General features: G+C 38.8%; 4 protein-coding genes across 4 annotated transcripts; 3 read left to right on the top strand and 1 right to left on the bottom strand.

Moving 5' to 3' along the window:
* The first annotated feature begins 19,339 nt into the window (after nucleotides 1–19,339).
* On the top strand, nucleotides 19,340–24,357 carry LOC113298888. The gene is made up of 9 exons (XM_026547755.1): nucleotides 19,340–19,846; nucleotides 20,623–20,829; nucleotides 20,968–21,070; nucleotides 21,159–21,238; nucleotides 21,346–21,423; nucleotides 22,372–22,463; nucleotides 22,816–22,927; nucleotides 23,078–23,203; nucleotides 23,819–24,357. The coding sequence occupies exons 1-9, from the start codon at nucleotides 19,511–19,513 to the stop codon at nucleotides 23,939–23,941; spliced, it is 1,257 nt and encodes a 418-aa protein (XP_026403540.1). The 5' UTR covers nucleotides 19,340–19,510; the 3' UTR covers nucleotides 23,942–24,357.
* Nucleotides 24,358–26,605: 2,248 nt separating this feature from the next.
* On the top strand, nucleotides 26,606–33,312 carry LOC113298890 (solanesyl-diphosphate synthase 1, mitochondrial-like). Its single transcript, XM_026547757.1, has 12 exons — nucleotides 26,606–26,952; nucleotides 27,432–27,524; nucleotides 28,070–28,150; nucleotides 28,244–28,315; nucleotides 28,801–28,929; nucleotides 29,367–29,453; nucleotides 29,800–29,871; nucleotides 30,224–30,294; nucleotides 31,149–31,281; nucleotides 32,175–32,264; nucleotides 32,571–32,669; nucleotides 32,944–33,312. Exons 1-12 carry the CDS (start codon nucleotides 26,821–26,823, stop codon nucleotides 33,121–33,123), a joined length of 1,239 nt encoding a protein of 412 aa, XP_026403542.1. The 5' UTR covers nucleotides 26,606–26,820; the 3' UTR covers nucleotides 33,124–33,312.
* Nucleotides 33,313–33,628: 316 nt separating this feature from the next.
* Nucleotides 33,629–36,476, top strand: LOC113298889 (F-box/kelch-repeat protein At1g51550-like). The gene is made up of 2 exons (XM_026547756.1): nucleotides 33,629–34,457; nucleotides 35,340–36,476. Exons 1-2 carry the CDS (start codon nucleotides 34,034–34,036, stop codon nucleotides 36,353–36,355), a joined length of 1,440 nt encoding a protein of 479 aa, XP_026403541.1. The 5' UTR covers nucleotides 33,629–34,033; the 3' UTR covers nucleotides 36,356–36,476.
* Nucleotides 36,477–37,218: 742 nt separating this feature from the next.
* LOC113298891 (macrophage migration inhibitory factor homolog) lies at nucleotides 37,219–39,548 on the bottom strand. Its single transcript, XM_026547758.1, has 3 exons — nucleotides 39,298–39,548; nucleotides 38,469–38,669; nucleotides 37,219–37,514 (listed from the first exon to the last, which is right to left on the bottom strand). Exons 1-3 carry the CDS (start codon nucleotides 39,406–39,408, stop codon nucleotides 37,479–37,481), a joined length of 348 nt encoding a protein of 115 aa, XP_026403543.1. The 5' UTR covers nucleotides 39,409–39,548; the 3' UTR covers nucleotides 37,219–37,478.
* Between the last annotated feature and the right edge of the window lie 32,541 nt (nucleotides 39,549–72,089).

The following is a 72,089-nucleotide window of genomic DNA, read 5'->3' on the forward strand; positions in this document are numbered from 1 at the left end:
ATCCTATTATCATCAAAGGCGCAAGAGCCACTCTTTGAATCCTTTCCACTAAATAACTTGGCGCAAGAGCCACTCAAGTTTAACCAATGAAAGCACTAATATTTATGAGTTGAGGTTATTCGAAGCAATCCGGCGCAAGAGCAACACGGATTTAACCTAGGTTACGCTTCTACATATAATTGTATGGCAACATCCCGTCGTTAACAACTATATTATGCTACCTCTAACAAGGATTATTCGACAATTCCGGATCTCAAACCCTAGTTTAGCAATAAATATGAGTGCATGCTCATTTAATTTGCAACTTAAACAAACTAGCAATCAATCATACATGGAGTTATAAACGGTAGAACATAAGCGATACTAACAAATTATGAATGAATGAGAATGAATACTTCAATTGAATAACATGTCTTCCAACTTAGGATTACATCTCTAACCAATAAGAAGAGTTTAGTTACTCATGGATTTCTTAAAATCCATAAAAAAATATTAAGGAAGAAATTGAAAGCAAACCCTAGATTGTAAAGAAATCTCACACTCCAATGCTCATTCCTCTTTCTCCTTTTTTGTATGTAAAAACGAAAGATAAAAGATGAATGGTAGCTTCCCTGAAAAATCACCATTTCTGCCTAATAACCGCGTCCCCAAAACTGCTCCTCTCAGCCAATGGACTGCGTCCATTCATCCAAAAGCCCAGCCCACGAATCTGGTTTGGCCTGTCAGTTCTGTGTAAACGACAGTGCAAACTCCCGATTATTTCCAGCTTCCCGCGGATAATCACATCTCCGTGAAATATTAAAGTCCCTGTATTTTTAGTTTCTCCCGTCAGAATCACGGACAGATCAACCTCCGTGAGTTTCCAGAGTCCCGGGATTTTGTATCTCGACCCAGCCATTCCACGGATATTACTCTGTCCGCGAGTTTTCTTTTCTTCTGAGTTTGTTAAACTCATTCCAAACTCTTTCCTTCTTTCTCGTTCTTACTCTCAATCGATGCCAACAGTCAGCACTGCATAGCTCCATTCATTCTCAGTCGAAATCAAGTACAGAGCACAATTCTCGACTGCACCTTCTCCATCATTTTCTGTTTCTCATCGAACTGCCAAACTCTTCACCTCCTGCCACTATTGAGAACTGTCCACAGCTCCGTCACAGACGCAAGTAACAACACAGCTCCTTCTCTATTCACTGCCATTCCTACCACAACATCAGCACAAGTTCACAACATTCATTCCATCGATCATTAACAACAGCAGATACGTAGCCAATATCCCTGCATTCTCGAGCTTTCATCACAGTCAACTCCTAACAAACGCAAGCACCACACAAAGCCTCCTCCATCTTTGTAATCTCGTTGTCGTTGAAAGATGCAGCCAATTGTATCGTCCCTGACTTATTCCTTGAATATCCACCATCCCAGAATATCACAGCACCATCTTTTTCGAGCTCAACACCATTACTTCTCCTCGATCACACTCTCACTGATTTCTGTGGTTATCATAATGTTGGTTAATAACAATTAAAAATTAATCAATCAACTAATAATATAAGAGGCACTTATCTGTTTTTTTTTTTTGTGTGTTCTCCTTAGTCAACTGTTAATGTCTTGAACATCCTGTTAAACACCATGGAAACAAGGAAACGGTAATGGTAGATTGAGGCGCATGTTCAACATACTGTCCTTAAGACAAGAATGCCCGGCTACACTCTGAAAAAGATGATGCTATAGCCCTACGGGTACATCTTCCTCCAAGATACAACAATCTTAACAAGCTTGAATAGCACATCCAAACTTGTCCTTCTAGAACTTGGCAGCGGAAAAACTCACGAATCGTTAGCACTTAAAACCCTCGTATCAAACATCGAAAAACGAAGAAGAAGTACTCAAAAACACACGGGGATATATGAGAGGTTTTTCTATATATAACAGCAATAAAAAGAGGTTATTCATATATAAAACCCTAACCCAAATCCAAAAAATATATATTAAACTTATCCCGTAAAAAATTAAGAGATAAATTTGGAAGGTGTTTTTATTTTTTTGGAAACACCTTTTTATTAGTAATTTTTATTCACATAAAACTGTATTTTTTCCAACAATCTCCCACATGAATAAAATACGATAAAACACGGAAAACAAGAAATATCATGAATAGGCATAGGTGTCCATAAGGTCTTGAACCTTTGCTTAGTGAGAGGTTACCTGAACTACTTATTAGCCAGTGTCCATTAGGTCTTGAACTGTCTAACATTTGGTGTAACTCGCGATAACAACCACACATGATATCTCCACGGTTGCTGCCAAGCTCCGCCGTTGTGTCCATTTTGGCCCTGGACGTCTTGTTTCTCAGAATGCTCTAGAGAATCAGCTCATATTCTCATAGAAAGCGACCCACTTCCTCATTCAGATAGGTGAGTTCCATTAAGAGTGTTCACTGCTACACCCCACTTCAATCTTAAATTGAAACTATGGAACTCATTAAGACTTATTAAAGTCACCCTTCACATGCAGTCACACTATCACATCTACACCATAGGGAAGGGACAGAGAGAATATAATCCTCTGATAGTGTTTACCTTTACCTACCATAAATTAGTTGTCTCATTCGAAACCTTGATCTTGGGATCTCCAGTCAGCAAGGTTGAGTATCCTTCATGGCAAGTTTATTTTATATGAGCTTAAGTCCCATTCCCCCTCGATGTATAATTACGAACTATCTCTTTAGAAAATCCTTTCGTCAAAGGACCACTAATTTTTCTGTTGACTTCCCTAAGTCTGTGAGGTTCTCTTTTGACTTTACATGTCTACTGAGACCTCTTTTTGACTTCACGAATCAACTAAAATTACTTCATTAAAGAGTATAGTTGTCTTGCCGAATTAGCCTTCTTCGAGTATGTCTAGACTTTGTCATTGCTCATTTACTTTAGACTCACATAGTCAATTGAGTTTCTGCAATGATGGCCACAGGCTTCGGTCACAGAGGAATATATTCTAAGAAGCATCTTAGTAATCATTCGTCTTCCTCTTATGCTTGAATTAAAGCACACGAACTTTGATTTCTTCAATATACAAGTTCATCTTGTCTGTTTTAAGGACTTCCTTAGACAGACACTCCTTAAGAGGATACACACATAGGCTAAGATTTTTACATAGCCTGAAACAACAACATCTCTTAAGGTCAGTATAATATGTATCACATACACAATTTAATATGTACCTCAAGTATTGCAAGTCTCTGATCAGGTTATCCCAGTAATTCTTTGAGATACTAGTGTATTTGTATACACCTGCTATACTGCACATTTACAACACACATTAACCACATCGAGTTTGACAAAGACCATTTCCTTCCGAATAACTTCTGGTTCCCTTCGATCCTTTAGATCAAATCAACCAATTGGTCTTTCAGTCAAATCGTAAATATCACATATTTGATAGGTGGTTGTAAAGCATATTAAAAAAATATACATGTACTATTCAGTAGTACATTTTTTACATCTTCCTCAAGATTAAGGTTAGTGCAATATATATCACATATTTGAAATTAAATATGTACCTCATGCATTCCAATCTCTGATCCTTTAGTCAGAGCATCCCTGTGATTTCCCAGGTTAAACGCGGACATGCAAATCTGTTTTACAACACATACTAAACGCGTTAGACAGAAACTATATCCTCAACATTTATTTTGGTTACCTACTGATCCTTTAGACCACTTCAACCGCATAATAGTTTCCTGTCAAATCTGAAGTGAATTCCACTTTACCTCTGCATGATTACTGAACCAAATTGCATAGTACTTACTAGTGCCATCACGCATGCTTTTGTTGATGGACAATACTTTGATCCGCATAATCCAATGTTCCAGTTCCTCATGCATCGCCTCATCTTTTCATATAGATTTTTCACCTGACTTTAACTAGCTCACTGCCGCAGGATATAGAGCCATATAGACAGATACGTAAATCACCTCGTATCAGTGGCTGTTCAAAGTGGGTTTTATACAAGTCCCAGAATTCATTGCTGAATTGTGGAAGAGTTAACAACGAATAACCCTTGGTATCTGTGTGCATGTCAAGCACAATCACGGCTAACCGTGATAGCCCCAATGCATCCATGTCGATCAGCTTCTTAATCCTGCTCGGCGTACCACTAGCAATATTTACACGGGTCTTTACCATCGCCACCTGCTCCTCAACCCTCATATGTTTTGCGAACAGTTTTGCAGCACGACACCCTTTTGTCAACGGCCGTAAGCCCCTGAGAAGCTCCAATGCTCTTAGTGCAGATGTACTAATAACAAGAACTGCAGGATTTCCTGCATCAATTTTTCCCTCTGAAATCTTCCCTTCACAGAGCTCTGCTTTCCATGACTTTCCAAAAGCCACCTTCATATGTTTAGAGAATCAGCATCTCGCTTTAGGTCTTCAGGTGACTTCACAATGCACGAACCATTAGAGGATTGTTTTCAATTGAGAAAGAAGCTAAGTTGCTGAGAAGCAAGAAGATTAGCAGAAGCAATAATTTTTGATTCTTTCTTTGTTTTGGTTCCACTGAGGACATACTAAACTGTTATGATGACTATCATAATCACCAGTTACCTCCGACAAGTGACGGGGAGCTCTAGGATTTCTATCTGTTTCGGAAGCTTCATCTAATGCATAACCGTGCACGTGGGAATGAGCTACGACCTTCAGCAACCAACTGATTCATAGCACAGCTTCCCGTCACTGCCAAACAACAGTTTCCTCCTTTCTTCGCTGCTAACATCCAAAAAGCCCTTTAGCTCGAACTCATACTACCAGACCTTCACTGCCATTAATCATCCCATCGCAACTCCATCAACTGCCACTTCTAATGACTGCCAACACCTACTGATGCTCCGAGTCACCATCGTTTATAAACTGAGACTCTCCAAACAGAGCTTCTCCTATCTGCTCCATCAACTCCGATGAGTCCGTGACAGAGATTACATATAGTTCCTTAGTCCACTACCTTTTAACTAGCCTGACACATTCTACATGTGATACTCCAAGAGTCCAAGTTTCTCGAAGGAGTTAATAATCATACATCTTGGCCTTGGATCTTACACAGTTCTTATAGGAATTCTTCCGTGCCACCTAGCACAACTCCTCAATATCAAGTCTCCTGAACCCTCTTACATCATTTGTTCTAGGGATTGAAGTTTCAGTTTCATTTCTGTCCACCGCAGGACGGCAAGGCTTTCTAGGAATCCGTGGAAAGCCAGAAGACGACGAAAACGAAGAACGACATTTCTTAGAGTTGGTTTGATCTTGGACAGATGGTCCTAAGATGGGAGGAGCAGGATATTCAGAGACGGGAACGACTGGAATAGCTGCAGATATATTCCCTAATATTTTGTCCCTGTCATAGATCAACTGAACAATGGAGTCTGGATATGCAACGTTGAATAAATATTCAGGAAAGCTAAAGAGTCTCTTAATTCGCTCATCACTTTCGAAGTCAGGTGACACACGTCCAGATTTCCGTGACAGTCTAGAATCTGCAATACTATATATGAATTTTCCTTTGAAGTAAAACCGCAGGGTATTTAATTAATCCCATTAGCATCTATGTTACTAATCTAACTAAAAGTCACCTTGTAGTGAACACCAAGACCACCCACTTTCGCTTGGCAGTAGAAATGACAAAGCAATTAAAATAACGGATTTTCATCTCATTCATATCAATGAACCCACCAAAACTTCTCTGACACCTATCCAGTTACTCAAGATTCTTATAAGGAATGAAGCATGTCTCCATGTTGAATTCTGAATGGAGCCAAATTATATTTCGCATAAACAGTACGAAGTTTCCCTTATCATTTGAGTAAACTGAGAGAAAGCTACCTTCCTTCAAGTAACTGACTTGTTCTTGAGGACAACCACTGACAAAAGAAAGAATCCGTCGCCACACACTGTCAGATATCTATCCAGCATGTCATGTCGGTATGTTAATCCACTTGTATATGTACCAGGCCAGATGATAGCTTGCTACTGTCATCTCTTTCTCCCAAGTATCAAATCGAAATGTTGGTACACTTTTAAAGGTACCATACAAGCACAAAAGTCCGACACGCTCCTGAAATGTATGAACAATAGCAGGATCCAAGCTTCCTTTAACTGCGGTCCATCAGCAATGATAACGCCCCCAAGAACATCACTATATTTGTTCAGCTGCAAGAGAATTCCAAAACCTAAGAGAAGCTGAAACTCATGATCCCTTGAAATGGAGTCAGACGGCTGCTTGTTACTGGTCTCAACATCCTGCGAGCCACCCTGATAATATCACATTCAAGAAAGTCGATTATTGTGCATCCAACACCCTGTAAAATAAAAGACGCACACCCAAGCAATACCGGTTTTAAAAACTGTGTTGCCAAAGTAATTGACCACGTGCATGGCTAAGAAAAATACCAGGTTCCAATTGGCTTATCAAATCAATCCAAAAGCATAATCGAATGGGTTCAGGAAGATACACATCAATTCATGACAACCGATTGGATATCATGATACCGGTACAAATTAAATTTATAGTTTTCAACTTTCAAATTCGTATGAGAACAATTTCTGGCAGACAGCTGCAACACATGAATTTAAGGTTCCACTTTTTAACATAAAAACACGTTTGATATTATGGGCTTAACAAGAAATTGAGAGATGGACAATCTCTACAGCACAATTTACTGGTTCTATTTGTTAAACCCTAACTCGTCAATTTTAACTGTTATTATGATAAATTTCTTGTCTTAAGATTGTTGGTTAATAACAATTAAAAATTAATCAATCAACTAATAATATAAGAGGCACTTATCTGTTTTTTTTTTTTGTGTGTTCTCCTTAGTCAACTGTTAATGTCTTGAACATCCTGTTAAACACCATGGAAACAAGGAAACGGTAATGGTAGATTGAGGCGCATGTTCAACATACTGTCCTTAAGACAAGAATGCCCGGCTACACTCTGAAAAAGATGATGCTATAGCCCTACAGGTACATCTTCCTCCAAGATACAACAATCTTAACAAGCTTGAATAGCACATCCAAACTTGTCCTTCTAGAACTTGGCAGCGGAAAAACTCACGAATCGTTAGCACTTAAAACCCTCGTATCAAACATCGAAAAACGAAGAAGAAGTACTCAAAAACACACGGGGATATATGAGAGGTTTTTCTATATATAACAGCAATAAAAAGAGGTTATTCATATATAAAACCCTAACCCAAATCCAAAAAATATATATTAAACTTATCCCGTAAAAAATTAAGAGATAAATTTGGAAGGTGTTTTTATTTTTTTGGAAACACCTTTTTATTAGTAATTTTTATTCACATAAAACTGTATTTTTTCCAACACATAATCCAACAGCAAACTCCTTCACTGCGGCATCAGCATTATTCAACTTCCAATGGAAGCAGCCATTATCATCTTCAGCAACCATACGGCCTCACCTTCCTCTATCGAATTTCATCACCAGATCGAGCTCTTTTATTATTATCCATTGCTGCCATCATCTGCAGCTCCAACAAACAACACAAACCCTGCCAACCACTTCCATCGATCACTGCCAATAACTCTGCTATTCTTCATCACCGGGAATCACCATGAAAGCTTGAGCCCAACTTCACCGATGGAAACAACACCAAACCTCCACTGCCATCATCGATGCCGTACCAACAGCTTCAGCAGCCAACCCTATCATACTCGCAGACATCATTCAAACTCGAACAGTACCATTCTCCATGTATTAACGGATCACACCAAACGGCTATCTATACCAGCAACCCAAAATCCTTGTTCGATCAATGGACGTGGAAGCAGCAAGAACAGCGGACATGAACTGAAAACAACAACTCCCCGAGCTGTTCGTATGGAAAATATGAAGATGGTGGTAGCTTTCACCTGTCAGTCTTGCAAGACTGACAGCTTAGCTCTCTTTAAAACTGCAGTGGCTGCCCCGAGTAAAAACAGGAGTGCCGTTATAAATTCTGTGGGTTGACACCTCACGCCACTTTAACTCGCTTTAACTGCTTATAACTTCTTCATACGAGGTCGGAATGACCTCATTCTTTCGCCATTGGCTTCGTCTTTTCGTCCTCTTCAACATGATGCAAAGAAATCTCGGATTTAAGCTAGTTCCAGTTCCTTTTGGTTAAGATGATCTCAAACACCTAAGAAACTCAAAAACAAACAAAATCAAAGCATAATGATACAAAACTATCAAGAAAGCAAAGCATTTGAGTACCTAACTAGTGTAAATATTGCACCTATCACCTATCGGAGATAAATCTCGAGCAAATCTTAGAGAAGATAATACTCAACACGATCGAAAAAGTAAGATCAGAATACGCAACTACAGAGAAAATAGTTGGATCTGGCTTCAGAATCCCAATGAAGTCTTCAAGTCGTTAACCTAGAATGGTTTTAGGAAAAATCTAGGTTAAAGGAGAATCGACTCTATCCGCAACTAGTATCACATAGGAGGTGTGGGGATTAGGTTTCCCCGTTGCAAGAGTTCTCCTTTATATAGCCTTTCAAATTAGGGTTTGCTAAGTTAGATTAAAAACAAAGCATTCCATATTCTCCGTTAGATGAAAATATTATTTAAGATAGAAGCTAAGTTTGCTTGAAACCAAAGAAATATCTCTCCACCGTTATATGGTCTTAGCTTGTCACCATAGTTAGCTATTGAACACTTTTGTCTTAACCACATTCATCTAACACATATAGATCAACTATGATGATCAATCAATCATGAAAGATAATCAAAGGAATATAATTGTGTTTCATAGAGTAATTCAATATATTGTTGACAATCACGTAGAAGTATATATGATCCAGTTGAAGCAAAATCAGAATGATTCGTAATGTACAAAGTACAAGAATCAATTCATGAATATTAATCCATGGTTTGCAAAGATTGCGTTCCTTATTTCACAAATGTATTTGTTCATGAGTATGTAAACACTGAAACATCAAATTGGTTATTATGTAGGTATTTGGGCTTAAGTCAAAAAGCTGTACTCTGGTGATATTTTAGCAGCAGCTGCTGAATCTACGTATAATTTGCTGAGGAAATTGGTTAAGCAAGCAGAGTCTCGTGATACTTCAGGTGATATTTTAGTCTTTCTTTCCCTGTTTTTCAATGCCTCTGTCAGTTGACACAAACTAGGTTACCCATCCATTTATGAACATCAACATAGATCGAATATTGTATGTCAGTCACAAAATTTTAGGTTAAGTAAGTTTACTTGTGTACATTTTTATCAATTGAAGAATCCTTTCTTTTATAATATTATCTAGTGGTGATTCTCAACAATACAGTTTTGTATGCCAATTTTGTATATTGGTGTGGATGTTAATATGGGGAACTGGGTAATTGGAGGGGGGGGGGGGGGAATGTGGGGGGAAATGAATTTTGACTAGGTCAATAAACATAGACTTTACCTTCTTTTTTTGTGGTTGCAAAAAAATAGCAACGTCGGTGCTCTATTGCTAAATTAGAACCAGAACCAACCGTATCTAGTTCCGGGTAAGGGTATTCCTATAATTACACATCATATTAGCAACAACATGTTGTTGTTACTAACAAAAAAATTAGCAACGGCACGCGCCGTTGCGAATTGCCTTTGCTGACAACGGAGCTTATGTCGTTGCTAAAAATTGCGACACCTTGTTTAACAATGGAAAAAGCATGTTGCGACCCCGTTTAGCAGCATCTATGGTAGGTTGCTAATCCCTTAAAATGGTGTAGTGATACTTCATGACTAAAAGAGAACATATCAACTTTGTTTCGATGATTTCACATAGTCGAAACTTAGTGTATTTACCAAGGAGTTAATAAATATACAAGATAAATCCTACAATATTCCACAGCCGCACTCCCCACAAATATTTGGCAATTAAGCACAAGTTCAATTAAGAACTCTCCCCCATAAATTTTCATTCCCGAAAGAACAACAAGAGCGACATTACTTTTACAAGAAAAGAGGGATTTATTTGGACACTAACAAATTACATCATGAATTTGTATCCGGAAAACTCGAATAAATTAATCCACAAGAGGCCTTATTGATTAATCTAATCGGAAATGCTCAACATAAGAAAACCTACGGAGCAATATAGTACTTTCACATAGAAGTGGATCAGAGAAAGATCAATATTGTGGAATATTCAAAAGTTCATTCTATTTTTTATCAATATTTGCATAATGACACAATAAACTTAACTTTTGACATATATAGCCAAACTTCTTATGGATTTAACACAGTTATCAATTTAATTGAAAGATAAAATCATTCAAGGCTAAAATACCATTAAAGTTATTACAACCATTAAATGATAACAGTTTTAATAAGTTCGACATAAGAAGTTCAACAGAAATACCATAAGAAGAGTTATTACAAACAAAATCAGATGAAAATCAGTTAACCCAAACTCTCATAAAAGTCCCTAGCAATTTTACTAAACTTCTCAATCAGTTCTGGATTAGCTTCCGAAGCATAACTCACTCGCTCCTGCAAACAATCAACTTGTTGTTGAAGATGGATGATCTTAGGATTAGGAGATGTTGGAGTTATAGCTGGAATTCCGCACACCTTTTCGATACTTTTCATGGATAAGACTTTTGGTCCTCCAAGACTGTTTCTAACAAAAATAATGCCATAATGACTGCAAATCTTTGAAATGAGACAAGGAAAGCCAGGAGTCTTGTTTGAAGTTTGTTTTACACTTATCATCTGACGAATAACAAGGCCACATAAATCAATCTTCCTCCCTTCAACAATGTAGTAGACCAACTCAACAAGAGGTCTGGTCCACAACTGTTTGTCAATTGTGTTGGGCATCAAATTTTCCACCAGTAGTTTTCCAGCGACCTTGAGGAACATCTCAGCATCATGAACATCAATCTTACCATCTTTTCAGGATACATCCTTTGCAAGAAGAAAGTTTGAGAGATCATTTGGAGAAGGTCTTAAATGCTCAGGTTGCGGTAATTGGAAATCACCAACCCGGGACAAGTTCAAAAGTTCAACAATTATTTGACGATTCACAAGAAACACTTTATTTCGAACAATGATCTTGAAAGTGCAGTTGACTGTGTCAGGTTCATGCAGGTTTGCATAAAATTGAGTTGTCATTTCTATATGTCTTGTTCCCATGGGACGAAGAATTATACCCCATTCATGATTCTCAAAGAAACCAGGAAGATGCACTATCTTAAGTTCCGAGGAACCATAAATCCTTTCCATAATAAGCTTTTTTGTACTATATTCCACATAATAATCACGAGCCTTAGTGTCAACGAACCTAGTTTGCAAGCTTGGGTCATAAAACGTATCTTCACGATTTTTAGCACCTGAACTCTCACCACGACAAGGTCTCTTCCTAGATGCCATTAAGATCTGAAGAAAACTTAAAGTGATGAAGAAGAACTTACTGGGTACACGAACTTCCGTTAATGGAGAAGCTCCGGAACTAGAAGGAAAAGAGATACAAAGACAAACCCATTGAGTAAATTTTTCTTGTGAATCCAACGGTACCAAGAACACCCAAAAAGATTGAGAAATGAGGTTTTTGGAGATTCAAAGTTTGCGAACTCTTGAGTTTTTCTTTTTCAGAGTTCTCGAACAAGAGAAGATGGAGAAGAAAACAAGAGAAGAGCTTTTCTTAATACGTGCAACCGGCCGAACAGTTCCTGAACCGGTAAAACTATTCCAGGTACCGGAACCAGCCAGTTATGGTTCGTGGCCTATTTCACACATGCGAACCGTACAAAATGGATCAAGAGCTAAATGGGTTTATTTTAAAACCTGTTTAGGTGAAATATGAGAAATAAACAAGAATTCGATCAGATTTAATATCTTGACTCCAAGAGAGAACTTCTTTCTAGCAGCTTTTGTGCCTAGATGGGTTGAGAAATACCCAAAAAGCAGATTTAGTGGAAACTTCACAAGAAATTAGACAACCAAAAGAGTTAAATTTTTTATGTCTGTGATGTCTTGATTTGTATTCTTTTATCAGCAAGGACATGGAATAGTTTTTAGCACACCGTAAGGAAACTTCCTTGGACGAGAGAGACATCTTTACATTTCTGCTAAAGAACATTATCCTGTCATTGTGATAAATTGTTTTCGGAATAGACTCATGTAATGAATTCTGTTCAAGAGAGACACTCTCAGTTGAATGAGGCTTATGCTCCGTTTGCGTTACAACCAACGCATGACTCGTTGTATTACAACAAAACTCACTCACTTATCAACGAATCAATATCAACCTCAATAAGAGCATTATTCGTCATAAATGATTTAGTTTATCGAGAGAGTCTTGTTCCTTTTGGGAAACACTCTCAATATCAAACAAAGATTCTCAAGGAGTCTTTCGACTTCTGAAAAAGCTTCAAGCGATTTTATTCCAGGAGGAGGATGAGATAGAATATTTACTACAGATTTAATCAAATCAAATATGGAAAAATATTAAGTATCTCCTGGATCTGGTGGTACGTTAATCGAGATGACACTTCTGTCCATAGACTCAGATTGCTACAAAAACAAACTTATGAGGTCTTAGAATGTTTGCCTGCTATGATACCATTGAAAAAGCGGGGAGGGGGGGGGGGGGGGGGGGGGCTAACAACCACTCCCAATATTTCGTTCGGAAATCTGTATGGACTAACTCCAATATAATTTCGTGAGAATCAACTAGACAGTCAGACTCAATCAAGGAAATATATCAAAGAGCTATATCTCTATTTCTCAATATAATCTGCAATCGAACAAATAGAAACCTAAGATCCCGATTGATATGAGAAATGACTTGAACGGTATCAAAAACCAATGTTTAAGTGTCAATCAATTACTACCCAACAAACAAGGTCGGATTTCCCAATTGATTAAACTATGCCCAACCTGTGATATTTCAATTATATAAACAAATATAATGCGGAAAAGAAATAACACAGACACCAGAAAGTTTGTTAACGAGGAAACTGCAAATGCAGAAAAATCCCGGGACCTAGTCCAGATTTGAACACCACACTCTATTAAGCTGCCACAGACACTAGCCTACTACAAATTAACTTCAGACTGGAATGTAGTTGTGCCCTAACCAATCTCACGCTGATCAAGGTACAGTCGCGTTCCTTACGCCTCTGAATCCTAGCAGGACTCTACGCACTTGATTTCCTTAGCTGATCTCACCCACAACTAAGAGTTGCTACAAACCAAAGTCGAAGACTTATAAACAAATTTGTCTCCCACATAAATGTCTATTCTGATAGATAAATCTGTCTCCCACAGAGATACCTATGAAGTTTTGTTCTGTCTTATGATAAATCAAGGTGCACAGGAACCAATTGATAATTCGGTCTTATATTCCCGAAGAACAGCCTAGAAATATCAATCACCTCACAATAACTTAATTATATGGTAGTATAACAAGTTATTGTGGAATCACAAAGAATGAGACGAGGAGCTTTGTGATTACTTTTTATATCTTACCTACCGGAGATAAATATCGAGCAAATATTAGAGAAGATAGTACTCAAAACGATAGAACAAGTAAGATCAAAATACTAAACTACAGAGAAAATAGTTGGATCTGGCTTCAGAATTCCAATGAAGTCTTCAAGTCGTTAAACTATAATGGTTTTAGGAAAAACCTAGGTTAAAGGAAAATCGACTCTAGCCGCAACTAGTATCACATAAGATGTGTGGGGATTAGGTTTCCCAGTTGCAAGAGTTCTCCTTTATATAGACTTTCAAATTAGGGTTTGCAAGTTAGCTTAGAAACAAAGTATTCCATATTCACCGTTAGATAAAAATCTGACTTAAGATACAAGTTAAGTTTGCATGAAACCAAAGCAATATCTCTCCACCGTTAGATGGTCTTATCTTGTCGCACACAAATGAAATAAACTTTCATTTAGATATGGGTAACCGTACCTAAACGTGTATATTGAGTTGGCTCAATAATAGTTAACGAAAGTTAGCCATATGAAACTTTTGTCTTAACCACATTCATCTAAAACATCTAGATCAACTATGATGATCAATCAATTATGAAAGATAATCAAATGAATCTAATTGCGTTTCATAGAGTTGCTCAATTGTTGACAATCAAATAGAAGTATATATGATCCAATTGAAGCAAAATCAGAATGATTCGTAATGTACAAAGTAGAAAAATCAGTTCATGAACATTAAGCCACGGTTTGCAAAGATTGCATTCCTTATTTCATAAATGTATTTGTTCATGAGTATGTAAACATACTTAACCGATTTTAGAACTTTCACCACTTAGTTTTCAAACGGGTACGCAAACTTAAGTTTCAGACTTTGGTTTTGTCCAACAGTTTGCAAACGGGTATGCAAATTGTCGTCCCAGGCCTAACTCAGGTAGAACCATTCGCATATTGGTATGCAAACTTGGTTCCCAGACTTCTTAGTTAAAAATTGCTTGCATACTGGTATGCAAACTTGGTTTCCGGACCTGAATCACACCAACATAGTTTGTACACTAAGTACGCATACTGTGATGTTTTTCCAGACATGGAAAAGTTCTAAACTCCCATTTCAATCATTGAAACATTCTTAGAAGACGACAATGGCTGTCTCACTTAAACCATTAACTTATAAGCAATTTTCAAGTGATCGAATGATCAATACGTAACTTTCCAAGTCGACATCAAATGATTATCTCACACAAATCATGTAAGATGTTTCAAGGCAATTTCCACATGATCATCTTTTGACTCATTATTTAGTTTCCAACAAATAAATTATTTTCCAACTAAACTCGCCAAGAATAATGATGAATGTATCTAAAGAAAAAAGCTACTAGCAGATATTTCGAAAAATAGATAAGCGAGTTATACTCAGCTCGAAATAACAAATGCGTAGATATGAAAGTCTATATCGATGTACGAATTTTTGTCTCAATAGGAGATATAATAGAAGAATAGACTTTTGAGTGATATATAAGCTTTAGTCTCCACATACCTTTTGTTGATGAAGTTCCTCCGAGTTCTTCAATAAATCTTCGTCTTCAGTTGTAAGCGCCGTGAAGTCTAAAGATCAACTACACAATCTATCTTAGTCTGAAATTCCTATAAGTAGATTAGTCTAAAATTCCTATAAGTAGACTAGAAATCAAGACTATAGTTTTGACCAACTAAACTTGACAAACAAGCTTGAGATAGCAACGCTTGCGAGTTCGACTTAGCAGTGCTCTAACACTATATTTTTGGTGGACATGGTAATGTCTGTAAGAACTTATTTTATTGGTAAGGGGATGTGATGCAAATGATATGTGGTGCTGGTTAGGAATTCATGTCAACATATAATATTGTTTGCGGAGATGCCATCTAGAAGGTGGATATTCACGATTCATTGGACCTGAAGTGTGAGATAAGGTTTAATTTATACTGCATCCATGTATGTGTTAAATGATCGATGATGTCTGCGTTTATTTGTATGGGAACATCATGCATGATGAAGATTATTAGTGAATATCATAATCCAGTTAGCCTCGATAGAGATTGTTAGACCCTTGACGATCTGATTAAAAAGGTGTTGCTTGAGCGTAGAAATGAGGGATTTTAACTGCCTCCCCTGCAGACTGGTTAAGGAAGGGATGGCCTGGATATCCCTAAATATGGTTTGATGCTTAAGATGTTTCTCACTACAAAGGATAGCCCTAAAGGAATCATATTTATCATGATACTCCAAGCGCGCTTCATTAGGAGTGTTTTGTCATGATCAATGTTGCTTCATTTGGTTAGTTTATCCTTCATTAGGAGTATATATTATTATTTTCGCACGCTGCAGCACGCAGAAGGAAAAAAAGTTTGGGTTTCCACAACGTGAGTGTCGAGCGGAAATGGAGCTTATGAGTGTTAACCTTTCTATGGTGTCAGGCATTTAGTCATCCAACCCATTTGCGTGCCAATCGTTGGAGTAGAGATGCAAAGGATGTATGTGCCTACATAGAAAAACGAAGTTAAAGTTTTTGCCATGTACCTGGTTGAGAGCATCCACTTGTTCTTTTATTGTTCAAACCTTGAGTGGTGGTTAATGGTGAATTTTTTCCATGTATTAATTTGGTGACCTGCAGAAATACTGTAAACAAAGATCGAACTCGCGACACCTCTCGAACTTTTTGTGGTCTTTATATATTTTTACTCGTTCTTCAAAAGATCGTACATACCACACGCGTGCACATGGCTTAAAACTCTGCAAATTTTAGCAGTAATATTATGTTTAAAATCATTGTTGGAATCTTTACTTATTATTAATAAAGAAGATTTTTTCATGGTAAATGAACAGGGGGGTTAGTCCTCGAGTGATTTCGGGGGAGTTGTGTGTATTTTAAATCTCAGGGATTTTGAGAGAGTTTGAGAGAGTGTAGGGAGTTTGAGAGAGTTTTGTGTTTTTGAGTTCAGGGAGTTTGAGGGAGTGTAGGGAGTTTGAGAGAGTTTATTAGAGGGAGTTTGGGGGAGTTTGAGAGAGTTCACTCCTAACTCATTCTCTTTTAAGAAACAGTAAACCCTTATTTGCAAATAACATTGATCTTTAATCAAAAGAAAAAAATAAATGAAAATGATCATATCTCTGTATCAATAGTATGTTATTTTGTGCAACGAGATAATTTTTTTTCCCTTCAATTTAACGGTCTCCATACAATTCTAACTCCCTTTGTTCACGAACATTTTCCCACATATCATCCGCTATACTCTTTCTCCATGCATTAGCTTCTTGACGTTGTTGTTCTTGAGTTTGTTGTGTCAAAATTTCATCGTCATTTACAAGCGTTGATGGATGGCTATCTTCCTCTTCCTCTTCCTCGACCGGAAACTCATCTGAACGGCATTCTTTTCGTAAGAAGTTGTGTAGGCCTGCACAAGCTGTCATTATCTCCTCTTGCACCTGATACGGAAATGGAGGTTGAGACTTAAAGATCAAGAAACGATACTTCACAACACCGAACAATATTTCAACTACATTCCTCAAAAAAGCATGACGCATGTTAAATAATTCTTCAGCCTTTTCCGCATGATTACCCATACCAGAAAATTCTTTCAAATGATAACGTTGGCCACGAAATGGTGTTAAACAATATCGTCGGTTTGCAAACCCACCATCCCCCAAGTAATATTTACCTGAATAAAACACAAAAAAGAAAACTTCGTCAAGTAGAACCCGAATATAACTTAACCAAAAAACTCAAAACTTCACATTAGATAAAAGTAAAATTACCTTGCGGTATTTTCAGTCCATTTCTTTTTGTCATTGCGTCGTTAAGTATTTTAGAATCATGAGCAGACCCTTCCCATCCACTGAGCACGTATATGAACTCCAAGTCGAAGTTGCAAACCGCTAACACATTTTGAGATGTAATTCCATGTCGATTCCGATAAACGGCTGCATTTCTTTTCTCTACCATTGTTGGGATATTAACGTCCATAGCTCCAATGAAATCCTTAAAGTAAGGATAAAATCGTGTACTCTCACGAATTTTAAATGGAGTTGCACTTGTTGGCTTAGCTGTAAAGGAATTTTGTTTCACCGAAACACATTTTCAGATTGTCCAATATTTGCAGTACTAATACTTACCTGATCCTCTTGAAATTTTTATGGTACATTTACAACTCAATATTCCACAACACACCCAAAAATCATAGCATTCCAACGGTTCATTAAAAAGATACATTACTCAGAACCCGACTATTTTCAATACGTGCATACAGAATTCAATTCCGGATTTCTCACACTTTGGTGTATCTAAAGTGATCAGAACTTCATGAAATTTATACAGTAGGAAACCTTCATACATACAAACATCATAATAAAATTTAAGCTTTGTCCGATAAGCAGAGAATGAGATAAATAGGAATCAGTCCCCTATTCGGGATTTAAACTCAGCAGACCATAGTCATATATTGTGCAAGCTTTGCAGTAGCAAACGTGACCTGATCCGCGTGAAAATTTTACTGTACTTCTATAACAAGGTAAACTACGACATACTCAAATTTCAGCATATTCCAACGGTTGAATTTAAAGATATAATTATAACAAAAGTACCGTATGAATTGGCTAAAACACGCCAATACGGAATGCAGTACGCCTCTGTATTGAACTTTGGCATATAGAATAGAAGAGAAGTATGTGTCTAAATAAGATGACTTAACAAGTGATAGTGATTCTAAATGACACCCATTCAAAGTAGCAAGCCAATTAATGCATGATGACATAACAAATTATGAAGATAGCTGTAAAGGAATTCTGTTTCACCGAAACACAGTTTCAGATTGTCCAATCTTTGCAGTATTAATACTTACCTGATCCTCTTTAAATTTTTATGGTACACTTACAACTCAATATTCCACAACACACTCAAAAATCATAGCATTCCAACAGTTCATTAAAAAGATACATTACTCAGAACCCGACTACTTTCAATACGTGCATACAAAATTCAATTCCGGATTTCTCACACTTTGGTGTACCTAAAGTGATCAGAACTTCATGAAATTTCTACAATAGGTAACCTTCATATATACAAACATCATACTAAAATTTCAGCTTTGTCCGATAAGCGGAGAATGAGATAAATAGGAATCAGTCCCCTATTCGGGATTTAAACTCAGCAGACCATAGTCATATATTGTGCAAGCTTTGCAGTAGCAAACGTGACCTGATCCGCGTGAAAATTTTACTGTACTTATATAACAAGGTAAACTACGACATACTCAAATTTCATCAAATTCCAACGGTTGAATTTAAAGATATCATTATAATCAAATCATGCAATTTCTTACCAAGATCTTTTGAACCACAAATTAGGATTTTGACAGAGAGAGAGTACCCACGAAAAAAACTATACACACAATCAAAATAAACATCATGGAGATCAAAGATATGAAAAACAATCAAAATAGTACACAAATCAAACTATTATAAACAATCATGGAGATCAAAGAAGAAAAAAAACATACCTGGAAAAAAACGTTTCCTCTTCTTTCTCCTATGGTTTTCTACGCACCAAACTCCTTCCCAAATTTCTACTCTTTTGAGAGATTTGTTGTGAGACCAAAATACACTAAAAACTCCTTCGAACTCCCCAAAGCAACCAACTCCCTAGTATTATAGGGTTTTATGACTAACATGGAGTTCAAGAGCTTTTTTTAAACTCCCCAGCGACTAACAGGTGTTTTCTAGAGAGTTTAGGAGACTCCTCTAAACTCCCCTACGACTAACGAAGATTTGGAGAGACTCCCTCAAACTCCCTCTGGATTAACAGGAGAAAAATCTAAATACATTAAAATCTCTCGAACTCTCCCACGACTAACCCCCTGGAAAGTTTCTTTCACTCTCAAACCCCATCAAAACCCTTGAACAGAAAACATCTCTCTTTCTTTCCCCTCCCCTTCTCTCTAAAAAGCCTCTGCCCACTTTCTCAGAGACAAACTAGGGTTTTCTATTTGGACCACCATGGAAGCACTTTCAAGTTCAGTTTTCTCTTCGAAATTAATCGGTACTGAAACTTATAACCAATCTTGTCTAAGCAAACCCTTGATTAAACAAAGAAATGGGTTTCTCAAAATCAATGAAATTTCTGAAACTAAACAGCAATTTAGTGTGGGCAGATTGGATTTGTTGAGTTCTTCACACAGTCACAAGGGTGTTAGTAGTAAAAGTGGATTGGTTTTTTCAGTTAATAATGCTTTTAATCATGAAGTTTCTGGTGATGATGATGATGATGACGATGACGATGATAAGAATGATGAGCTCCTTTTGATTCCAGAAGCTCATTCTTCTTGGTTTGAGGTAACAACAAAAGTTTTTTTGTTCTTTTTTTTTGTTCGCCCAAAGTTTGTGGGCCTTTTGTTTGATTATGTGATATAGGTCAACTTTTTTGGAGAAAATAATCAAAACCCACTTTGTTGGTATGGTTATATTAAAGTTCATAGGATGATTAGCTAGTAGTTTGATATGAAATAAACACACTGGCAAAGCCAGGGTGGACGGTGAATTCGCATTAACCCTCCACGGCCTTATCTGGATCACTCCACTGCTTAAACAGTAGCTTCATTATTTATCTATCTTTTAGATTTTGTGTTTTCAATTTTTCTGGGTTGGTTTGAAGCTGTTGATGTAGCATAACCCACATTGCAGTTGTTCTGTGTTTTCAACTTAATGTGTTTGTCGGAGTTATCTGACATTAACCTGTGTTTTAGCAATTGTCTTTATTTTTATATAAATCTGATTACCTTATCGTTCATCTATCACAACGACGTTTTAGTTGCTTCTTGCTTTTGATTACGTTTTATACTGGCGGGAGTATCTAGTATCCTAAATGGCTCCTTGGAAGGTCAGTGCCTCAGTGGTTCTCTTCATCCTAAGACAAAAGTGGGAATTCCGGACTAGTTTCATATATAAATAATAGGCAATGTTTTTGTGTCTTGTGTTGTATCCTAGAGGACCACGTGTAGTATATTAAGTGTGAGAATTTTAAAATTACTTTCACTGAAGTGTAGTCTATGAATGGATTTACCAAATGGCTACTTCAACATTGTTGTGATGGCTTCTCTCGTATTCTGAAGGATACTCCTAGTCACCATGGAAAAAGCGAAGGGGGTCCTGAAGCGTCAAATTTGGTGACACCTCTGGCGGTTTCAAGTGCTGGTGGATCTAGTGGTGGTTCTAGAGCGGGACTTTTTAGAACACCAATCTCTGGTGGGGTTCAGAGTGCAACATCTGCTCATGGCCTACCTCGGCCAGCGTTGGCAGTTCGCAATCTGATGGAGCAGGTATATTTATATTTTTGCGGAACATTTTTAAACTTTTCTAGAATTTTCAGCCAACTTATCATATCTTATTTATTTCCTCTTTTGGGTTTATTTTTCGGGAAAGGGTACTGATGCTGCTTCTTATGTTTCCAATTCAAGGCCAGATTTGCTCATCTATGTACCGTGATGTCTCGTATGCACCATCGCAGAGAGGGATACCCATTTGGTTCACTTGTAGATTTTGCACCAGATCCAATGGGCCGTACGTCACATCTTCAATCTCTTCCCTATAGTAGATTTTATTCCGTTTATCATAATTTAGTGTTACAGTTGTGTTTTTGTTGGTGCAGATCCAATCTTTTCATTTTCACCATTAGCTATCCACACAAGGAATCTGTTAGCTGATCCAAGATGTACACTTGTTGTTCAGGTTAGTGGTTCCTTACTTTCTTGCTCGGTTAGTGGTCTACTGTGTATCCATGTACATAAGTTGGTTCTCCTTTTATGATGTTATTGACAATTGGTTTTAATTCATAGATACCGGGATGGAGTGGATTATCAAATGCAAGGGTTACAATTTTTGGTGATGTCTATCCTCTTGCTGAAGATCAACAGGTGTGCGCCTCACTATGTAATAATTATGTTTACTGGGACTTTGGAAGATGTTCTTAGGTCATCAACCTGTTAAAATGAGATGGCCAATTGATCATAAGTGTCTGATCTTCATCTGTCTAAGATAGTATGATAGATAGGTGTTGTAATAACCTGGTTTGCTTAATATTTGAGTAGTAGGAACTTTGGCAAATGTGTTGAACCCATGATACAACCACCTTCTGCCAGCCCTTACTAATACCAGTAGGATGCTGCCTCTAGACAATGGGATGCAATGGAATGAATGTTTTCCCCTGCCACTGTTATTTAGGTGCCTCAGGAATTTTTATGTTACCGCAAGGCCTCAGATTTTGTTATTGGCTTGCACTGTCAAGGGCTTTGACATTTAAGTCTGGTGCTGCTCCTGCTCTTGGAACTAGAAGGCCGGTCACCACACAAAGAGATCCATATTCCAGTCATGTAAATTAGCAAAGATTAGAGTGTTCGGAGCTTGTATTTGACCCGCTTTACTGAAATAGGATTTACCAATCTTGGAATTTCATTCCAGGTCTAGTGCCAGAGTGGTTGACCCATATGAATCTCGAGAGGGGATGGTTGGCCTCCCCTTCTTGTCCAACCAGCCCGCTTCTGCGCTATCGGAAGCCAATACCCTGATCAATACCTCGCAGTTAGTTCCTCATCCCGTTTAACTGATACTAGGATACTTTAGTGGTTGAAGTGTCGTTCGGTTTTGCCCTTACTTGTATTGATAGGACCGTTTTTACAAGCCCCAGATCGAGACTGCATATGGGACATCTTCATAGAACACTTGGACAACTGAGCGGCAAGTGCAGGCCATTGGTTGTCTAAACGTATAAAACATGTACTGGCAGTGGAGGATAGATGAATCTATTTGATTAACGTTCTATTATGCTTCTGATCTTTAATTTGCATGCATGCTCGCGTTGTCAGGAGTGGGCTCATAAACAATATGTTGCAAAGCATCAGCAAGTAGCTTCGCAACAATGGGGCAACTTTCACTATTTCAGGATGCAGAACATTAGGTTTGTCCCCTCTTTAGACTCTTCCGACTAAGCTTTAATCTGTAGACCAGATTTCACATGGAGTCCCAACTTTAAGCCATATACAACTTGTGTTTTTTTAAAAGAGGTCGAAGATGCTGATTCATATTTCATCTGTGTAATTGCAAATAGTGCCTGATCGATGCATACTATGGTCATAGTAATTGCCACTCTCCCTCTCTGGTGAGGAGATGGGTGTTAACTAGTGCTTGTGCATTGTAGGTCTTCTCTTCTGTTAATTGGTGGCTTCAGTGTCGCTGTTTGGTAATTGCTGTATCGTTCTGCTGAAGGAGGGTAACTAAATGGATTTTTTTTTTCTGCTTGGTCTTACCAGTGATATTTATTTCATTGGAGGATTTGGTACTGTCGCTTGGGTAGATGTCAAGGAATACGAAACTCTACAACCTGATAAGATTGCAATCAATGGAGGGGAGCAAAATTTAAAGGTGTAGCATTTCTTTCTTTTTCTTTTACCTTCTTCCACCCGAATTAAAGTTTGCGCAGCAAGTAGTGATGTGTTTATATATCCACTTACGTTAAAACGTGTCTGTAGTTTTCCCTGACCGCTGATGGTTTGCAGTGTTGAACTTTTTTAGGAACTAAATGCTCTTTTCTCGAAACCACTTAAAGAACTTCTGTCCGCTGAAGCAGAGATTGATGATGCTGCTCTGATATCAATAGACAGCAAAGGCATCGATATTCGGGTTCGACAGGGGGCACAGGTCTTTCTTTCTCTTTTATTCACACTCTCATGAATAAGCAGTTATCATTTTTAGTTGTCTTAACTGAACTGTTATCTTGAATGATTCACAAGTACTCTGCAGCTTATCAGCCATGTCTTGTATTGGCAATATGCAACAGCAAGCTAATGAGGATGCTCAATATTGTTGGCAATATTTTGATTTTTGGTCCCTCATAAAGAATTTCATCAAGATTGTCTGGTTTAGAATAGTCATACATAGTTCTTACTTTCATCAGTTAATGCAATTTGCATGGTCAGGTTTTGTGTATGCCCACTCAACTGGGTCCCCAGGAATATGGTTCTACTTCTTGTTTTCTTGTTGAGGATGATCTGCATTTTGAAAATTCATCACTTAGACCTTCTCCACATCCTGTGGAAGTTATGTGGAAAAAGGTCGAATAGAATGGATCCCACTAGTCGAAGCGTACTTTTTGTACCTGATAATCACCTGCCGGGCGCTTGATGACAAGCGAAAAACGAAATTTCCATCCTTTCTTTTTAATCTATTTTTAGGATGAAAAAGAGAATATATATGTAAACATAACCTATATTCTGATACCAAGCATATTTGACTGACACGTGATTGTGTTTGCAGTTCAACATTCAGCGAATATCTTTCGATGTAGGATATGCAGTAGAAACGCTGGAGGAGGCGAAGGCAGCACTACAAAAGTTGATAAACAAAGATTGCATGCTGAGACTGCACATCAAAGGTTAGAACAGAGCTAAGCCAGACCCTTTATTTCCTCTACGTAAGTGGTACAACAGAAAAGGCACTAAAAAGTTAAATGGTGGCAAAGGTGAGGTTCATCGCTTGAGTTTAGATCCGAGTCCATGTGATCCCACAGAAGCTGTTGTGCTGTCCTCTTCTTCTTCTTCTTATATCACGCCCAGCTTGTATTCTTACATATTTCATGCATTTTTGTGTAAGGTTAGTGTATGCTATAATCTGTACCCAAGAAAGATAGGTTTTTTCCCCCAGGGTATTGGATTATGTTGTGAAATGTGAATAATACATCAAATTGTGAGTCTTCGTCATTCTGATATTGCTTAGGCATCAGTAGAAAAAGAAGCACAGAAGATTTGTCTTAACTGTGGAGATATGGGGAAATGTCTCGAAACGCTTAATTTGTTTGTTGATGATGTGTCCGTAGGTTCCTGGTGAACTAAATATGGTTATTAGGTTGCTGATGGATGACATCTCCTAGGTGAATATCATTTTTGAAATTTGTAGGAGAGAACATTGGTTTGGGTCTTGATCAATGTACTAGATGAAGATGTCGAGTCAAATTTTGATATCAAGATAAGAATGGCCTGTCAAAATCAGAATCATTTTTTGCTTGTGTTTCTTATCTTGCTCATCACATTAACCTCAAAGTCTCTAATCTTCATTTCTGGATTATGGTACTTCCATTGGTGTCTTAGCTCTCTCCCCATCTTAGTCAAATCAATTTTTAGAGGTCGAGTCATTGGTCTCTATTGACACGTTCATCTCTAGCCTACCCCAACTTGATGGGACAAAAGGCTCTGTTTTCGGTTTCAGTATGTGGTATAAAGGTGCCTGTGTAAGGTTGGACAACACACATAATTTGAGCAAAAATGATTGAGACTACATATAAGGAAATATAAACACAAATTTTAAGACGGATTCCAAATAGATTTGTAAAGGACTTCCAACAGAATTTCAAAGCTTCAGATACTGATAACAGCCACATCGCCCAAATCAGGCACCACTTGGCTAAAGCCCTGGCTTTTGCAGTGAAACCTGTTTTGAGACATACTGGATTTTTTGGAGGCATATCAAATAATGTCAAAATAGGGTCACTAAATAAAAAAAACATCACCCCTTATCCATCCTTTTTGATAATGGCATAACTGCCCTTACATAATTAGTGGTAATGATTATAATTAGATTTGATTAATTAAGAATTTTAAGGATTGATTAAAAATTAAATTATTAGTGTTAAATTAGTAGAGAAATCAAATTTATGTGAGAGAGTTGGAATTTTTGAGAGGAAGAAGAAGAAGTGAAAAAAACTTGGGTTTTGAGATTTTAGTGATTAGAAGTGACCAAAATGTGTGATTCAAATCAGAGGTAGGCTTCTATACGAGGTTTAATGTCCTTTTTATAAGTTGAATCTATCAAAAAATTGAATTTTTAAAACCCAGATCTACTGACCAGATGAACAGTTCGGCTGATAACTTGTGAGCGGAACTTTACTCTGTAACTCACGAATTTAGGTTCGGCTGATTCGAACAAAATCGTTGTTAGCCGAACCCAGGTGTATTTTCAAAAAACAGAGGTTCGGCTGACAAGTTATCAGCCAAACTTCACTCTGTAACTGAAAAATTTATGTTCGGTTGATTCGAACAAAATCTAGCAAAATCGCATTAGCCGAACATAGTGTTTCTCTAAATCATATACTAGGTTCGGCTCAAAATTGATATTCCAAGATCAGCCGAACTGATCTTCTGAAAACCCTAATTTCATCTTTGAAATCATATTTTATCGATCAAACAAAATAAAATCAATCAAAAACAAGATTGGTTTGTTACAAATGCATTCTAAAAATACATCTAAGAGCAATTGAGATTTGGATTTCGCACTCCAACATCGCTCACTTCGGTTCGTGTTTCCTTTGATTGATTGCTTGATTGATTGAATTGAAGTCCAAGATGTTTAAGTTTAAAGGTTATTTTGATTTTTGATTTTAGGTTTTTGAGGATAAGGGCATTCTAGTAATGAGATTGTTTAAGGATATATAGGTAATTGCACTACCTTTAGACACCCCTTACAAAACCACCCTAGATGGGATAATAAATAAGTATGTCCCAAAAAAATTCAGTATGCCTCAAAACAGGTTTCTTTGCAGTCGTTCATCGAACCCGTTAAGTGAACAAAGAAAACCAAATAACTTTATGGTGGGTTTGGATGTAGGATTTTAAAGATGAGATTTATGGGCCTAGGGGATTCGGTGGAATTACGTTTCCCTCGTTTGGTTGCCCAAATCTCTGGAATTACGTTTCCAATGGGATTCATTTCCCCCCCATTTTTCATGCGAATCCTCCATATGGAGTCTGACCTCCCCCCCTAAGATTTGTTGGGAAACTTATCAGGGGATTTATGGACCCACTTATTTTCACTCCAAATCCCATATATATACAATTTTAAAATTCTTAGGGCAATGCCAAACAATGCATGGACTTTAACACAATTTTTTTTTATGAATCCTAGGAATCTCAACTGAGTTACCAAACATACGAGAGATTTACATGAATCCCAGATCTTGTAATCCCGTGAAACTATAAATTCCTGGAAATTGTGAATTCTGCAAAAAAAAAAAAAAAAAAAAAAAAAAAAAACCATTAGATGATAAATTAATCACAGGAACATTGTAAATCTAGTGATGAGAGGGGAGCGTCAATGATAAAACTATCAAAGAATCATGAATTTGAGAGAATTTTGTCAAGAAAAATTAAAACTGAGTTAACTCAGTTTTTGCCGATTCGCAGAGTTAACTCTTCTTTTCACTTTTACACTGTATTTCAGTCCCTTCTTTCTTAAACATTAAAATTAATTTTTTTGTGGGAGTAAATATGTATTTGAGATTGGCTTTAAGAAATTTAAGCTCCAAGACTAGAATCCTTTCAACTTCATCATCATCATGTTTTAGTAGAACCTTACCGGAGATCCATCGACAACGGCATTCTCTTCTTCTTCTTCCCAAGGTATCATCTTACACTTAATCAATCTTTGGTACTTCAGAGAATTCTTTGTTTTTCTTGTTTTGGTATTTCGATCAGTGGATTTTTCTAAAACCTAGGTTTTTGTTATTAATGTAATTATGTTTGTAATTTCAATTTTGACTACTTCTGATTGTTATTAGTGATTTTAGGGAATGATTATTGGATTATAACGAGAACATTATGTTTCACTAAAAAAAAAACCCAAAAAAAGTTTTTTATAACCAACTGATTGGAACCGTGTAACCAAACTAATTGATGTTGAGGGTTTGACTAGAGGTGCCCCAGAGTTTAATCATATGCATGTCTCGTAAATGGGTACCTTAACTATTCATTTGTTAATGGTGACTTCTTTAGTAAGAATTTTAATTTTGTTAAAATATTCTAGGGATAAACTATACAAGGAGTTCCTTGTTTGGTTGGTGCTGTTAATAATGGAATTGATGGTTCTTCTGAATGGCTAGGTAGTTGGTGGTCTTGATACTTCTTATGGGAATTCTCAGTCGTTCCACAGCTTCAGGTTTCAAGTTCAGCAAGGTGGGAGTTCTTTACTCGAGGTACGTCTTGTAATTTTAATTTGTTTGTTATCTGGCCCCTCCTGATAACAAACCTTCTGACCCCTCTTTGTTTGTTTATATGTTTCGATCGGTTAAACATGTAATTATGTATATTTACGACATATTTTTGTTTCTAGTGTAGTAAGTATTTCCTGGGCATGGGTATTTCAAAAGTGAAGCCTTCGAGATGCATCTTTGCTTAATCTCCTGTATTATCTTAGTGGACCTACATCTAAGTTTGTGAATATGGCCAATAGTCTCCTATATGGCTAATAGTCTCCTATATCATCTTCGTGGAACCCTGCATCTAAGTATGTGAATATAGCCGATATCAAAATTCTAGGAATAGTCGAATGATGGATCTTCTTCTAGGGGAAGTAGGGTACTAACATGTGAGACCTAAAGACCCACAATAAGAAAGGTTCCAATATTTATTGGTATAGAAGTATTACATTGTTGGTGCTGGTATGCCTTTTTTTTCTTTCTTTCTTTTTTTCTTAATGAAAGAATAAGTTAGTTTTAGAACATTGCATTGTGTTTTATAGGAGCCAGTGGATCCATTTTCTCTTGTTGCTGATGAACTCTCTCTTATTGGTAATCGGCTACGTGAGATGGTGGTTGCTGAGGTACATTCTTTTCTTTTTTTTTCCCCCTCGCTTCTGATAATCTTTCAGAGTAATGAACATTAAAGATAAACATGTACACATATTTTCATGTAGGTCCCTAAGCTTGCCTCAGCTGCTGAATACTTCTTTAAGATGGGGGTAGAGGGAAAGAGGTTCCGTCCCACGGTATGAACTAATGCGTTTACATTTCAGGTTTCTGACTCTCTTTGACATTACATCAATTGTCCCTTCATTTTACTGTACTATGATCCTCGATGCTTAGAGTAGTCTCGTGACTCTCGTCGTTGATGCGAAGGAAGTTGTTGTTGTGGTCACTGGTGATGACTGATGATGAAATGAAAAAGGACGGACATTTTGTAGGTTGTAGCGTTATATAAGATATAGGTAAAGATAGTGACGGAGGAATAATTGGTGGTGGGGCAGCAATGGTTGGGGCCATCTGCTCAGGAAACTTAGTCTGGATGCAGCTCACGGTTATTTTTATACTGACATGACGAACATCATCACCAGTCTGCACATTAATTACTGTACATCGAGTATAACTTTTATGCTACTTACAGCATATAATGACATGCCTGTTTTACTTTTGTTTGTGTGTTTGTGTCTCTGTCTTCCTCATAAGAAACTGCAGATTCCTTTCTCTTATGCAGGTTCTATTGTTGATGGCATCAGCGTTGAATGTGTCACTACCTGGATCTCTTCCCGATGCCGTGGCTAATTTTTCCAATGAACTCCGTACCAGGCAGCAGTGTATTGCTGAGATTACCGAGATGATTCACGTGAGTTCTTTAGAATAAATGCATTTGTCTAGAATTCTAATGTCACTCCGGCTGGAAACTTTTTGTGAAATTTGGTACAAATTGTACAATGATCATGCTAACGCTTAAATTAAGTTCTGAGGAAATTAAGTTCTGACTTTCACGCCAGTAAAAACTTAAAAATGACCTTTATTGAATCACACTAATCCCGTGTTTAAGTATGTCATATATGTCAGTGAGATTGATAATATTTAAGAAAAAAAACCCTGTTACGTGAGCTTTTCTTCGTCCAGTAGATGGGTCACAACTGTAGACTGGACCTTTAGTTGGTTGAACATTTTTTTATCTTTACCGTTTTTTAAATGAATAATCCTCTTTTCCGTTCGCACCAGAGTACCATGATGCTCTTCTCTTTTTCTTTCACATGAATATTTGAACTTGGGTATCCCGTCTGCTAGGTTGCAAGTCTTCTTCATGATGATGTCTTGGATGATGCTGATACAAGGCGTGGTGTTCGTTCCCTTAATTTCTTAATGGGGAATAAGGTATCTTTACTGCACTTTCTTTTCAGTCCCCTTCCTGCGGATACTTTTCATGTTTAGGAAATGATTGGCAATTTCGATGTTTGAATCCTGAATTATGCTTTACATTGTTCTCCTGAAAATAATAATTTAGACTTGGAATTTGAACGATGACCTCAATTAACGTTTAGAGAAAGGGTTCATTTTTTTATAATGCACATCCCTTATGTCAATATTGTTAGCTGTGTATAGAGATATGGTGTGTAATTTCTTCTAAGACTATGCTTGGTATTAATTACTTTAGTATTGGGTTACTTTTTGACTGTGCGGGACAACATTCGGCCTCAAATTGATTGTTTAAATGATGCAGCTGTCTGTGCTAGCAGGAGATTTTCTACTTTCTCGAGCTTGTGTGGCACTTGGCTCTCTTAAAAATACAGAGGTTAGTTTTTACCTTGTACAACTTCTTCTTTGCAGCAATTACCGACTTTGCCTAGCTTCGGTATGACCATCTTTTTGACGTTAGCCTTAAATAGAATTCATCAGGGTGTCATATTTGCTAGAGTACATACTTTCCATCCGCAGTCTACCATCCGATTACATTTTTTTTTTCTAAATAAAAGTGGGAACTTGGGGAAAGGGGGTGGAAATTGCTTACTAGGGGGGCAGATAAAAGACCATGTTATCCATGGAATGATAGATTGTTTCCTAGTACACAGTTAGTAAAAGACCATCTTTTATTGGCACTTGCCATATTTTGTCCATCTTGATCCTCATTAGCTTGCATTTTGCAGGTTGTCACATTACTTGCAACGGTTGTTGAACATCTTGTAACAGGTGAAACAATGGTTTCTGTATCTTGTAGGTAAGGTATCCCAACAATGGTTTCTGTATCTTGTAGCGTCTACCAGTTTCGTGCATTCAACTTTACTTAATGTTACATGTGAACATCTAAAACTATGTTCTAGCCTTACTTTCTTATTTCTTGGGATGGATTTGAATCTCGTGGTCACTTTCTAACCTCCATGTTCTTCTGTTCGGCTACTAATATCCAATCACCATTTTAAACACTGACCGGTTGAATGCTAGAAAAAGCATCGAGTCAGAAGACAAATAACCTGCATATTATCAATATTAAATTTATATTATAGCATTAGGGGCATACATAGCATAAAGTCTCTAGATTGAGAATTTTGAGGAGGTTACCGAGGAAAGAAATGAATAGTTGAGCAGCGGGGAAAAAGAATTTCGGAGCAACTATAGTTATTTATCATTGAATGGACAATAGTTGAAATTTGGTGGTAACTAAGGAGTGAGACTGGTCTCTCATGATAAGTAGATGGGTCGCACAATATCTTCAAGTGTCTTACTTGGAGTCTGAATTGTGAACATACTGACCTGTAGTAAGTTATACTTTCTCACTGGAAAAAGAAATGTGTTCCATGTTTCAATAATTTTGGATGGTGAATATACTCAACTTGTAGGCACATTTATAGCTTGAGACGCTCCAGACTTGTAGCCCATCCCACATACTTCTTCCATCCTTACTGTTAGTCAAGTTCAACATCATCTCTTATTTAACTGGTTGGGTTTGTTATTATAAGCTATAAAAGTGAGGTTTAGGCTTCTTTAACTGTTATTAGCATCTCTGACTGGATGGGTTTGTTATCATATAGAAGAGCAACTGTCTAATGTTTGGTTCACATAAATTTATTGCAGCATGGACCAGTATATGCAAAAGACATACTATAAGACAGCATCATTGATCGCGAATAGTTGCAAAGCAATAGCTCTTCTGGCAGGCCAGACAACTGATGTTGCAATGCTAGCCTACAATTATGGCTGCAATCTGGTATTTCTACTCTTTCCTAACGATATTTTCTTTATATGGTTGGAATTTCTTGCACAATGTCTTGAAACTGTATATCTGGTGCGCAACAGAAGATTAAATGCATTGAATTTCATTATTGGTATCATCTGCAAGAAAATTCCGCTGTAAAATTCCACTTTTATCATATTAGAAGTTGATCTACACTTAAAATGTGGCTGTTCACGTCACCTCTTCACATCCAAGTGTCATTTGATTGTGTTGGAATTTATATATTGCATCTATTCAATCACTAGGGTCACTAGGGATGAAGTAAGTTGATCCAACCCACATCTTTAAACTTGAGAAATCACTTTTTGTTTGCACATATTTGGGGAAAAAGGGTATTTATAAGGGCACCGATAGGCTCTCTTAACCTATTGCCGCTGCTAAAAAACTGTGAAGGAGAATCAGAGATCTTAACAACCTTCACATTTACCTCATCACGACGAATGTTACTAACAACCCTTGCTTTGCTTACACAAAACTTTCAATCATCTGGATCAACAATTCTATCATCTATCTCTGTCTGTTGTGATCGCACACCACCAAAGGCGATAAACAAACCACTATTCTCCAAAATAAATAGCTCACTTTCTGAGAAGAATCAGAAGATTCCAGTTAGATATTGAAAACGAAATGAACAAGCCACTAGTAGTGTGCCCTTAAGCTAACTTGCTTGAAATTGGTTTGAGGCTTTGTGAGACTGAGAAACCCTTAAGCACACAGGACTTAAACAGGTAGCCTACTCGACACAGGAGTTGGCCTTGCATCTATGGTTGATAACTGATGTTCAGATGCACTCACACAGACACACATATGTTGCAGAGATATAAATTGTTTGCCTTTCTACTGATGGCGTCCTTTTATCGTCTCAGGGCTTGGCGTATCAATTGATCGATGATGTTCTCGATTTTACAGGGACGTCAGCTTCCCTTGGAAAGGGTTCGCTTTCTGACATCCGCCATGTAATTCATCTCTCAACTTTGCATATCTGTTATGTTTGGTTATAGAATTTATCTTGTTATGATTCTTATGGATAAGGTCACCTATAGGATCATATGCATAATCTTAAGGACCTTCAAACTCAAGCATTTGCATGAATTTACCCTCTCTAATGGAGAATCAAGCTTCTCATTCGGCACCTTCGATACTCCTAGTTTTCTAGAACACTTGCATTAATAACTATAACATATTTTTTCACCTGTTCTGGTTTTAGCTATTGGATGGTTAATGGGTCGAAGAAATTGCTAAGTAAATTTTCATTTTTATAGGGGATCATAACAGCTCCGATATTGTTTGCTATCGAAGAATTCCCACAATTACAAGAAGTTATCAATCGAGGCTTCAGCGACCCTGCAGATGTTGATCTTGTAAGCCCATCTTCTTCCATCCATATATATACATATCTACACACACTTCACTAAGTAATTAGGTGTTTTTAGAATCGTTACAGCCGATATAACTCACCCACTATCATGCTTATGTGCTAGACACACAAGATATACAGCTGAACTTTTTTTTTTTTTTTTGCTCAATCATGTATTTATTCAAAAGCTAAAGAGAGAGATTTTCATTTGAGAGCTTGTTTCCTTTTGTTTTCCATGTTCTTTTTGCTAATGCGTGCTCTTAATCTGAATATACTAGGCCCTTGAATACCTTGGTAAGAGTCGCGGCATACAAAGAGCAAAAGAACTAGCAACTGAACATGCCAACCTGGCAGCCTCGGCCATCAACTCTCTTCCTCAAAGTGATGATAATGATGTCAGAATATCGAGACGGGCTCTGGTGGACCTCACTCATATAGTCATCACAAGAACAAAGTAGAGACAAACAAAATACTCTTCCCATTCAAACTACATTAGAAGAAAGCATGTAAAGCAAACTTCTTATCAATTTCTGGTAAGGCCTTTTTGTATCCCTTATTCTTTTAGTTAGTTCTTTATACGTCAGGAATAATTATGTGAAAACTTAGCATTTCATGTAAAGCCCTCTTCTAATCCAATGATTTGGCTCCCTGATGTTGGTATTCTTTTTCGTGTACTCCTTTAGTTGATTTCGTGTCTTCTGATTCTATGTCAGTGATGCACTCAACCCTTTCGTTACCCTGTTCATTTTTCCTGATGGACATTTGTAAAAAAATAAATTTAAAAGAAAAAGTCGTTTCTGTTTAAAATCTTCAATATTGCGCAGGTCATAAACATTTTGAAAATTGAATGTTTGGTCCATAATGGACTCAAAATGAACACATCAAACATTTTTACATTCCATAGGAGTTTCTCTTATAAAATTGTTCATGGTGAACTAGTCAGACAATAGTTTTTACTTCCATTAGTGTTCAAAATCCAGCACTAGTGCAAGTCATTTCCGAAAGGAAAATATGAGAAAAGCCAAGCTTTTGTACCTAGAGAAACCCCTAGCTAGAAAGAGTGTTGAAACAAAACTCCTCTTTCCAAAATTGTTGGTCCAATGAACAAAAAGACCATTTTACCCTATCACACTGAGTCATCACACTCTCATACAAAGTAACTTCGGTTTTTTGTCCCCACTACTAAGACAAACAGCATCATAATCTTCTTTCGCCAATGATACAATCCCTATCATCTTCTCACAAACAAGAATATCATCAACAACTAAAAAGAAAAAAAAAAGCAAAATTCTTACAAAACAGAAAACAACAACAACAATCTTACATTTGCACCAAAGAAAAGAAAATAAAAAGTTGGTTTCTTTTTCCATGGCAGAATTCTGTAGCAGCAGCAGCAGTAGTATCACCATTTCAAACAACAAATCAAACATAACCCACATAGCATCTGACCATCTTTTCTCAATCTTACTATTACTACCCATAGAATCAGTTCTTTCATTTACTATGGTTTGTAAAAGATTCAAACTTGTAGCTTGTTCTGAAACTTTGTGGGAATCTATATGTAGAAGGGATTGGGGTAATTCTTATGTTGATGCACTTTTATCTTCTTCACCCCCTGAACATCAACTTTCATGGAAAAAGCTTTATCAACTAGTTACTCAAATGGGTTCTGTTAATTGTATCAGATTATCTTGTTTTGATGACACTTCAGCTTTTCCAAGACCCAGAGCTTCTCACTCTATTAATTTTGTTTCCGATTGTCTGGTCTTGTATGGAGGTGGCTGTGAGGGAGGTAACTATTTGTTTCCTTTAATCAATTTTGCATCTTTTATGTTAGCTTTTGTATGATCTACTACTATTGATTTGAGTAATGGGGTTTTAGCCTTCTCTTGTATTTGTTTAATGAGTTGATTTAAATACTATATAATCTTGGCATCTTGACTTAACCTGACTACTCCATGGTCCGAGGACACAGGGGTTTCTTAAGCGATTGGAAATTGGATATGTGGTTTTTCTTTTAGTGGGTTTATTTTGAGCTGGTATACTTTACTGATCATGGTGCTATACTGTTTTGCAATTTCTTTATTTGTGGTTGAGGTGGTCATTTTGGTGGTATTATGGCATATCCCTATTGGGGGGTTTATCGATCCTAATTCTCTACCTTTTGTGATGTTCTTGAATTGATATTATGTTGAACATCTTACTTCATCTGTAAATCTGTGTTTGATATGCTATGTCTCTAGATTGAGACCATTCCATCACTAGCTATTGGAAATGTGAATCAGGGAGTTATTGCTTGAGCTTTGCAGTCTGGAAAATATTTTCCTACAAAAAACCAACTTTTCAAGTTCACCTCGCAGGTCTGGAATTTGAATGTGTGGTTTTGGTAATGGCTATCGGTTGATTCCATTTTGTTTTTGGGCGGTTTGTGGTTTATGCACGAAGGGAACCTTGTCTGGCAAAGGTTTTGCATATGTTGTCCTTCTCTGGAGAAATATGCATGGATATAATGTCAAGTTTTTGAATCTAGAATGAGAGATTTGATTGAAAAACTAAATATTTACTTAAACAAGTAGTGTGCTTTAGGCATTGTTAAAAGATGGCTTACATGACTAGCTAGCTTCTGCTGATTTTGCATTCTCACCACATTAACCTAGATTACATTTTCTTGTAGGGCGCCATTTGGATGACACTTGGGTTGCATACATTGGCAACGAATTTAAGACGATTCTCTGGCAAAAGACCAATTCAGGAGTTCCAAGCGGAAGATTTGGCCAAACCTGTGCAGTTGTTGGTGAAACTCTTGTCCTCTTCGGGGGGATTAACGATCACGGTCTCCGCCAGAACGATACATGGGTAGGTCATGTTCTGCGCGATGAAATGCTTCAAATTACAATCTCGTGGATGCTTCTCGAAGTGGGTTCTGCTGCACCTCCTCCTCGTGGAGCTCATGCCGGATGTTGTGTGGACGGCAAGAAAATGCTGATCCATGGAGGAATTGGGCTGGATGGGTTAAGATTGAACGATACATGGATTTTAGATTTATCCAATGGTATATACTCTGCCGCATGGCATGAGGTTGTTACTCGACTTTCACCTCCAGCACGTTCAGGACACACTTTGACCTGTATTGGAGGAACTCGAATGGTTCTTTTTGGTGGAAGAGGTATTGGTTATGAAGTCCTCAATGATGTGTGGCTCTTTGATATTGCAGAGGAATACCCTGAATGGGTTCCATTGATATACGATTCCGCTGACGTCCCTGTGGGTATTCCTCCCCCACGAGTGGGTCACTCGGCTACTCTTGTCTTAGGAGGAAGACTGCTAATCTATGGAGGAGAAGATTCATCTCGACACCGAAAAAATGATTTTTGGATGTTGGATATTAACGGTATACCAACGGCAAAAGCATGTACTAACTCACAAGAGCTAAGGGTATTATCTAAGAAGGTTTGGAAGAGATTGAAACTAGAAGGCCATAAGCCGGGTTCCAGGTCATTTCACCAGGCATGTGTAGATAAATCAGGCTGCAATATTTACGTGTTTGGTGGAATGGTTGATGGACAGGTCCTGCCTGCTGAAGCATTTGGTTTGAGGTTTGATGGAGAGCTCTATCTAATAGAGCTTTTGCTCCAACCGTGGAAGTACGAAATCGAAACAGTTGATGTATCTCTTTCTCTAGATGGCTAATCTCGCTATGTGAAACCGTCTGTAAATAAAGAGTAGCTCTATTATGTAACTCAATAATCTTCCACATTAATGGACATAGTTTAGAATAAGAAAGAACAGTTCTTCTCAGGGTTTTGAGTTACTGCTTTCGCCTTTTAAGTTCGAGCACAATGTGTACAAATTTCGAATTAATTCTCAGAACTTTACGCTTGAAAACCACTGTTAAACAGGAGGGTGTCAAACACACGACCAGCACTATACTTAGCAGATGAGGGAACATGTCGGTCAAATCCTTAATTACAGTAGATGCAGGCAAAACAAAGGAAAAACCAAAAGCAGTTTGATGAAATGCAGATGCAGAGTAGAATGACAAGATATTGCTGTCATAATTAACTGGAGGAGAAAACTCTTCACCACTTGATGAATCCTCGCAATGCGTCAGGAGGTAGAACCCACCGAAAACTTGAACATCCAACGCATAAGGCGACCAGAGGGCCCTGTACAACCTCGCAGCGGTATGGGCGGAAAAAAAATATTCAGGTAGGGGACCGATATGATGCATTATTTCAAATTATTGCAGAAAATTGGCAGCATTCATTTATTCAGTCATTGCTACTCTAAGCTCTGAGTAATACAAAAATGAAATGGTCCCTCAAGATGGAAAGAAGAAACGAAGAATTCAGTATATTGTAGCGGATTTATCATAAGTCATTCCCGTTTTGACGCTTACATTGATGTCCCTCCTGACTAGTATCTATGGAATATAACAAGTTCTTGAATTGATATGACTAGTTGCAGAAGAGGTGGGAAACAATTTCAGTATGGCCCTACTTGGTTACAAGTCCAAAGTCTTGATCAGGACGCGCAACTGAAAATAGATGCAGTAAAAAGAGAACCTCATTTTTTCAAATTTAAGAAAAAACAGATGCATTTGAGTACCACTGGATAGAACAAGAATCCATATATCGACGTTAAAATGCAAGTAAATATGAACATATTTATTTGTTCAATCAACTTCTGGAGATATTCACCTTGTTCAGATGAGAATACAACAAAAACCAAGTAAATTCGTAGCTTCATTACATATTTATCTTTATGTTGAGCACTTGAACAACTGAACCCATGCCGATGTTTAAGTTACGTTTCAGAATGTTGAGCCATTGAACCCGAAGAATGATCGCTTCAGAAAGAATAAACACATGAGAATAAATATTAGTAATTGTTTCTTTAAGGAAAAAGATAAGATGATTATCAAGCAATCAACATGTCTAGTTGGGACTACTAAGTATGCTACAACAAATTACCGGAGGTTGACAAAGATTCGACTAATTTTTTTGGAGAGAGCAGATCCCAGCCCATCCAAGGCATCGTTGATGCTGGGCAGCTATTTTAAATTCATCAGCCACACTAGACATGCATAGACACAGAGGTATTAACATTACCACTGACTGCTTCCATTTTTGCAATAATCTATCTGAATCTATAGATCTCATTCTATCACGGTGTTCATATTCTAGAAAGGTTTGGATTAGATTATAAAGCTTTTGGAATATCTAGGTTACTCGCCAAATCTATACTGCCTCATTTTCACTCATGAAGCTTCAATCTACTTAACAGTAGCAATTAGAGAATGCTTTCCACAGGTAACATGGTCTTTTAGGAAAGAGAGAAACAGAAGAGTATATGCACAGGACAGTCTATCCTTGTAAGACCCTGTAAGATAAGCTTCTACCCTGATTCTGCCTCTCCCCACTGACAAGTATTTTGTCTAGTACTACTAACACCATCATCATTTTTTTCATAGGGTGATTTCCACCACAGGACGGTACAGTTAGGAGTTTAATAGTGATACGGTTGCATTGAGGATGATCCAGATTGTTAATAAGTCATCCTTACCTAAAGTGAAAGCCCTTATTATCCGTCAAACTCCAATTTCGCTCAGGTTTTATGGATTACCAAACATCCTCCTCGTGCATCAAGCACAAAACCCAAAAGCAAAGATGGAACTAAAACTTAGTATATATACTGATGGACCATAAATTTGCAAACACAGAATTTTGCTAACAGGTGAACGATGTGAGACGAGGTGTAAATAGCAAAAGAAAAAGAAAAGAAACTAGGTTCACTGGCTTACCTCCACGTCAGAGAATTTGATATAGAATCGGGAGCTATCCACAGAGAGCTTTGTCTCGAGAATTTCTGCAATGGCTGAACTGAGTTTTCCATTAACACTTGGACCTAGACCTCCAATGGATATTAGTTCTCCATAAGCAGCCGGTTCTTCGGTTCCAGCAAATGCAATAGGAACTCCACCATTCAGCAAAATCATCACATACTAAACAATCAACACCGATATAAACAAACATTAAGCAAATAACAAACTCGTTTACAAATAACCTATTAAAAGCGTACTATAGGGAATCATAATCAGTCCACCAGAGATACCATCTCAAGAAAGAGAAAATTGTACCCATGACTACATTTTGTGCATATTGAGTTTTGGCAAAACTTAAAGTGTGTGGACTGAAGCAGTGAAATAAGAGAACCAGTACAAAGGCTCACAATAATACAATGATTTAGGATTCTACATAGTCCAAGAGCTTTCCTGCATCTTCTATATGCACACAACGTAGGAGGAAAAGGGCATTCTTATTTCTTGTACAGAGTCTCATATGAACTACCATTACATAGACAATAACAAACAAGAAGAACCCAAAACAGATAGTAGCAAGAACTCAACCTTCTACCCATTAAAATCATCACATAATGAACTGTAACTAAACCGGGATAGTCAGATAACAAAGATTAGAAACCTCTATGCTGGCTTAAAGCATCATATGTGCAGTCCCAAAAAAAGCAACCATTCACACAGTACAAGTATCAAACAAGTCATGCACAAGACTGGAACAAACTGTGAAACATATATAATATTAACAAAACTGGGGTTAGGTTATAAAACTTACAGATTCAGGCTTGCCAATGATTTTTGCGACAACTTTAGTTGCATCTTTGAGAATATCTGAAGCTATAACAGAATCTACCGGAATATTGATGAAAAGGTTTAAAGTTGGCATTTTTTATAATCAAATAGCTAAACTCACTTGTTTATCTTACAATTGTTTGGTTTAGGTTAAGTAGAACGAGAATTTTCAGAAGACCAGATAGAGTTACGGATGAATGGATATCATAAATACTCTGTTTCACTCTTTTTTTTTTGCGTGTCTATTAAGTTTGTATGGTACTTCGTACAAAAACAAAAAATCTTTTTGACAAATGGACAAACCATCCTCGCACCATGGTTCATTCTCGAAGCATCTCCAATGTTTGGGGTCAAGGTCATCCTATGTGGAGGTCTTATTAATACTTTTTGGTTGTAGGTCATTTATTACATGAAAAAAAAACTCATCTAAACTGAGACGGAAGGAGTACTGTGTAATATTCTGACCTATGGCCCTGAAATTGAGCTTATAGATTAGTCGAGACTTGTGGTCTCGGTGTTTCTTGGCCGTGTCAGATTAGTAAGGGCCCAGATTAGAAAATCTAGGGTTAAACATAGTCCCCATGTTAAATCTATCCGTCAAGAGTGTTAAAGATTCAATATATCAAGAAGCATTACGAAGATTGAGTTAAAAGATTATTTATTTTAAAACCTATATGTAATTGATAGTTTTGCCACAAACATTAATAAAGATATGTGAGGACTGATTATTTTATTTACTCATATTATTTACCATCCCATCTACCGAAACAATGACGTATGTCTTTAGAATTATAATGAATATTGCAAAGAAGAAATTTCGAGTTTAAGCCAGTACTTGATAAAACTCGAATGATAAAATCAAGAAATGAAGAAGTTATCGCATAAAAGGTTGAGAGAAATTTATTGTTCGACATATCATAATTGCTTTTTTTGAAGCATGAATTTTATTTAAAACTTAAAGAGGACTTACAAGGTGTAGGTTGTACCCAAAGAGTCGACCATTAGGTTTCCCGGTGTGTTGGCATCTGAAACTTGGTTTGCCAGTTCGCCTGCCACCTGGTTGTCTTCTTCGTAGATATGTCGGATGGTGTAATGTGGGATCTGGGCTATTCCGAGTTTTATTTTGCGACCATTTTGCTTATGTACCAAGGAGGCTCAGTATCTGATATTGGGAATCTTAGAAGATTTTCGAGTCTGTTTTGAATTGTACGCCTTTATCCAGCCACGATCCGTTTGCACTCTGGAAGCAATGAACATAGAAAAGGTTTCGGTGTAAGAGCAGTGGTAAAGGTTGCGAAATTTCCAAGATTGTTGCAGGTGTCGCGTTCCTGCTATTATAGGATGTCCTCGAGCTGCTCCGTCTTTGTTGATTTTGGTCCAGAATGGGTTAGCTTTGAGCCATCCTATTAAGATGGTTGTTGTTATCACTATTATATTGGCATGATTTGTAAAAGGTGGCATCACAGGTAATACACGAGGGAGGTTATCTTGGGCCCAAGAATGCAACTGTGTCTAAAGACACCAATACACCTGAATGGTGTAGCAAACTCAAAAGACATGATTAGGTCCAAGAAGGCCTTACCCGAATTCCACCACTTCTTTTGCTACTTTGCTAATTTCTCAGCAAATCCAATTATCTATGAATTCTTGACGCGTCTTCAACTTCATAGATTTTCACATGCACATATTCTTCAAACTTGCAAGATTCAATTCTTTGCACATTTGCTTCAACTTGTAGGATATAGTCTTTGACTTCAACTCACCACTTCACTTGTCAAATTTGAGATCTTTCTCCATCCTACTTATTCAAATTCCAACACTTCGTCTTTCAATGCGGAGTTCAATATTTCATCACATGCAAATGTATGGTGTACCCCCATACCGACGAAGTTTTCTTCAAAAGATGAAATAATTCGTACCTTACAAAGATCAGTCTTTGCAAGTTCCCAAACATCTGTATGAACACATTCCAATATTTCATATGTGGTGATATTCATGATATTTTCATATCTTCAGAAAACTAGAACTTTCTACTCCAACTCTAAGCTTGATTCTTTCTCCACCTTCACACAATGTTCACAAAATTCTAAACTGCATGATTATACGTTCTTCAACTTCATGCCTTAACTGCATGATTTAGTCTTCAAATGTATTAGCGCACTATCTAATACTTCTACTTTCATAGTCAGGAGTACTCTTGTAGGAGTTTAACAACCATTTGCATAACGCTTTTCAGGTCGGTTTCTTTTGACGGTATATTAGTTCTTCTGGAAATCCATGAGAACCAGAAAAGAAACCAAAATAATATAGTGACAGAGGCCTGGGCCTTTGATTGCAGGAGTTGGAAAATTGTTATTTAGGGGGTTCGAAAGATGAGGATATTACGTGAGGTTATTTTTTTGATTAGGCTATTGAGCAAGTAAGAGGTTCCATGAATCCATGGCTATAGTACAATGAAGGACAAAGTAAGCAGCCGTTTCAGGATCAGAGTTGCACCATGGACACGAATTGGAGTTGGTGAGGTGGATATGATTTTAGAATGTTGAGGGTCATCAGACTTTCGTTAATTAAATTTGCACAAGAAAAGTTTTATTTTTGGGGGAACACGGTAACATCTGTAGGAATTTGGGGGAGGAAGGTTGAAGCAACTGATTAGAAGTGCTAGTAAAGCATTTATATCCATATGTTGTAGTGTAACTGTCTGACTTTGTTAAATCCTTAAAGGCCAAATGATATTATCAGGTTGAGCGTCATGAGGAATGTGGATGGTGATGATTCTCCGAACTATGGGCGATGGAAGTAAATTCATCTTTTCGTTGGACCAAGCTTGGGTTACCGGATCAATGATGTCAGCGAACGATTGTACATGGTAGCATTTTCCCGGGTCAATGGTATTCTGGAATTGTGGTATCCAGTTAGCTTGGATATGGGTGTTTAAACCTTTCCTATCTAATGGAAGAGATATTTTTATAGCATTGCTCGGTTGAACCCGCCAAGCGTTGGTTGTCAGATTTTTAGTATCAAAACTCAAAAATCGCTTGATTAGAATTACTAGAGTCAACTTTGTTAGGTTACACTAGGAATCTAGAAATGTTGAGACATACAAGTATTACTCTGAAGACGTGTCGACATCGACAAATATATCATCCTTCTACTTGAGGTTAGTATTGAAAGACTTGACTTGTTTACATTCTAATATCGTTATTTTCAAGTAGTTTAGATTGAAAACATAACATGCAAAGTTATATAAATGAAACTCTAGTATTAGATACTTTATCATCTTATTATGATCAAAGTGTCAAGGAAGAATATACAAGTTGTTCTACAACTTAGATATATTGAATTATGAAGTATAACACTTATTTTTTGAACTTCGTAATTGCGGCATAAACATAATTTTTGTAACTTGTTACTAGATTGTGTAATGAACTTATGATTGGTTTCATGCCTAGAAAACTATGTTTGATTACATGAGTTAAAGGAAGTTGACTTACAAACTTGTTTCATAGTTGAAAGAAATCAATATGATTGGTGGTCCGGTTTCGTTGAAGATCCAAGGCACGATCCATCCCTACTTATGTTGGTGTTGATGGTGGATTTTTGACAAGGGAGAAAATTATAATATTGCCTCTGCCCGGCTGCGGAAATATGAAATAAAATATGTATAAATTCTTGACGCGGAATCAAAATTATAGATTCGTACTTCTACATTATATTCCGTAAGAGAATTGAGAATGTGTATCCAGCTAATGGCTATATTGGTCTTGAATATGCGTGTAAGATTTTAGAGCTTCACTCGGCTGAACTCTCATTATTTTATGCACGGTCATACAAATTGTCATGTATTAATCAGTGTATATTGATTGTACAAATTATAAATATTCATAATAAGATACTACGCTATTTTGAATAAAAGTACTACCAGAAGCATACTATTTAGAACATTACTTCGAGTCGCAGAACTTCCACGGCTGAATTCCTTGAATATGTTATGTATACTACAAACAGAGTGCCAGCGCCAACATGGCCGCGCTTTATAGGCAGGATAACCTGGCCGCGCTCCATAGCCAAGCCAATATGGTTGTGTCTTATAATATGGCCATGGCCACCAATTTCTCGGCTAATGACTGTGGCCACGACCACCAACTCCTTGGCTCGGTTAATATCCGTGGCCACGGCCTATGCCCGTGGCCACGAACACCAACTTCTCGGCCCTGCCAATGTCCATGGCCACGACCGCTAATTTCTCGGCCAAGCCAATGACTGTGGCCATGGACACCAAATCATCTAGGCCAATGGCCATGGCCACTAATCTCTTGTCCAGGAAATGGCCTTCAATGCAATATCTTCGCTAGGCTAATGGCCGTGGTCATGGCCACAAGTTCCATCCCACCAAAGTTCGCGGCCACAACCACGAACCAACTAGCGCCCCACAACTTAGCCAACTCGGTCGTGCCCCACTTGGCTAGCTAGGCAGTGCCTCGCGCCACGACTTGGATGAATCTTGACTAGAACGTGCCTCACGCCACGACTTGGCTGGCTATTGACTAGGTCGTGCCTCACGCCACGACTTGGATGGCTATTGATTAGGCCGTGCCTCGCGCCACGACTTGGATGGCTATTGGCTAGGTCGTGCCTTGCGCCATGACTTGGATGGCTATTAACTAGTGTTAGAGCATTGCTCGGTCGAACTCGCAAGCGTTGCTATCTCAAGCTTGTTTGTCAAGCTTAGTTGATCAAAACTATAAGTCTTGATTTCTAGTCTACTTATAGCTATGTCTCGGATTAGGATACAATGTGTAGTTGAGATTTAGACTTCACGACGTTTATCGATTGAAGACGAAGATCTATTGAGGAGAGCTTGGAGGAACTTCATCAACAAAAGGTATGTGGAGAATAAAACTTATCTATCACTCACAAGTTTATTCTATTTTATCTCCTAATGAGACTATGTCGTATAGCTATATAGACTTTTATATTATACACATTTGATATTTCGAGCTGAGTTTAACTCAGTTATCTATTTCTCGAAATATGTGTTGGAAGCTTTTTGTTTAGCTGCATTCATCATATTCTTGACAAGATTAGTTGGAAACAATTTATTTGTTGGAAACTAAATAATAAATCAAAAGATGATCATGTGAAAATCGCCTTGAAACATCTTACATGATTTGTGTGAGACAATCATTTGATGTCGACTCGGAAAGTTTCGTATTGATCATTCAATCACTTGAAAATTACTTATAAGCTAATAGTTTGTGTGAGACAACTATTGTCGTCTTCTAAGGATGTTTCAATGATTGAAATGGGAGTTTAGAACAAGTTAACCTTTGTCTGGATACAACACAGTATGCATACCAGTATACAAACTGTTGTGATATGATTTAGGTCCAGAAACCTTGTTTGCATACCAGTATGCGAACGGTTTTAACTTGTAAAGTCCAGAAATCAAGTTTGCATACCAGTATGCTAACGGTTCTACCTGAGTTAAGGTCCGGGACAGCAGTATGCATACCTGTTTGCAAACTGCTGGACAAGACCAAAGTTCAGAAGCTATAGTTTGCGTACCCGTTTGCAAACTTAGTGGTTAAAGTTCTAAAATCGGTTAAGTATGTTTTCATACTCATGAACAAATAAATTTATGAATTAAGGAATGCAATCTTTTCAAACTGTGGCTTAATGTTCATGAATTGATTCTCATGAATCAATTCGATTTTGATTCCATTGGTTCATATATATTTATGTGAAATAGTGAACAATTGAACAACTCTATTTGAAAAACAATTAGATTCATTTGATTATCTTTCATGATTGATTGATCATCATATTTGATCTAGAAGTTAGATGAATGTGGTTAAGACAAAAGTGTTCATATGGCTAACTTCGGTTAACTATTATTGAGCCAACTCAATATACACGTTTAGGTACGGTTACCCATATCTAAATGAAAGTATATTTCATTTGTGTGTAACAAGCTAAGACCATCTAACGACGGAGAGATATTTCCTTGGTTTTAAGCAGACTTAGCTTGAATCTTAAGTCAGGTTTTCATATAACGGTGAATATTGAATGCTTTGTTACCAAGCTATCTTAGCTTTGATTGAAAGCAAACCATGATTTGAAATACTATATAAGGGAGAACTCTAGCAATTGGAAAACCTAATCCCGACACTTTCCTGTGTCCTAGTTGCGGCTAGAGTCGATTCCCTTTTAATTTAGGTTTTTCCAAAACCATTATAGGTTAACAACTTGAAGACTTCATTTGAAATTCGTGAAGCCAGACCCAACTATTTTCTCTGTAGTTGCGTGTTCTGATCTTACTTGTTCTATCATGTTGAGTACTATCTTCTCTAATATTTGCTCGATATTTATCTCTGATAGGTAAGATATAAAAAGTAGTCACAAAGTTCTTCGTCTCAGACTTTGTGATTCCGCGGTAACTTCTTCTACCACCATATAGTCAAGTTATTATGAGGTGATTGATATTTCTAAGCTTCTCTTCGGGAGTATAAGACCGGATTATCAATTGGTTCATGTTCACCTTGATTTATCATAAGAGGGAACAAAACTTCATAGGTACTTCTGTGGGAGACAGATTTATCTATCAGAATAGACTTATCTGTGGGAGACATATTTGTTTATAAGTCTTCGACTTTGGGTCGTAGCAACTCTTAGTTGTGGGTGAGATCAGCTAAGGGAATCAAGTGCGTAGAGTCTTGTTGGGATTCAGAGACGTAAGGAACGCGACTGTACCTTAATTGTTGGGTTAGGGACCAACTATATTCCAGTCCGAAGTTAACTTGTAGTAGGCTAGTTTTTGTAGCGGCTTAATACAATATGGTGTTCAAATCTGGATTAGGTCCCGGGGTTTTTCTGTATTTGCGGTTTCCTCGTTAACAAAACTTCGGGTGTTTGTGTTATTTATTTTCCGCATTATATTTGTTTATATAATTAAAATATCATTGGTTGTATGTACATCAATCAATTGGTAAACCCGACCTTCGATTGTTGATATAAATTGATTGAAACTTGGGCATTGGTCTTTGGTACCATCCAAGTTATTTCTCATATCAATCGGGCTCACAGATTTCTATCTGTTTGATTGTAGATTGTATTGAGAAATTGAGATATAACTCTTTCGTATATTTCTTGATTGAGCTCGCTTTATAAGCTGGTGCTCTCAGAATTATATTGGAGTTATTCCATACATATTTCCGAATGAATTATTGGGTGTGGTTGTTATACCCCCGATTTTTCAATAGGTGTCAGAGCAGGAAAACACATTAAAGACCTCATAAGTATGTGTTTGTAGCAATTTGACTCTATGGACAGAAATACTATCTCTATAAATGTACCGCCAGTTTTCGATGTCTCGAACTACTTATGGTGGAAAACTGTTTGCCGTGTCTTTCTTCAAGCGCGTGATTTTTAATCATGAGTTCGTGTTGTTAATGGATATAATCCTCCTACGGTTACAATAGACGGTGTAACCACTGCAAAGGATATTGGTGAGTATGAAGATCATGAGATTCTTGCTGCAAAGCAAAATTCTGACGGATTGAATGCTATCATCCATGCCATTACCTCATATCTTCAGCACCATGTGACTATGTGCACTCGGTTTAAAGATGTTTGGGATATCTTAGAAACCGTATTTGAAGGGAATACCTCTGAAAAGGAAGCGAGGCTTCAAAACCTAAATTCTGATTGGGAAAACCTTCGTATGGATGCTAAAGATTCATTTGATGAGTTTAATCATAAAGTGTCTGAAATTTTAAATGCATTTTTTGTATTGGGTAAGACTATTCCTGAAAAGGACATTGTGATGAAAATTCTCAGGTCTCTGCCAGCTAGATACGATTCTAAGAAACATGTCATCGTTGAGGAAAATAACCTTGATACACTTTCCATAAATACTCTTGTTGGAAAGATAAATTTTTTTGATCTTGAACTGAGTAAAAGAGAAAAACTTCACATGTCTTGCAACCCTGTTGCTACATCTGATTTTAAGTCTCTATGTCCTAAATTGATTGATGTAAAAGATGAGAATTGCTTTAATTCGACTCTTTCACTGTTCGTACAAGAGTTAACTCTTAGACAGAGAAAAAGAAAGTCTCGAATAAAATCTTCTTCTTCAATCTATGATAAGGATAGAAAAGTTCACAAAGACTATGATAATGGAACTTGTTCCAAGTGCTACAGAATTGTTCATGATATCTCTGGTTGTAATAAGGAGATTAGTGAGTTAAAAAAAGCATGGATGGAAACTCTTGACTACAGTCCTGAGGAAGAAACCAGTGAAAGTTCTCTCACTTACTTTATTGATAATCACTATTGTCTATCCAAACAACTATCATTATTCCATGATAAACAATCTAACTTCTCAAGAAAAGAAAATTGATCTTTTGACCAAAGATCTGTGCTCTATGAAGAGTATGTTTCAACTTGAGTAGGAAGCATGGATTAAAAGGATTGAAAATATGAAATGTCAACTGAAAAAACTAAGATAAGAAAATGCGATATCTCGTAATCATGATTACAAGAATCAGCATATTGCTCCTGAAAACTTTTCACTATCAAACTCTTTTTGTAAAGAGAAGGATGTGTTAAAACGCAAGGACACAACAAATCTTAAGTTTTCCTTGTGCGAAACCAGGATCAACCAAAGATGACTACACAAAGGTTCTTGAAAAGTCTGCCTCTGCTAATCAGAAAAAAGGAAGAAAATCTCGTAATAAATCTACGTCTCTTTCGAAAGACATATACATAACCGTTCATAGTTTGCAAAAGTCAATAAACAAAGCATTTGGAATATTATGGAAGAGGAAGATGTCACATGTTGATTCTCCTTCCATAAAGAGATTTCAGGAACAAGGAATAAGGAAATCATCCTTCCCTCTTGAGAAACCACCCGATCCTTCATTGGATGGGATAAATTATAGTTTGTAATAGTTTCAAAGATTGTTCTTGTTTCTCCCCTGGACAAGAACTATAATCTCAAGAGGGGTATTAAAAGGTTTCTGATGCATCATATTTATTGAGTTTGACAGGTGTTGATGGTGGTTTTTAATTCAGGGCTAAAATTGTGAAACCCTGCATTTAATATGTTGTCATCTGCAAAGAGACATAGCCATGTAAAAGTGATGAGTTCACAAATTTTTCACTTGCGCATTTATTGAGCGAATCAATATATTTACAGGAAATTTATCCAGAATGGTGCATGTAGCAACAATCCTAGATATTATGTAAATTTCGACACCTTGCCTATATTATTCATTAATATAAGGCTCACTGAATACTTTCTGTGTTATGTTCCTCGGCCGAACCCTTAATATTGATATGACATGACAATTAGTGTTCACTCGCAAGCTGAGTAGCATGAATTTCCCGAAGTATCAAGGTTAAGGTTTACATAAAGTACTCAATTGGAAAGCGTACTGCTCTCTGGAAATAAATTTAAAGAACTCCGTGTCAACATGCACAATTCAATCAATTTTGTGATAATTCACAAGATTCAAACACCAACCTGATTAATTTGCAAAAATTAGTTTTTTTTGCGCCCTGCGCAGTATATCAGACCCTGCTGTTCGAAACTAAACCTAGGCAAACTAGGCAATTGATCCGCCGTGGATTAGTATGTGCAAAGTCCTACCCAAAATCAGAAAACAAGAAATAAAAGAGGATCCGCGGAAAGTAGGAACAACAAAGGGAAGCGTGGCCGCGCCATGGGCCAGCCGGTCTTCCCTAGCAGGCGCCACCTGCATGTGGCCACCCCCATGATGCTTGCCAGCCCTCCTCTTTCCCATCGACCAATCAGGTCGCTCTAAATCCGCCACATGCACATAGAATGTGGTCGGGCCCATACTTGCCGACCCTCTTTCCCATACACCAATCAGGTTGCTCTAAATCCGCCACGCGCACTAGAAGTGTGGCCACGCCCTATGTTTGGATGACCCATTTCCTATCGACCAATCAAGTCACTCTAAACCCGCCACAGTATTAAAAGAGGCAAATTATACCGGATGGTCAGAATTCCAATTAGCTTGCCAAATCGCGCCAACATGCTAATGGCATGCCAAACGTGCCATTCCGCGCCAACATGCAAATGGCATGCTAAACGTGCCATTCCGCGCCAACATGTTAATGGCATGCCAAACATGCCACTCCGCCACAGCAGCATGCCAAACGTACCAACGTGCCACAAACAGCGCACTTACGTGCTAACTCACTTTTTGTTCGTAGCCAACGCCATAACAGGGTCCATTCAGGGTATCCCAACTAGAACACGATTTTGCTTTAGTGACATTAGTTGAAACCCTAATTTTGGTCGTGGCTCAAATTACGCCACTTTGTCCCCAAAACATGCCACAAGCCATGCGAGACCCAGGAAACCCTAAAAATGGCGCCATGCCTATGACCACCCATGGCACCATCTGCACAAAAAATGTCACCGTGCCGCGGCCACATGCCACACGCGCTAATTAGGGTTTTGGTACGCCAAACCCTAATTTAGATATATTTGCTACGCCAACCATACTAAATAATGTTACCTAGGGCATTAAGTTTGATACGACAATTGGAGCCAATGTTGCCGAGCCATATTTTGGTCTAACACCAATATGACAAAATATAGCGGTCATGGCTACGCCAAGCGCTATTTGCGCCATTATGCTGCTGGCATATGCCGGCCGTGCCATTGTGTCACTGGCATGCGATAATCATGCTACTATGCCACTGGCATGTGCCAATTGCGCCACGATGCCATTACAAGGTGCCAACGAGATGTGGCCATAATCAACGACCACCTTTTCTCATAAACTGCAATCAAGGCCGTCCAACTTCTCTACGGAGTTAACCGACCCATGATAAGTCTCAGGATCATACGCCATTTTCCTACGACAAGTTTCATGGCTTGACTTGCCACAACATATCCGACACCTAGCTGATGCACGATTGATCAGAATAATTAGGTCTCGCACACAAGAACCTCTCAGCAATCTGCTGCACATTTTCCACGAAAATACTCGAGACATCAAATATGTCACAAACTGGGGGATGCTCATCAGGGTATTGGTATGGCGGTTTACAGCGTGTGGCGTGCAACACGCCCATTATAAGAAAGTATCAGGAAAGTGGGAAGTTAGTGGCGGCAATAAGTAGTGGGTGTAAACTAACCCGTTTCCCTCATAGTGGGGACGTGGTTTCTAGCATTTACACATTACCCCACTTCTCTATCACTCAATCACTCCCACTTCCTACGAGATCAGGGTGCGTTCAATTATGACTTGTATAAATAGGTTTCTACCTATTTCAACCAAGGACAACAGAGTTTTGGTTAACAACAACATATTATCCAGAAAAACACCGAGAACTGATAGCTCACATTCCGCAAGCCAGTTCCATATTATGATACAAGTCATAAAATAACCACACCTTCAGAGTTAACCATTTTGGTCTCAACAGCTTCTTCGCTTCCCTCCCTAAGATCAACCCTTCTCCTTCATTTTGTGACCGAAGCAAGACTGGAACGACCATTTCTTGGTTTAGGCCAGGATTGTACAGATTGATCTCTCGAATCTAAAGTACTCCCGTGCAGTTCATTTGTTTAGGGTTTAGATTCGGTTCTCATCAACACACCCAAATTTACCAAAACCAGCAGAAAAAGTTTTTATCCCAAAACAACTGGCGACCACAGTGGGAGATTAATCTCTCGGTCGCAATATCAATTTTCAATTTTCAGTTTCATTTTCAATTCCAATTTCAAGATGGTAGATCTCAGGTCTGGGTCAGCAACAAATCCTGATGTTACCGGCGCTGAAAACGCCCTTGGTATCAACATTCCTTCCGGCGACGTCAATATACTACCTGTCAGCACGATCAACACCCGCGGCACCGCAAGCTCTACCACCAACACCAGCGGCGTAGAAAATGTTCTCTCAGGTGTTACACCTCCAATCACCAGAGCCAGAGTCGATGCCTCCGCCCCCAATGTTTCCTCAAGTGTGACGCCCCCGGTTGTCGCCAGAGCTGCTGCCACTCCCCCATCAGGACGAGAGACTAGAGGAGCCAGAGGAAGCCAACCCCCTATTACCATTGATGATTTGATGGAAAGACAAGAAGTTCTTTCTAAGGCTCTGACGGACATGACTTCAACTCAGAAAGAGGTACTTACTTTCCTCAAGACACTAACAGAGTGGCTACCACAAGAACCACGTCAACCCCAAATGGATCCAATGAGGGGTACTTTCAATATTCCTAGCGCCAGTACCTCAGCAGGACGCACCTTTGATGAAGAGACACGTTTTGCTCCTGAACGTCCGATGGAGAGGAATCAACCATCTAATTTCATCACGCGTGAAGATTTGGAACAACTTCTTCGAAATCGAGACAAACAAAATCCGGTGGATATGCACCAGCATCAACCTCCATATCCTCCTGATGTGCAAAGAGTTCCTCTTCCGAGGGGATATTTTTCTCCTCAATTCTCCCTTTACGATGGTACTGGTAATGTGCGGGAACATATCTCTCGTTTTCTGGAATCTTTGGGAGAGCACGAATACAATGATGTCCTCCGTTTGAAGGAATTTCCAAAATCACTTACCGGAAGAGCGTACATCTGGTACAACAACATTGCACCAAACGACATATCCAACTGGTGTGACATGGTTACAGCTTTCTACAAGAAGTATTTCTTCATGTCTGAGCAAATCACCTTTTAAGACTTAGGAAGGATGTTCCAACGAAACAATGAACATCCGAATGATTATGTCAAGAGATTCAGAATTCAGGCACTGGATTGTCATGACCCAAACGTGACTGAACAACAATTGGTGGAGTCGTGCATTAACGGCATGGTTCCCATTTATCGCGCCTTGCTGTAGAATCTACGCTTCCATATATTCTATGAACTCCATGAAGCTGCTAAGCGGTCAGCTACAACGCCACCGAAACTATTAGAAAGGACCAAACCAGCTAGGAGTGAAGATACACACGAAACTCGAGGAAGCAGACGCCTCATCAACAAACAATATAACACTGGCCCCTCTGTAAGCGTAGTGAGTGAAGGAGGAAAAAGGAAAGCTCCAGCGACGGAACAACAACCCAAACGTGCAACACCGGCACATCAGGCGGTCCGAACTCGAAATACCGCAACTAAAGCTCCTGTGCAAAACCAAGAGGATGGAGAAGCCGCTCTAGAGTTACCATTTCCAATCGAGGAAGTGATTGAACTCCTGGAAGCATGGATTCAAGATGATGCTATCAAACTGCCTCCTATCAGGCGCCCGCCAACTGAAGAGGAAATAACAAATCCAAGTACTGCCGTTACCACAGGTTCGTCCATCACCCAACCCATGAATGCAATAAACTGAAACGCATTTTCAAGGAAAAGGTGGATGCGGGAGAACTTCAACTGGGAAATGAGGGAGTTCACAGAGATCCTCTTCCAGTCAGAAGCTGTATGCTTTCTGGGGACTCTGTTCACAAAACCGTGCAGTCCATGATGCAGCGTGTGTGCGAAATCCTCCATTTCTCTAAGGTGAAGCGTCAAGACATATTTGCAACCCTCAATCGCATTGTGTCAGAAAAGCAACTCTTTCCTGTCAAAGAAGCCACTCCCAAATGCCAGCCTCTCTCAGGAAACACTGTTGGAAAATGCAACTGGGGAATGCTGACCACTGCTTACCTAAAGAATATGTAGTTCGATAGCACGTTGATTGACGTGGCCTCTGATTTCAACATCATTACTGGCAAGACTCTAAGAGCCGAAGGAATTTCAAAGTAAGAGGCTACTCACTCCCCAATTGTGATCAGAAACTCAGAAGGTGAAGCAATAAACACTTACGGGTACATTAACTTCGAAATCAAGGTGGGAGATGCTCTAACGCACGACAAATTCCACATTATTAAAGAATTCCAAAATTATGATATGGTTTTGGGGCGCTCGTGGGTGCATAACAATAAAGCAAAGTTAGGAGTATGTCCTCTGCCAGTGTCTATACCTGAAAGTATTTCCAACAAGCCGTCCAACCCTGAAGATTATATTCTTTTATATCAACAACTTTCCAACGTAACTCAATTGCCTAGAGAGATCCCGTCGATGTTCATCCGCAGATTTCGAACACAAGTAAGTCTTGTTGAACAACCCTTTCTGCAACCAGTCGCTTCTCCTCTCGTCCAGGCCTGGGGACTCGATCCAATTATCAACCCGGGCGTCACAAGGAGATGTGAGTTGGATGATGGGCCCTTCAAATATTTCATCAAAAATTTGGAAGTCGTTTTAGTCAAAAATAATGAATCTGAGAACCAAGTAGCCGCACAACATCAAAACCCATTTCAAGTTGGAGATATGGTAGTGAAAGTTGCCGCCCAACCTCCTTCGTCCGATTCCACAGATGAGCCATACCTAGTGACAGAAGTTATTTTGGGAGGCTACTGCAAGCTCATCAACGCTGACAAATTAGAAGGTGCAGTAATAGACGCCCGATGGCTCAAACCCTTCAAATCCTAAGGTGTCACGCCGCCTCTTGCCTTTTCCTCTTAGTTTTTTTCTTCAGCAATTTCCCTTTTCATGCAATATTTGTAATTCCTCCAAAATGATTGCACTGCTTGCATTCATAATTAGGGTTTCAATTTATCGGTTAATTAAAGTATCATTTCTTTTAAAATAAGTTTTCCTGAATCATCTCAAAGGAAAAGTACCAAGTAAATCCAAACCCTCATAAAGGCATCACCCATCAATTCGAAACCAGAAAAAATCAAGCCCTACAAGAGATATCTTATATCATTCAAAAAAAAAAAAATACTGAAGAGGAGAATATGCAAGGAAGAAGATCATCAAGTGGCGGCACGAACACCTTCTTTCAAGAACAACCAGCTTCAACCTTCGCCTGACGAGATTTCCTCGCTTCTCATGCTGTGTTTCCCAGTTCGTGGAAGCCCACGCTTCTACATGCCCAGGAGGCATGCCACAGACGCCCAAAGTGTGTAATTTGCAAGGAAAAATCAAGTAGAAGGTCGGTCAAATCCTTAACCATTATTGTTATTTCCCCTGTTTTGAGTTATTGTTGCCAACGCCGGCATGTGGAAGTAATCACTGGAGAGAATGTGACATTCCCATCCGCACTATGTGTGTGTTGTGTCTTCCCATTCGATGAATCGCTTCAGAAAAATGGAAGAACTTTTTTTCCGCAAAGGGGTTTGGATTCTTTTCAGTCGGGAGATTTTGTTCATTCATCCAATTAAAGATATACAATTATCAAAGCAGCATGAATGAAAAATATTACTTGGTGAAGCCCTGGCTCCAACCACATGAACGAAAAAAAGAGACCCTGAAGTATTAACACATCTACAAGCTACGCAAAGAGGAAAAATCAATGTCAATGCCAAGGTCAGTGGCGCCCCCAGTGGAATTCTTTCTAACGACCGCTTCAACAACATCCCCAACGGCCGCTTCAAAAGCGTCCCCAACGGTCGCTTCAGTCTCTCAAACAACAGCTTTGGCATCCTCTCCAGAAGCCTTTTCAGTCTCCTTCTCGTGAGCTGCGCCGACATCATTCTCTGAAACTGCTCCAACAACATCTTGAGGATATGCCGATTCGTCCACGTCAGGGTCAAGTATTACGATACTGTTATGAACTGGGTAATCAAGTTTATTCCCGCCTGGAGGTTTCTTATGTTCACCCCTTCGTTGCTTCAGTCGAGCGGTGAACCTTTCAGCCCTAGCACTTGGTCGCTGAGACGCCTCATCACGCTGAGATGATGCATTATGTCCCCACTTCTCCTCCATGTCAACCGAAGCCATGAAAGCTTGAACACGCCCTCAAACAATGCGTAAATGAGTGAGAGGCATACTCTGTATGGCCCGACCAGCTTCGCGAAACAAGGGATCAATTTTGTTTAATACCTCCTCAAACACAAAAGCCATGGGTTTGTAAACTTCAAAGCTCTTCTCCGAAGAATTGGAAGAATAATCATCACCAGGAGTTCCCATCGTATACTGCAGAGAAGCATTATGTCCGCATCAACGACCTATGTGGTAAAAGAAAACAAAAGGAAAACTGCAAAAAGGATATGAAACTATACCTGAAAATAAGGTGAATGCAATTCTGTGGTGATCGATATGAGAAGAAAGGCTCAAAGTGCTCTTTTATATTACACGAATTGATGAAACCTGGAAAAGCAAAACTCTTTACCTGCCGTATGTAAAGTCTCTAGATACGGGATATTAACTGGTTAGCTGCTTATCTATCTGGGATAATTGACTCACATGGGCTGCTGACAGAGAGAATCTCGCAACCGCAGAGGAAAGAATGCAGAGGGACGGGCATATAAAGAAAAAGAAGAAGTGGAAAAATGGGCAGCTGAGCCTGCAGCACAAAAGCTCCATGGCCCAATCAAGGCACAAAGACGCCATCCACGCACATGCCTCTTGCCGAAGGTCAATCGAATTTTTCCTGGTAAACTCTCCATGTCTTGCCTTTTCGATTTTTTATCCTCGTCTGTCACCATCTCATGCTTACCCCGCAACAATGTCACTGTTACGTGCTAAGCAGGGGACTTAAATGTTGATGGTGGTTTTTAATTCAGGGATAAAATTGTGAAACCCTGAATTTAATATGCTGTCATCTGCAAAGAGACAGAGCCATGTAAAAGTGATGAGTTCACAATTTTTTCACTTGCACATTTATTGAGCAAATCAATATATTTACAAGAAATTTATCCAAAATGGTGCATGTAGCAATAATCCCAGATATTCTGTAAATTTCGACACCTTGCCTTTATTATTCATTAATATAAGGCTCATCGAATACTTTCTGTGCTATGTTCCCCGGCTGAACCCTTAATATTGATATGACAATTAGTGTTCACTTGCAAGCTGAGTATCATGAATTTCCCGAAGTATCAAGGTTAAGGTTTGCATAAAGTACTCATTTGGAAAGCGTGCTCTCTGGCAATAAATTTAAAAAAATCTATGTCAACATGCACAATTCAATCAATTTTGTGATAATTCACAAGATTCAAACACCAACCTGATTAATTTGCAAATATTAGGTTTTTTTGCGCCTTGCGCAGTATATCAGACCTTGCTGGTCGAAACTAAACCTAGCAAACTAGGAAATTGATCCGCCATGGATTAGTAGGTGCAAAGTCCTAACCAAAATCAGAAAACAATAAATAAAAGAGGAACCGCGGAAAGTAGGAACAACAAAGGGAAGCGTGGCCGCGCCATGGGCCAGCCGGTCTGCCCTAGCAGGCGCTACCTGCGTGTGGCCACGCCCCATGATGCTTGCTGGACCTCCTCTTTCCCATCGACCAATCAGGTCGCTCTAAATCCTCCACATGCACATAGAATGTGGCCGGGCCCATACTTTCCGGCCCTCTTTCCTCATCGACCAATCAGGTCGCTCTAAATCCGCCACGCGCACTAGAAGTGTGGCCACGCTTTATGTTTGTATGGACCATTTCCTATCGACCAATCAGGTCACTCTAAACCCGCCACAGTATTAAAAGAGGCACATTATACCGGATGGTCACAATGCCAATTAGCTTGCCAAACCGTGCCAACATGCCAATGGCACCAATGGCATGCCAAACGTGCCATTCCGCGCCAACATGCTAATGGCATGCCAAACATGCCACTCCACCGCAACAGCATGCCAAACCTGCCAACGTGCCACAAACAGCGCGCTTACGTGCTAACTCACTTTTTGTTCGTAGCCAACGCCATAACATGGTCAAGTCAGGGTATCCCAACTAGAACACGATTTTGCTTTAGTGACATTAGTTGAAATCCTAATTTTGGTCATGGCTCAAATTACGCCACTTTGGCCCCACAACATGCCACAAGCCATGCGGGACCCAGGAAACCCTAAAAATGGCGCCATGCTATGACCACCCATGGCACCATCTGCACAAAAAATGTCACCGTGCCGCGACCACATGCCACACGCGCTAATTAGGGTTTTGGTACGCCAAACCCTAATTTAGATAAAGTTGCTACGCCTACCATGCTAAATAATGTTACCTAGGGCATTAAGTTTGATAGGCAACTGGAGCCAATGTTTCCGAGCCATATTTGGGTCTAACACCAATATTCCAAAATATAGAGGCCATGGCTACGCCAAGTGCTATTTGCGCCATTATGCTGCTGGCATATGCAGGCCTGTAGATGGGGAAAAACGATTTGCTTGTTTTTTAAGGAATTGAGGAGACGACCGTACGGAGGATACTCCTCGAACCGAGCGAAATGTTAAACCTCGCACAGATGCACCGCTGCAAAGGGGGTGCTTTATATTCGAGAGATCAATCTGTAGTACTCCGGCCTAAATCAAGACAATGACCGTTCCAGAGTAAATTCGGTCACAAGAGAGGATGAGTTGATCTGTAGGAGGGAAGCTGAGAAATGTATGGAATCAATGGTAATCAAAGATTACGAGTATGTGAATTCCGAATACGATAAGCTCTGAGTGATTGAAATTGCTCAATTGAGAGTAGTTGCTCAATTGATGAGTTGATGATCTCGTGTTGTCGATGAGACGTGAGATTGATGATACTGATGATGATGATTCAATCATGATTCAGAGTCTTATTTATATTGCTGGAATTGTAGACACCATGATTCCATGAAGTGTGACAGTTGATGGAATCAAGGAGTGGGGAAGTGGAGATCGTGTTTGAAACCAGTTGCTCAACGTGTGGAGACTTGGTCGCTTTTCCACCCACTACCTCGTGAATTCCTTCAACCGATTGCACGACTTCCTCACATTCCATCGTGTGTTTGAACACACGTGTCGTAGACCGCCAGACCAAAACCCTAAGTGATATCCCCCCAAGTGACACGATTGACGTCTCGTGGTTTGATGGGACGATGAGTCCATGTAGTCGTTGAGTTGAACATGATAATCTGAAACTCGTGAATTGAACATGTCATGAGACAGAGGATAGTTCTTACGATGAAGTGAGCAAGTATTGCTCATTCGATGGATCGTTGAATATTGATTGTTGAACCAATATTCATTGGTTTGAACAAATATTTATCATCTGAGCAAGTGTTGTGGTAGGCTTTGGGATATGTATAAAATAAGAGCAAAGACAGCCTACAGTGATACCTGCAAGTGCACAGGGTCAGTTGTAGCAATGTATGTGCAAGAACAGGGTCATTCCACAGGGACAAGGTGAGTGAGTTGAAGCTTTCCTACTTTCCTAAGCTAAGATTATCCTAAGCAGTAAACTAAGTGGCAGTGATAGTGACAGTGGAGTTAAACAAAGGCAGTGAGCCTAAGGCAGAGAAGCTAAGCAGTAAATGCACTAGGGGATTTGAATTCACCTTATGGCCTAGCTAGACAGAATCAATCTAGTTTATGCTCTTGTCCCTAATGGACCAAGGTGGAGGCTCATGCCTTCCTATAATCCAGGGCATACATAGATAGAGAGTTAATTAACTAAGCTCACTAGCATCACCCCTAGCATTGAGTGTCTTCTTACATCACACTCAATCACAGGTGATGTTTGATCCCTAAGCTTCATAACTTCCCTACTTTAGTTAAATGTGGATGGTTAAGTCCCTAAATTCTCTAGTTCACCCCTAGCATTGAGTGTCTTCTTACAGCACACTCAATCACATGTGACTTCAATCACCAAGAACACTAACATCTTAATTCAGTTAAACCTACAAGAGTGTTCACTAAGATTTTGCTACCCAACAAGGTCTTCAGGCTTCATCTAAGCCCTAGCAAGAGTAATTAGAACATATTGACAGTAATTGTAAACATGATAAACATAAAGAGTAATTGAAATTGAAACTTGGAATTAAAACAGAAGATTACAAAACCTAACAGTGGAGAGCACTGGCTAATCCAGGCCTCCAAAGGGTGCTCTGGCTAATCCAGGCATACCCACAACAGCACAAAACACCTTCTATTTATACCCAAATTAATCAATTAGGGTTCCTACACAAAAATCCCCAAATTCCCCCAAATCAGGGCAGTTAGGGTTTCGAAATCTTACCCATACTTCTCGAATTTCACTCATACGCTTCTACCCACTTGCGTCTGCCTCTCCTAGACTTCCTCCATGCGTCAATTTCAGCTCTAGGTTACCTACTTCATCAATCTCCCACGCTTAGGGTTTCAGGGAGAGAAACGTGAGAGAGTGATGGAATAGGGAGCTAGATGGAAAGGGGGGGTGATGGGTTTTAGTGGTTGGAGTGGTTGTGATGTTTCGGTGGAATTTGGTGGCTGGCAGAGACGAGGGTGTGGTGGCGATGGAGTTGGTGGATCTGTTGCATAGGGATGGGGGAGAAGATGGAGAAGAAGGTGGTCGATGGAAAATTGGGTAAGGTATGTTTGGCTGACGGGTATAGGTGTTAGGTGCTCGGGTGTTGAGCGTGGACATCAAGTTGGATGTACAGCGAGGATGAGACGTTGGATTTGGAGGTGATGGATTGATCTAACGGTGAGATGGAAGGAAGCTTAAAGAGACCGTTGGATGCGGAAGTACAACGAAACTGACGGCTCAAGATGGAGTTAGGTGCTATAGTGTTTGACAGGAGCTTCAGATTTCGATGCACGAAGATGATGCGACCGTTGGATGCTGAGATGATCCAATCTGACGTCTAAAAAGGGAAACGGGTATGGATATCGGAAATGGGTTTGGGTAAGGGTTTGGGGCCTTGGGTATGCCAATCCCATATCTTCTTTAAGAACAATTCTTCCTTGTTAAGCCCATTTCTAGCCTTTTGGTCTTGTGCACAACATTCCTCGCGGCTTCCTTGCGTAATTCCTCTCGGCTTCCACCACTTTTCTGCTCTTTTCGCTCCGTAATTCCATCCAAACTTTATTTAGAACCTAAAAATACAAAATTAATTAAGAAAAGTATTTATTCTTGAAAACAATGAAAATACAGAATATGAGATAAAATGGAGAATTAGAGCACAAAAGATGAGTTAATTGCCAAGAAAAAGATATAGAAATATGCACTTTTTAGCACTCATCAAATACCCCCAAACCTGAATTTTACTTGTCCTCAAGTAAAAAAAAACTAAGGAAATCCTACCTATACCACTGTCGCTGGTCTCTCGAATGCATTTAGCGTATGCACTAAGCCTTTTAAACCACTAAGTGTCCCTAGTGGACGAGTTGAAGTCTCGTGAAGGTTTGCTTAGAACGTACCTACAAAGTTCTAGGACAAAATATAAGCTCAGATTCCATGAAATGTGACATGTGCAAGACAGTTTAAGCTCACAGCAAAATGGATATGTCAATCTATCTATCAAAGGCACAATCCTAGCACTGATAACAAATAAAGACATGTGATAAGAGTGTAAAGTGTATCTACACATGTGTAAAGAAAGATCGGATGTTATGACTACTAATCACCAAGAGATAGTTTCTCAGGCTAAGAACCGAGGTCGAAATCTAGCTAGCTGTCCGGACTTTACGAGAATTGTGAATGAGTTGGAGGTATTTCACAATTACTCGCGTTGTACATCAATGACATACACCCTTCCTTTCTTATAACAATAACAAAAGATGACTCTTTACAGGACTCTTATTTACATTGACTACTCTCTTTTATTTTTGGAACAAGAGAGGATGGAATTGATAAATACATCATATTTTTTTTTTTTGAATTTTTTTTTCTGATATTGTTATTATTTTATTTTATTTTTCTGAATATACATCATTTTTTTTTTAACAAGGTAACACTTTTGATACATATACAAAAGGAAACAAAAAATTACATGACTCTTAGCAAGAGGTAGCCCTTTTTGATGCACCCAGTTAAATTCGATGGTTGTCTTTCTTAATGTAACCTCCACCTTCTATCCCAACCAACCAAAGAACAAGCTAGTCAAGTTTCGTTCAGTATTCTAAAGTGATTGGCAATCGTGACTTCCGATAGAACACCTCAAGGATGAGGCTATACATGTATTGGTAGATCGTGCGCGTGCAAGTTTCTTATCACTATGTGAATTGTGCTAGAATCAGGGGTGCCTAAATATCTAGACTAAGAATCCTTATGTTTACATACATGCACAAGAGTCAACATTTCAAGGTAAATGAGCTCCATTTTTATGTTTTTTTTCAATTTTTTATTTTGATTTTTTCATTTTTTTCATTTTTTTTTTTTTAACAAAAAGAAAGAGTTCAGTTTTCAATTATAGCATGTGATCGTGGTATCTATACCATACCCCCAAACCTAAACTAAACATTGTCCTCAATGTTCCAAAATATGAAAAGAATTATAACATACGAAGAGGATTATGCTGAGTAGAGAGAAAGGAAAGAGAATACCCGATTTGACGGCGAAAGAAAAATTAGAACTCCGTTATTCAAGGCAAAAATCCAACATATTTCAGTTAAGAGTCACATTGGATTAGCACAATATATACAAAAGAAACAAAAGATTTAACTAAGAAATTATCTCCTGGATTATGTACAAGAAAATTCTACCATACATTTGGTTTTACGGGAAATATTTGGTTTGTAGGGGTTTGAAAAACTTTTGGTTTTAATTGGGAAAAAGAGAAAGAAAGGTTTGGTTTTTAAATGGGTTATGTGGTGAAGCCCACTTAATTTGTTTTTAAACTTTGAAGACAAAGACCAGGATTTGGTTTAAATGGGTGAGGCAAATGGATGTTTTTGAATCAAAAAGAGCCCAAAGTACGAAGCCCACAATTCAGTGAACTAGGCCCAGTTGGGTTTTCAGTTTGTTGAGGCCCAGAGTTCAGTTAAATACTAGGCCCGGATTTTGGTTTTCAAAGTTACAATTACAAGCCCACAGACAGTTTAAACAAGCTCACAGAAAGTTCAAATAAGCCCACAAACAGGGTTCAGGAGCCCAGTTGGGTATTTAACTGTTGGACTCTCAGAAATTCAAAGTACGAGGCCCACTTGGGCTTGAAATTTATTTTCAAAATTTTGGGTTGGGTTCAAGCCCACAGTTCAGTAACAAGCCCAGATTCAGTTTGAGTTGGGTTTAGGGCTAACAAAATAGCCAAAGGATTAGGCCCACTTGGGCTTTGAAACTGTTTTGAAAACTTTAGTTTGGGTACATCTCATAATTCAGAAACAGAAAATAATTACAAGCCCACAAAATAAACACAATTACACTTTCAGAAATTTCTACTTTGAGTTTAGGCTTACACTCTGAAGAGGGGAGCCCAGTTGGGCTCTTAGTTGCACAGCCCAGTTGGGCTTGGTTCTCAGCAACAAGCTCAGACCAGCAACTCAACAACAGCAGAAGGAAAACAGCAACAGCACCAGAGGCTGGCTGTAGCAATGGCCCAAGCACCAGCAGCAGCAGGAACTCAGCAGCAGCAGGGAGAAGAAGAAAGTAGCAGCACAGCTGCAGCAACAACAGCAAGAGCACCAGAGGCTCAGCACCAGCAGCAGCAAGTGGCAAGCCCAGCAGCAGCATCACAACAACAGAGGCTGGCAGCAGCAACAGGAAGCAGCAGCAGCAACAACACCTGTTGGCTCAAAAAGAGAAGTAAGTTTCTCTTGAAAAAGAAGCAATGAGGGATCAATACAGCAGTGATATGCAAACTAAGATGCAAAGTAATATGCAATATGCAAGATGCTAATGCAAGTTACACTAAGATGCAGTTAACCTAAGATGCAATGCAAAACAGTAAGATGCACAACAAGTTATGCAAAAACAGCAAACTAAGATACAAGAAAAACTTCAACAAAACAGCACCAAGTCCCCGGCAACGGCGCCAAAAACTTGGTAGGCTTTGGGATATGTATAAAATAAGAGCAAAGACAGCCTACAGTGATACCTGCAAGTGCACAGGGTCAGTTGTAGCAATGTATGTGCAAGAACAGGGTCATTCCACAGGGACAAGGTGAGTGAGTTGAAGCTTTCCTACTTTCCTAAGCTAAGATTATCCTAAGCAGTAAACTAAGTGGCAGTGATAGTGACAGTGGAGTTAAACAAAGGCAGTGAGCCTAAGGCAAAGAAGCTAAGCAGTAAATGCACTAGGGGATTTGAATTCACCTTACGGCCTAGCTAGACAACATCAATCTAGTTTATGCTCTTGTCCCTAATGGACCAAGGTGGAGGCTCATGCCTTCCTATAATCCAGGGCATACATAGATAAAGAGTTAATTAACTAAGCTCACTAGCATCACCCCTAGCATTGAGTGTCTTCTTACAACACACTCAATCACAGGTGATGTTTGATCCCTAAGCTTCATAACTTCCCTACTTTAGTTAAATGTGGATGGTTAAGTCCCTAAATTCTCTAGTTCACCCCTAGCATTGAGTGTCTTCTTACAGCACACTCAATCACAGGTGACTTCAATCACCAAGAACACTAACATCCTAATTCAGTTAAACCTACAAGAGTGTTCACTAAGATTTTGCTACCCAACAAGGTCTTCAGGCTTCATCTAAGCCCTAGCAAGAGTAATTAGAACATATTGACAGTAATTGTAAACATGATAAACATAAAGAGTAATTGAAATTGAAACTTGGAATTAAAACAGAAGATTACAAAACCTAACAGTGGAGAGCACTGGCTAATCCAGGCCTCCAAAGGGTGCTCTGGCTAATCCAGGCATACCCACAACAGCACAAAACACCTTCTATTTATACCCAAATTAATCAATTAGGGTTCCTACACAAAAATCCCCAAATTCCCCCAAATCAGGGCAGTTAGGGTTTCGAAATCTTACCCATACTTCTCGAATTTCACTCATACGCTTCTACCCACTTGCGTCTTCCTCTCCTAGACTTCCTCCATGCGTCAATTTCAGCTCTAGGTTACCTACTTCATCAATCTCCCACGCTTAGGGTTTCAGGGAGAGAAACGTGAGAGAGTGATGGAATAGGGAGCTAGATGGAAAGGGGGGGTGATGGGTTTTAGTGGTTGGAGTGGTTGTGATGTTTCGGTGGAATTTGGTGGCTGGCAGAGACGAGAATATTTGGTCGTCTAAGCATGTGTTGCTCGTCTGATGGATTATTGGCAGCATACCAAAATATTAATTAGAATACTGGTCGTTGAACCGAGCATAATTAATAAAATTAATGACCATGAGGTCGTCATAAAATTATTAAGTTTAGACTCTGGAATGATGATCCTTGGATTCAGAAACCCTAATTTGATCAATTGATGATCAATTCATGGTTCGTCAGAATTTCAACCATGGGACGAAGGAGGGAGCAATTACATGGGACCGTGGATCAACCATGTAGTGTCCATATGCTCACGTGAGCAAATACGAAGAACTCCCGATGAGTTGATGATTTGTTGGTGAAAGAATGATTAAATGCTGGTTTAATCATTTATTCGAAAATGCTCGTCTGAGCCTTAGGTGAGAAAACCTAATTAATTATGACGAGGCGAGGGACCGACCATGAAGTCATGAAACCGGCCCTGGGTTGTCCCGTGACCGCGTGACGATCACTTCATGAAAATCCAAAGTGTTTGGGAGAGTTTTGGACCTAATACGAGCAATTGTGCAAATTAGGTCAAAACTGTGAAAATTGATGGGACCGGCTTCCGTGAGCCAAAGAGCCAATCTTGGTCAGTCAATATAGTGTGCTCGTGTCCCCAAGGCGTCCACGTCTCAGTCCGGAGAATTTTGATATTTTATGGCTTGCAATTGAGCATCCATTCGAGAAAATATGCTAAAATTAGGGTTTCGACGAAACTGAGGAAAATACCATGAGATGATGAAAAATAATTATAAAATAAGGAATGAGGAGGCGTGGGACCGCCGTGGTCAAGGCATGATCGGCCGGTTGTGACCACGGTCCCATGATGCCTTTTTCTTAATTTTATAATATTTTGATGATTTTATGAAAAATTCATGAATTTTGAGAAATTTGATGAATTTTGGGAGTTTCCATGAATTGAAGGAGTTTTCATGAGTTCAAGGAAGTAAAAGATATTATAATAATAAAACAAGGGCGTGTGGGACCGTGGAAGGCATGGCCGGCCGGCTAGGGCCCGGTCCCACGAGTTTTCCTAATTTTATAATGATTTTATGAAAAATTCATGAATTTTGAGAAATTTGATGAATTTAGGGAGTTTCCATGAATTGAAGGAGTTTTCATGAGTTCAAGGAAGTAAAAAATATTAAAATAATAAAAACAAGGGCGTGTGGGACCGTGAAAGGCATGGCCGGCCGGCTAGAGCCCGGTCCCACGAGTTTCCCTATTTTTTTAAATATTTTTAAGTATTTTGATGATTTGAGGGAATTTTTCCTAATTTGAGAGAAATACCATGAAATCAAGGAATTTGATGAATTCAAGGAAAACTAATAATAATAAAATAATAAAACAAAGGGGCGTGTGGGAACGGCTAGGGCATGGTCGGCCGACCAAGGCCAGGTCCCACAAGTTTTCATAATTTATTTTATTTTATTATTATTGGATGATTTGTGCAAAATACCATGAAATCAAGGAGTTTTTTCATGAAATTAGAGAAATAATAATAATAATAATAATAAAATAATAAGGAACCGTGGGGTGCAGGGCCGGTCGGGACCAAGGCATGGACGGTTGGCCAATGGTCACGCCCACACTCCTTTCCTTAATTTTATATGATTTTTTATGGATTTATGGAAGTACCATGAAACCGAGGAGCTTCCTCGAGACGAAGGAAATTTGATAAAATGAGAGAATTTTCATCAAATCATGAAAAATAATAAAAATGCATCAAAAATATAAAACTGGCGTGGGATTGACCAGGACACGGTCGGTCGGTCGGTCGTGTGTCCGTGCTCCCAGCACCCTGTCAATATTTTTGATTATTTGTTATTTTCTTCTCTATTTTGCATAGGTTCATCGTTTCGTTGTATTTTTGAAATACTCGTTCGTGCGGTGACTGTTAGTGTATCATCGTTGAATACACCTTCACCATTTGAATCGGGGCTTACTTAGAGGTAGCTCAGACGCCCGGTTGCTGATTATTTATTACTAATTGTGGAATTCGGTGGAAAATAATTCACAAAACTATGCAATAAGATGTTTATTATTAATTCATAGGATCAGCTGAGGATTCGACTACGAATTCAGAATAATAAAGTGAGCATTACCATTCCATGGGATCGTATATTCGACCATAGAATCAGAGTAATTAAGATTTATCTATTACCATTTATGAGACCAGTTGTGGATTCGATCATGAAATTTGAGTAATGAGATAATATAGTTATTGCTATTCTATGAGATCAAGCTGTGGATTCTATCATAGAATCAGAACAATTGTTATTGCCATTCCATGGGACCAGTCGTGGATTCGACCATGGAATAGGAGCAATTAGGAATAATTAACTTTGTGGCTCTATACTAGCAGAGCAAGCTGTCTAGGAGCATTAATTATCCCGATATGAGTTTTTTCGGTAAGTCATATCCTTTATATAGTCAGGGTAAATTCGTTGTTTGTTCCTGAAGACGTTATCGCTCTATACTAGCAGAGCAAGCTGTCTAGGAGCCGTCCATCTCGTGATGCTATATAGAAATAATCACTGAAAGTATTCAGTATTCATGAGATATGCCGTTGTCCAGTCGTGAGACTACATATCTACATGTACTCTGAGAGAAAGTACTCTCCGTTGAGAATTCGATGAGAGACCCGTGTCTCGATACTCACGTCTGATTGTTGAATCAGAGCTTCGTATAATTATGAGTTTACAATTTTAGCCTTTATCGAAAATCCACCATCTACATTAAGTCCCTTGCTTACTGAGGAAAGCTTTGTTCCTTAGTCAGCATTAAATGGTGATTTTCCGGCCATAAATAATAATACCAGTAATTGAACTTAGTCGTAAGTTGAGACGTTATCGGATTTAAAGAGCATGAGCAAACCAAGACTTGATGAAGTCTTGAATGTCATGATTGGAGCGTCTTTTGATGAACATAAATTGGTGTTGAACCGCTGGTTTGGACGACGAGTCCATGGTCGGTTAGGATTCGTGGGTCGGGCCCAATAAGGAAATCCTTAGAAAATTAGGTTTTGGAAATAAAATTGATATAAAAGGGATTAATCCGTTTTTTTTTCTCACGACCAGATTTCTATCATCTCTGCACCTTCACGCCAGCAGGAGAAGATTCCCGCAGTCGCCGTACCTCCACCTGCCGCCGCCGGTCGCTGTCGTTGCCGCCGTCGGCCAATTTCCGGCCGGCGCTCCCAGGTACGTTTTTTTTTTTGTTTGATGAAGTTTATGATCCTCATGAGTTGTTCATGCTTTGATCATGATGAAGTTATATACATGTGTATATATTAGTGTGAGTTTTATGAAAAAACCTCGTTTTTTGAAAACGTATGTTCGTTCGATCGTTAGTTTTGCAAACTAACTATAATCCCTGATTTAGAAGAGATTTTTTTTTAGTATATGAACCTAGGTTCAGTGATAAAACTTAGTTTATGATTTTTCATGTGTACCAAGGTTTTATCATAAAAGAAGTGAATTTTCATGAAATCGGAATAATCCTTCGTTTTAAAGAAAAATAACGATGACTCGAAGGAAAATATGTATGATGAACTTGTGTCCAGTGATAAAATTTTTCTTATGAGCTTTCATGTATATACAAAACTTTATCATATGTATGAGATGTGAGCTTTCACAATATTTTTTGAAATAAACCTTCGTTTTAAAGACAAATAATGACGATACGAAGGAAAAATAGTTTTTTTTTTTTTATATATATATATGCAGCCGTGCCATATATTATGCAAAATATGATGATATATTTTATTTTCATGAGTTTGTTTTCATTAAATAAAATCCTTGAGAGTTTATGTATGCAAGTTGCATTAATTGCTGCTTTTTCGAAAAATCAAAGCGTGTGTTTTGAGGAACCTTTGAAGATAGACAGTATATTTATGATGAAATATTTTATTGTTATGAACTTCATAGGTTAGTTGTGTGAATGTTCACATTATGAAAATTGTGTTCGTGATTTTATGAAAAATCAGTTTCGAAATTAATAAAGCTTCGTTCGTTTTTTGCAGTTTTCGAAGAGACGAACGATTTTGAGGTGTTAACTCTAGCATTACTATCACTATTGTTAGTGGAAGTATAAAAGGTAAGAGTTAAGAGTTACCATTTTTTTTGCTGATGTTGGTTTGTTTACATGGTAGTAATCTTTGATCTTCCGGTTCCAGAAAATGTCGACCAACAATAACAACAATTACGATTACTGGTATTCCTCTTCTTCCTCTGGATCTTCTGATAAGTGTTCTGACGCTCCTGTAGCGAAATCAAAGGGTAGGGTTACCCAGGAAGGGGCGAAGCCTAATGTTCCTTTGGGTGAGCGAAGAGTCTCTTTTGCTGAACTCGAAAAGAAAAGAGCTGAAGACAAAAAGGAGGATGCTCGTCAACGTGAAAAAGATCGCACCCGGCGTAAGAGACAAAGGGTTGAGGAGAAGCGTCAATTCTTGGATGGGGTGCCTTCTGATTCTGATGCTGATGCTTCTTAAGGAGAGATCACATGGGAACCATCCGAGCGTTACATTAATCCTGATCGATATGAAAGAGAGCATCAGAGGACGATGAATAAAATTGAAGCTGAAGCTGCAGCAGAAGATAGCTCAGATTCAGATGATGAAGTTATCTTCCGTCCACCAGACTTCACCAATGGTTCTGATAGTGACTCTGAAGAAGATGATTCCGAGAAGGACAATGATGATGAAGATGACAACTCGGATGAGTCCGACGAGTAGTTTTACTTCCATGTTCTTTAGACGTTAGAGCATTCCCTTTTAGTCTTCATAGCGGATATCTTTCTTTTGACTGTTTAAACGACTTTACTTCAATTAGACTTTTCTTCTGAATGATGAACATTTTGTTAACGTCGGTTTCTTCTAATCCATGACATGTACCAATGTCCATATATATAAATTCATCATGACTTGTCGATTTTCATGAGAAGTAACACACGACCGAGAATTCATGACGTGTACAAGGACGCGTGGCCTATCCTTTGACCCGTAATGTTCAGTCCCCAGTGTGTTATTTTCCTCCGCGTCTTCGGTATTGATCTTTGAAGCCTAGGGTTCCAGTAAAACTCGTAACTGAGTTGACTATATGACTATCGCCTGATATATATATCTTCAAGACTCCAAATCTATGATCCACGCAAATATTTCTTCCATTCCTAAGTCAGTTTCATCATGCAGAGAGGTTTTGATCCTACCCTCTTGCCGTCATGTCAAGCAATAGCATTTATTCTCAAGATGATCTTCGGTCGAAGTGTGAAATAGCAACGTCTATCTCAGTAAGTTGTACACTTCATCTTCTTCCCCTTTCTTGTCTTTGTTCAATCGAGATTGTTGATCACAAGAGAATGATTTGTCGTAGGACTGTAAGAAGAATGCTACTCCTCATAATGCAAGGCCTAAGCGGACTGTTAGAGCCCTCGCCCGGTATGGATCGGCTCGTGCTGAAGATGGATCGTCTGTAAGTAATCCTATGACTCTTGAGATTATACTGAATCCCGGGATTAACACTCCTTCGTTTCATCGTAGGCGGATGTCTGTGTCGTCGTCGATGCTAGACGACGAAAGAGTGGAAAGTCCGTGACCGTGGTTGAGGTTGAGGAAAGCAGTAACCAGGCATGTGAAGATTCTGTAGGATCCGTGGAGACCGAAGACGTTGTCCATGCTCTTGAATACCCAACCGCTGGACTTTTATTCGAAGCCCCATTGATTAATACCTTCCCAGATAATGAAATGATCGGCGGATTCGTGGTTCCCAAATGTCATGCGTCTCTGTATACCAAGATCTGGAAGAAGTATGGTCACATTGCTACCACAGAAGTGTGGAAAGGTTTTCTTCCAACCCTTTTAACCACGGTAGCGGGGCTATTGCCGATCATCGAGGAAATGAATTAGATGCACTTGCGAGATGTCAAAAACCATGAAATGCACCAATGGGATGAAATGATCTCAAATTGTGAGATATTGCGATTCAATGTAAGCGGGCTCCGTCGTCGTCTTGAGATAATTAAGGTTCATAAGGCGACAGAGTCTGCTGATGCAATTTCCATGAATGCAGCTTTACTGGATGAGGAGAGGATACTGGCTCTGGAGTCAGCAAGGGTTGAGAATGCAGTCCAAGACTTGAAGGCAAAGACCAAGATTTTTCAGAAGAAGCTTGACGAGGCTTCTTACAGGGATTATCCGTTGCTGGATGGTTTGCTCTGAGTGAGAATTTGTGGTTGTTGTTTTTTGAGTAAATATGAGTTTCTAGTTAGGTGAAACAGTTGATCATGGTATGAAAGAATTTTGCTCATTTATGAAATGTTTAATGAACAAAGGAGCATTCACATGCTCTTTGGAGGAATGAAATTACATTTTTGAAAATGCTTGAAATGATGAAGAGGTAGCTTGTTTCATGGATCAGGCATAATAAGCTTTGAGCCATTTGCCATTGATGATGTTTCCTTCCTTTCCTCCATTGATTGCTAAAATTTTGTAGTACCCGCTAGACACTGCTTTGATAACAACATATGGTCCTTCCCATTTAGGAGAGAACTTAGGAGCGAACATTTCTTGTTGAATGTGCTTTGCCGTCTTTAATACCAAATCTCCTACTTGAAATGTTTGAGGTCTTACCATTTTGTTGTAGGTTCTGGAGATCCTCTGTTTGTAAGCTTCCACATATTTTGACACCTTTCTCCTTGATTCCATCATATCTAGCTCAGCGATTCTTGATCTGGATATTTCGGCCTCATCCCATTATACACCACTGGATGCTGCAATCCTGGCTGAGGGAACTTTGATTTCTGCTGGAAGTATGGTGTCGGCTCCATAGACAAGGGAATATGGCGAAGTACCGATCGAGCTCCTTGGTGCAGTTCTGTAATCCCATAGATCCATGGGTAATTTCTCATGCCATGATCGAGGATTGTCATGAATCGTCTGACTGATAATCCTGACCAAAGTCTTGTTGGTACTTTCCGCTTGACCATTTCCTTGTGGATAGTAAGGCGTGGAGAAGATTTGTTTAATCCCGTATTTATTGAGCAGCTTCTCAACATCTTGATTAGAAAAAGGAGTTTCGTTATCTGTGATGATATGCTTAGGAACTCCGAATCTGCATATTATGTGCTCTTTGTGCTTCGAAGGGGAATAACTTCGACCCACTTGGTGAAGTACTCTGTCGCAGTGATGATGTATTCATGTTGTTTTGAAGATGCTGGATTGATCTTCCCAATGATATCTAGTCCCCAGCTGTAGAAAGGCCACAAACTATTCACAGAATTCAACGGGAGACAAGGAGTGTGGATGAGATTACCATGGGTTTGGCATTGGTGACACCTCTGAACGTGTGCGGCCGCATCATCTTCCATAGTTGGCCAATAATATTTCTCATGAATTTGAAGAAATAGTTTCCTCTTTCCTTGATGTTCTCCATCATGTACTTCCTTCAGGATTGTAGGGATTTCATGTTCGGTTAAGCACCTCAGTAAATTTCCACCAAAGCTTTTGCGGTATAAGATCCCATCGAGATAGACGAATCTCTTAGCTTTCTAAATGAGTTTGACTGCTTGATTCTTTTCCAGTGGTAGTTCGTTGTCCCGGAGGTATTTGATGTAAGGCTCCCTCCAGTCCCCAGTGTGGTGGACCGTCAAAACCTCCAAGTGATGAGGAGGTGTTTGGCAATCAGGACAAGATCCTTGTAAAGATATTGACTGAGTCTCCATGGATGGCCAGTAGTACCCCATTCTTTGAAGCTTTCTGTAAAGTGTTACCACTAACGTTTTCCCACAGACTTCCTCATGCATGCGCTTGAGCTGTTCCTCCGCTTCGTCGCT

Source organism: Papaver somniferum, chromosome 7 (genome assembly GCF_003573695.1).
Source record: "Papaver somniferum cultivar HN1 chromosome 7, ASM357369v1, whole genome shotgun sequence".
NCBI lineage: Eukaryota > Viridiplantae > Streptophyta > Magnoliopsida > Ranunculales > Papaveraceae > Papaver > Papaver somniferum.

Excerpts from the sequence above, each read along its gene's own strand:
- LOC113298890 (XM_026547757.1), top strand. The coding sequence starts at position 26,821 with ATGTATTTGAGATTGGCTTTAAGAAATTTAAGCTCCAAGACTAGAATC. Across the intron at positions 26,953-27,431 it reads CTCTTCTTCTTCTTCCCAAG|GTAGTTGGTGGTCTTGATAC; the intron begins GTATCATCTTAC and ends CTGAATGGCTAG. Across the intron at positions 32,265-32,570 it reads CGCTTTCTGACATCCGCCAT|GGGATCATAACAGCTCCGAT; the intron begins GTAATTCATCTC and ends TCATTTTTATAG.
- LOC113298888 (XM_026547755.1), top strand. The coding sequence starts at position 19,511 with ATGGAAGCACTTTCAAGTTCAGTTTTCTCTTCGAAATTAATCGGTACT. Across the intron at positions 22,464-22,815 it reads TTCAGGATGCAGAACATTAG|TGATATTTATTTCATTGGAG; the intron begins GTTTGTCCCCTC and ends TGGTCTTACCAG. Across the intron at positions 23,204-23,818 it reads GGGTTCGACAGGGGGCACAG|TTCAACATTCAGCGAATATC; the intron begins GTCTTTCTTTCT and ends TTGTGTTTGCAG.
- LOC113298889 (XM_026547756.1), top strand. The coding sequence starts at position 34,034 with ATGGCAGAATTCTGTAGCAGCAGCAGCAGTAGTATCACCATTTCAAAC. Across the intron at positions 34,458-35,339 it reads TGGAGGTGGCTGTGAGGGAG|GGCGCCATTTGGATGACACT; the intron begins GTAACTATTTGT and ends ATTTTCTTGTAG.
- LOC113298891 (XM_026547758.1), bottom strand. The coding sequence starts at position 39,408 with ATGCCAACTTTAAACCTTTTCATCAATATTCCGGTAGATTCTGTTATA. Across the intron at positions 38,670-39,297 it reads TCATTGGCAAGCCTGAATCT|TATGTGATGATTTTGCTGAA; the intron begins GTAAGTTTTATA and ends TTGATTGTTTAG. Across the intron at positions 37,515-38,468 it reads TCAAATTCTCTGACGTGGAG|CGATCATTCTTCGGGTTCAA; the intron begins GTAAGCCAGTGA and ends TTCTTTCTGAAG.